Source organism: Strix uralensis, chromosome 1 (assembly GCF_047716275.1).
Source record: "Strix uralensis isolate ZFMK-TIS-50842 chromosome 1, bStrUra1, whole genome shotgun sequence".
NCBI lineage: Eukaryota > Metazoa > Chordata > Aves > Strigiformes > Strigidae > Strix > Strix uralensis.
Window position 1 is genome coordinate 151,621,653 of NC_133972.1, and position 72,089 is coordinate 151,693,741.

The following is a 72,089-nucleotide window of genomic DNA, read 5'->3' on the forward strand; positions in this document are numbered from 1 at the left end:
TCTTCTTTAGCCAGTTGTCTACCTGGCAGTTGCTCCTGACAGCAGGAGCTGTGGAAGGCAGCGAACAACTTCTGCTCTGCAGCCGGATGCAGTTGGTGGGTGGCAGGCAGGTAGCTCCCACTGATGGCTGGAGATTGTCCTTGGGTTGTACACGCTGCAATTGGGAATGTCAAGTCTGATTCTGATTTTACTTTGCAAGCGTATTCAAAATGCTGGGCCTTGTACATACGACAGATTCAAAAGCAGGGAAGAATTACTCAATTAGGCACTTCCTTTAAAACCCTTATCTGTGCAGCATTTGGTATCTTCACTCTCATAATGTCATTTTACAGGTTCCCCTATGACCTAAATGTGATCTGAATTTCTACTGGGGATAGCAGTACAACCAAAACCAAATTTTAATCAAAACCTCATCCCAGTTTTGTAAGTAACATAGGCCTGACATATGCTTAACATATAAATTCTTAATTTAGAAAAAGGCAGGGAAAAGAGAAAAAAAGATACAAGTCTAACTCTGCTTCTCTCTGAAGGTCACATTTAAGGAACCTGACCCCATTTTACAAAAGTCCAGACCATTTTTCTAGGTCACGCTCCATCTAAAAATCCTCATTTATCAAGTCTGTGTGGGAATAGCTTGTGAAACACCTCTCAGTCCTATAAAATGGCAGAGTCGCACTGAACGTGCTACTCTAATCCTTGTCACCGAAATGCTCAGAAGTCTGGCTTGGAAGTTTGGTCTTGTAATCTCTTCTGTGCTTTGAGGTTAGATTCTTGCTGCCTCACTTCCCTATCTCTCTTAGCACGTCTTCTTACTTCCTTTTGTTGTAGTCTGGTTACTAGCATTTTCTTTGCTCACCTCACCAAAGTATCCATTTGCATTCTTTGTAAAATAATTATTTATCTTTCAGAACACATAACGCCACAGACTTACCTTCCCTAACATTTAGAAGTAAGCTATTTCTACAGGCCCAGCTGTCCAAACTTTCTGTTTTGTAGGGAGTTTAGCACACAATGAATTTCAAGCCTGACAAAATAGACTGGGAAAAGATGGATAGTACACAAAATTTGCTTGTACAGGCAGCAGGAAGTAAAACCCATCCTTATGCCTTGGCAGTTCAGGACTAAAGTTCAAGCTATGCTAGAACTGCAGACTGACAATCAACCTGATTCATCTTGTAAGAAATCACTCATTGCTGATGTTTGCTGCTTTAGGTAATAGACTTACACTTTTGTTTCCCTGCTATTAAAAGGTAAGCACTTTGCTTCAGTAACTAATTTTTCACTCTGGTAAAAGAGTCTGTCACCCCTACATGGCCATTGCTCATGGACACATGGCAGGATGAGAACGTAGGTGGTGAATGGTTTTCGCGTTGGGATTCGCACTGAAATGCCTTACATCATCTAGCTTGGGTGAAATCTCAGCTATAAGCATTAAGGAGTCAATCTTTCTCTACTCTGAACAGAACTGTGAAACCGAGTGCAGAAACACTGTCAAGTCTCAAAACACACATACAGATGTTTTGCTCAAGTTTAGCGTTTTCTCTACAAAGCCTACAGCCCATCACCTCTGGTCATCTCAGGACACATTAAGCAACCAACTGAGGCAATGGTACATCCTTATCTTTGGTCAGAAAAATTCTCATTCATGAAATGCCACTTGCTGGCAATCCAGAGACAACCTCACTGACCTAGAAGGGTTCTCCAGTTCCTTTTGGCAGTAGGAGTGGGAATTAGACATGCTGATGCTAAATGGCTTAGCATTAACAGCAAAACAGCTTAACTACCCTGTCCCAGAAGGTTAAACTATAATGAGCCTCTTAAAAAACGCTCAGTGCAATGTACAAGCACTAGGCTCTGCGGCACAAGGTTGGGGATCAGTCTTCCACTCTACTTGGCGTGTGGCAATACAGCAGCATAAAGCATCAATCCAGATGAGAATGTTTCTGAGTATTACTTTTGTAATGTAAAGAAATAAAATGATCAAATTTAGACGTAAAGAAATAACCCGATGGAATGAAATTTGACATTCATCTACGAATAAGGGTATTTTACCATAAGGACTTATACTTAAACAATTCTTTCCTCTTTAAGGAACTTAAAAAATTCAGCAGCTTGGGACTTGGCTGTGCAAATTCACACATGTTGACAAGCTGTTATGTCTGCTCTACAAGTCACCTGGGGTCCAGGCATGCTCGCCAGTGTGCCTGGGATGGTCTGCTGCGATGGCAGCTCAGGTGTGTGATATTTAGATTTTAGGTAGCTGGCACTCTAATCTACAGCAATAATAGCATTGTAAATGAATGCTTCCAATATGCAGATACCACTGTACTTGCCACAAATATGTAGATTCCTGATGGAATGCTCCAATTTTAAAGCGCTACAGCACAGTTTATACAATGGACTCGGATTAAAAGAAAGGAGGAGAAAGAACATGGAGCAAACAGAAACAGTAATGGAGTAATCTCTCCCACCAAAACCAGTGTTTCTTCTCAGGCAAGAAATGGCTGGTCAACAGAAATAATTTCCTAAATTTCTTCAGGGAAGCACATCTCAAGCAAGGAAAAAAACCCATAAAAAACACCCGCTCCAAGAAAGAAAAAAACCAAAAGGAAGGAAGCCTATGGTTAAGAATACTTATTTTCTTTTACTGTTTTCCAAGCCCTTTTAAAGACAAGCCCCAGACATGTATTCCAGGGCATGACATATTTGAAGTGTTGTCCCTGAAACCTTTTCTTTTTGCTCTCTTCCTCTCAGTCAGGAGTCACATAAAGTAACGGGTCTGCAATGAATTACAGCATTGCAGATCTGCATCTAGTAGTTGAGTTTGGGGGCCCCGTATGTTTCAGCTTCCTCCAAAGCTACTTTCAGCCACTACAATCTGGTAATGTCTGGAGGTTTTGCCAGTAGGGCTAAGCATCCATCTAAGCAGTTATGTTAGAAAAATTTTCCTTAAAAAAAAAAAATTTATGTAGAACAGCTCTAGCAAAAAATTCTCCAAACATGTCTAAAACTGCCACGCTCACTGCAGGAACCTCCGATGTTCCAAAACTGTGGGTTCCTGAGAGGCCAAGCAAAACTGCACGGCTTGCACAGTGAACCTCCGAAGCCCTTAGAAACTCCTACTTCCAAGCCATAATTGTTGCTGTATTTTGCCTAGGAACAGAATCTGAAATTGCCATTTTCTCTCTCGTTCAAAAAAAGCAGTTTGGGACGTAGCGTGATCGACTTGGCTCTACCTCGTACATATTTCACTGCTAATAACTGTGTGCCCACTGTAAAACCAGCAGATGCATCCCTCTCTAAATGGTGACAATAAGGGATGCATAGCTACAGCCTCACCTCATGATCCAAGAGTCCCCCTGCACCAGCCAGTGCTAACAGGATGACTAATACCCCTAATGTCCCCTCTCAGCTGCAAAGCAAATCTGCACCTCTAAAATAGTTCATTCTGCTTCAAGCACCCATTTAGACTGCTGTGCTTTGCATCTACTGAAGCTCCATGTCAGCCTTGCTGAGGAGACAGTAGAAGATAACTTGACCCACAACTCAAACAGCTGATGATAACGCAAAGTGCGGAGTCCAGTAAAACCACACCAACCCGAGGTGGGTCTCTCACCCTGAGACCAAACCAGGAGAGCAGCCTCAGCTTTTCTGCTTTCAGCTAGAAACTGAATTACACAGGATAGAAATTCTTTGGAGCACTATCCTGTCACTCATCTGTCAAAAGCAGAGCTTGGGGACAGCGAGGCACAATGTAAAAAGCATAGAATTGAGCTTCATCTTCTGGATTCATATTGGAGTTGTCTCTTGTCATGAATGTTTCTGAATTTTTTTTAAAAAAGGGTAGTTGTTATGGCAATTAGCACTTGGCAAGTTTAAATTATTTTTTTTTGTTATTTCAGACTAGGTGACAAGAGGATAGAAAAAAAGAAGAATCCTTAAGTCAAATGATTTTGTTACATTCAAACAGAAGAATAAACAAATCGAGCAACCTTTACTGTATAATTCATAATCTCAAGAGTGGAAAAGCATGCATGGGTCTTGCTCATCACAACTAGCAGCTCCTACCACTACAGCTAACAGGTAATACTGATTTTTCTAAGGGTGGGGTAGGCAAAAAATTATTTTCAATTATATCCACAAGAATAATGCAAGGCCTCTGAATACAGCTCAAAGGTTACAGAATAGTTTTTACTTTCAACAGGTTCCTTACATGAGTTTTGAGGCACCTTAATGCCACATCAGTAGCAAGCAACTTCCCCTCTTTGAAAGGCTACTTTGAGTAACCATTTTCCGAAAGGCTGGGATTCCTACCTTCCAACAACTTTTAACTGCATCTTGGAAGAGAATAAAGCTACTTACCATAAAAATATCCCAAGAGAGAGTTGAGACTAGAGGCTAAATCTTGACTTCCAATACATTTTCTTATCCACAGGGCTGTCCTTCCTTCTCTCCTCCATTCAGAATCTGGAAATAGCAGCCTGCCAGGATCTTGCTGAGATGCAAGTTACTGGAAACAAGGAAGCATACCCAGTCACACACGGCCAGCTGCACGCAGGGCTTACCGACAGAAGGTGTAGCTAATTCAGCTACCTGCCTTCCAAAAGGGCCCGAAGCAAAAGGGAAGAGAAGTAAAAGGTAGGTGCTAACCGGGCTGCAGCCTCTTGAACTCGCATCTTTAAAGTTTCTGCATGCCCATGTTGTCATGGTGGAGCACAAGGCTGCAGGTGGAGGCCAGGCTGCCCTCAGCGCAAGGCGGGTCAGTTTAAACACCCCCACGCTGTCCTTGTTCTGCCCGGCCCACGGCTTGCGAGCGCTGTGCAGTTCCTACAGAAACAGCACCCTGCACTGCAAACCTGTGCGCGGCCAACGCTGCACTACAGGCTCCAAGAATTCAAGGCCCCTGAGCCTTTTCTGCTCAGCAAAGGGGGATGAAGGGGATATGCACTGTGTGTGAAGCAACACTGCCACATTTTAGGAGGGTCTTCAAACGTCACAACAAAGACTAAAAACACATGAAAACATGCTTGTAATAAGAGGAGGCTGATCACTCAATACAAGAAATTTTTTTAATGATCAGATACCGTAGGTCACTCTAGTGGAGGAATGGAGGAAATGAAGGCTCAGGGGTGACCCTTCTGTGGTATTTAAAAGGTCAGCTTAAGTATTGAAATAAGAGGCGGCTTTCTGTAAAAAACAAAAAAACACCAAAAAAATCCAGTGACCGCCTATGTAAAGATACCTTCATAGTTTGTTTAAAGGCACAAAACATTTCTTCTGCTATATTCTACCAGTTCTCACTTGATTATGTGCTTTTGAATTTTCAGTAATACCTTGATTTCTCCAGTTATATGGAATAACTTTACAGAATCCTATTAACACAAAACTTTCTTAAACGGTTGGATAAAGGTTAAAAAAAAACCCAAACCACACAACATTTTCAGGTCACAATTTATAAAGATTAAATTGAAGTGCTTAGAGTAAAGCAGTTTACCATGCAAGTTGAAAGTCAAATCCTTTCAGTAAGGGAAACAGACAACATCTTCATTACAGCCATTCTGAGACAGAACTCACATTTGCTATAGAGTGAGCTATGGTCTCTCCTTTCTAAGAGTGGGTCCAATATCCCCAAAGGAATTTTTTGGTCATGCTCTGCCAACTTGCATCTCTTCCACACTGGAATGTAGCCCTTTGTTTTGTAAATGTATTTGATTATGGCTTTTTCCTTTTGACAAATGCTTTCATGTATTTAAGTCGTCATTGTTAATTTTTTCAGTGATAATTGAGGGATAAACTAAGTTCTCCCTTAGAAAGCCTTGTTAACCTTTGCTCTCCATATCTTCCCTTCTTTCTGTTCTTATCAGGCTCTAATTTTTATTACCTATTATAACAAGTAATATTAACTTGCAATTCTGGGATTGGTGACTAGTGTCCCTAACTACTTTTTTAAGGTTTAAGATTATCCTACTCACCTTTTCTACTGATCTCAATCCTTAAATTCTGGGACAAAGGGCTCAGCTGCTTCTAGAAATGGGGCATCACATTCCAAATGCAATGATTGTATGTATTTTCACCTTTTTTTTTTTTTAATACAAGAAAAAGCCTATACCGAACTTCTAAAAAGTCAGACCCGTAACTTGCTTAAGTCCACTGCATGTGTAAAAGGGTAAGACAACAGAGTTCACATTCAGTGACTTGGTTCATCTTATTCTTCCAGGTATCAGATTAACCTGGTGACACCAAGATAACTTTTATTTGGGTGAAAAGTTATCTAAAACTAGAAAATACACTGTGTTTACAGGTGCAGCTCAACCAAGAAAAAGGCCACTCAAGCTTCCCTTATGTTGACTACGGAAACACAAGAATTTTTTAATACAGTTCAATTATTTTCCAGGAGTCTCCGTTCTTGACAGAGATGTGATACTGTTTGAAAATTAGTCTCGGTTTCCCTGTAATTATTTCAGTTTCAAACAAGTATCTAAGTATCTACAAAAGCCATAGTTACTCTGAATACCAGCAGTGCAGACCTCACTGGGGACGAGGAAAGGAAGAGGCTCTGGGGAGTCTCTCCACAAATGGAGCTGTAGTGTCTGAACCCTCTGAACACTCTGGAGGCTCCTGCTCAGTTCTCCTTTGAAGAGCCAACAGCAGCAAGCTATGGGTTCCCATGTAACTAGACTATTCCAAAGGTCAGCTCTTTCAGAACTTCGTATGCCTTTTGCCAAAAGTCTGGGGACCATATGTTTGTTAAGGTATCTCCAGAGTTTCAGCCGGACAGTCAGAAAGGTGTAGGCATCTAAAAGTTGTAAACTAATGAATTAGAGCAATCTTAAAATCAGATACAAAGTATTCGATCTTGACTTCCCTGAAATGAACTAAATGCCTAGATGGGTATTAAGATTTTCCATAATAAAAATACTTCCATATTGGATTTGTGTATAATACTGCCATTACTCTAAAAGGTGTGGGAAGACAGATGACATGAAATCTACAAAGGTAGTTGAAAAGTCCATTCATAAAACTTTTATTCCACTTACATCAACTTAATACACATGTTCTGAACAGTTATGCTTGGATTGTTCATGAAAATTTCATAAGACATTAAACAAAGCTAGCCATCATCTCAAGTTATTTCCCTGTTAACTATTTTTACAGCACATGCATGTTAGGCAAGTATCAAAAAAAAAAAAATCACAAAAGCAAAAAACCTAAAAAAGTTAAATACATGGGTTTTTGTTTTACTGCTGTGCTCGATATACAGTGTCATTATGGATATCAAGCAATTCATTTTTTACTGCATCTTTACTTGTACATTTGTTCTTAGGTTGCTTAAACCATTTAAATACAAATAAAATGTGTAGCAAAAATAATGAAAGCAACAGCAGGTAACTTTACAAATAATGGAATGTGAACCGTTTCTCTGTCCTTCTCTAGAGAAAGTTGACTGGGTTATCAAACTGTCTTAAGGAACACTTCAGCTGCAATCAAAGATGTACACTTGATTGGTATATTCCACAGATTTCACATGTTGACTTGACATGCAATATCTATGGGACATCAGTTTATTCACAGCCATGTGTGCTCCAGCTTGAATATTCATGCTAACTACACCTGTGGCTGCAACTGATCATCCCTTTTTTCCATCATGACAGACCAATATGCAAGCAGTCATCTTTGCTTGACATAGAAAGCTGTTTTAACACTGGCCTTGTGGGAAGCCACAATGTACCAAAAGTACTATGCCAAACATTTAAAACTTGTATAAAAATTTCACAACCCTATATTGGCCACCTCAGATGAAAACAGATAAATTCCCCAAATGTTAACTGGCTCTATTCCCCTAATATTAAACAAAACCACATGGGAAATATAGAAATCCAAATAGAAGTAACATAAACCTGTCAAATCGTAAACAAAAACTATTTGTGGGACAGCATGGATGACAAATGGTCTACTGTGTAAATTTCAGAATGAGGCAGACGGAAGTTGGAAGGCTGGTTAATTCTCCCCTCCTTCTCCTGCTTCGGCTTCATCTCCTTGGGTATCCGATGTCCACAACTGTTTGGGAAAGAGCGTAAAATATTTAAGATATTAACATTTATGACTAATAATTAATAAGGAATTATCAGAAAGAAAGCCTACTTCTTAAATAATAATTTTGCAAGAGGTCCTACTAAGCACCATGGAAAAAAAAAAAGCACACATTAACATGAGTATATTTCTTGGCTATTACAAAATGGAAATCTAGTCCTAGGTGACCCAACCCTACACTGCATTTAGTGAGCAAGTTCAAGAACAGTCAAAACCAAAGTCTCATATCCACAAGGCTCACTAAAATATGATTACAAGCAGGCAAGAATCAGACCTATAGAACAGATACACGAGACTCTGGAACTAACAATACTTGGTTTCCTGTGGATTTGTACCTTCTCCTCAAGTGCGCTTTATGCATCTTTCTGAAGGAAGAGCTTCAGTAAAGGTCTCTCTCCACATCCAACACTACAGTGAATGCTACCTTTTCTTCAGAACAGGCATCTGAAGTATTTTGGGGTTTGTTCTGGGGGTTTTTGGTTGTTTTATTTTCTTTTTTTAAAACCCAAATCATTCACCAAAGTATCTATGCCTTGGCTCTATTCAGTCAGTTGCGCCTTCCTTCAGCAACTTTTGGAACACAGAGCTTCCAAACTTGGAGGGCAGGCCAAGGAGGGAAGAAAAATCAGGCTAAGCATGCAGTACGCACAAAATCTTATTTTCAGCTCCATAAAATCATACTAAGGAGCCATCTATCAAGATTAAGTACCAAATAAGGAAAATAAGAATTAGTTCCAGAGCAACACCCAGGGCAAAGAAATTATTTTGTGAACCAATATTTCGCCACGCTTGCTGCTTCCAAACTATTACCAGCCCAGTATGATTTGTAATCTCTCACTTTATGGAGTTATAGCAGCATTAACCGAATCCTTCACGCTCTATAGCATAAGGTGGTAAAACCCAAGAACAACTAATTCTCTCTCTGCCTATAGTGTTACACCACTAAAGTCTCCTTTAAAAGAAAAAATAATCCATCATCAGAAACATTTTATATTTTCCAGGAGTACAAGACAATAGAGAAACCTGCGCAAGACCAGTAGCCTTGTTCTTGGTCTGAACATAATATACGATATCTACGCTTAATGTTCCTTGCTGAAGGCATTAAGCAACAAGTTATTTTACCAGAGACAACAGCATACTAGTCTGTTTCTAGCCCCTGCACTACATTCTATACTATGTTATTATAATACTACATTAGTCTCAATTTCCGTGCTATTCTTATAAGGAACAGTTAGTAAGAACAGTTTTATCAGAATTTTATCAGAGGCTTCTATCCTAAATCTTCACCTCTAGAATACCTAGAGATATGTACATGTACATATACATATCTTTATTCATTAAATAAAAAGGGCCTGACTGCTATGAAAGGAGGATTACCAATTGAGAGCACAGTTTAATGAATCTGCTTGGGAAAAAACCCTTAGGGGGAAGGGATGCTTTTTTTTTTTAATTAAAGAAAACAAAACAATTTCATAACAGAGCAAAGAAGGCATTATCTAGCAATCCCAGTTAAACAACCCTCTGAACACTTCTCTGCCTTCAGTTCCCATTGAGAATGAACAGAATCTTCTTCAGCCCTACAAGACTCAACATAAAAAGACTCAACAACTGAGGAAGCCACTCCTGCACATAACTGATCAACATGCTGAATCACTGTCAAAAGCCTACCTCACAGATTGTAACAGACTTGCATAACTAGCAAAACAGACTCTTCTTACATTTATGAAATTCATTGCAATCTTTGTCAGTCACACATACACCAACAGTTATTTTCTACCTCAAGAAGCTGTGGAAAAAGCATGGAATCGATGCACTCGTACAGGATTACGCTAACCATTTAAGGCAAGACATGTAATTCAATAATATGGAATCCTGCAGCTGTCTACAGCTTTCTCCCTTTTAATGGAAACCTCACATCAATTATCAGGCCTACCACTGTAATTCACACACTATGGTAGCTCAGTCCAACTTTTGCTCTTGTATGAAACAATTTGCTTTGCAACTGCTATGACAAGCTTTACATTATTTTTACTGGGAAGCTAGCAATTAAAGTCAGCTTCTATTCTCTATTTCAATACCACTCATTCAGAGGACAGCTCTTGAGCAATCTCACTCAAGGGGACAGTACACACAGACATGGAGAGCAATGCCAACCCTGTATCTGTCTCCATTACAGGGGTTGAGAAATCTCTTCCATTTGTTTTGTAAGCAACAGCTGGAACAATCTCAAGTAGTTTTGTCAGTAGTGTTAAGTTGCCATTCTAGTAGAAATGGTTCCAAGAAACAGGGAAATAAAGCATTGGAAACAAAAGCAGAAAATATGGCAACTCCGATTTTATGCAACTGTACAACTTTACTTCTACTTACGTTAAAAGTCCAGCTGTTTTGTAAAGGTGTCTCATATTCTTCCAGTACTTAAAGGAAAAATGGGGGGGACTCTTTATCAGGCAGTGTAGTGACAGGATGAGGGGTCATGGTTTTACACTGATATTAGGAAGAAAAATCTTTCCTGGGAGGGCGGTGAGACACTGGAACAGGTTGCCCAGAGAAGCTGTGGCTGCCCCCTCCCTGGCAGTGCTCAAGGCCAGGTTGCACGGGGCTTTGAGCAACCTGGTCTGGTGGAAGGTGTCCCTGCCCATGGCAGGGGGGTGGGACTAAGTGATCTTTAAGGTCCCTTCCAACCCAAATCATTCTATCATTCTATGATATCAGACACACAGAATGTGAACAAGGGGCTACATCTGGTGACAAGAGGTGCTTCTTATTTTTTCAGTGTTTGTAGCTCTTTCCCCCCATAACTGGGGAGACTACGCCATTAATGACACTATTGCATATTTGCTTACATTTACTGTTTCATTGGCTTTACATGTTTATCTTTGCCAGTTCTGAAGTTCAAAGTAGGTTAAACACCAACTCTCCCCCCTCCCCCACCCCTTCATCAAAAGATGAAGATTTTGATTACTCTGACAGAGCAACACTATCTCAATCCATAACTTACACTACAGACAGTTATGAGTCCAAGGAAAAAAATAATTAAACAGTTGTTTTATGACTGCCATGGAAATAGCCTGGCTAGCACTGATCCAATTTCAGCTTTACCAAAATTAAAACTAAACATAAAACCCCAAACAACAGGTCCTTAAATGGACTTGCTAGCTTTGTTTGCAGTTTTCATGTAGGATCTATTCTTTGCACACACAATCACACAGAATAAGCTATATGAAATTTGATGTAAGTTTTGAAGAGGCAAATGTGACTGTATTCTCAAATGCTGTTTAACAAAAGGTAATAGCTTTGCTAGTCACAGTCCAGACTATGTCACTTAAACATGCTAAAATTCCTTGAATAAAAAACCTGAAAAATTTGGTCAACTTGTCATCTGTCAGAAAGCTGTGTTAATTGGCATGCAGACAGACCAAAAAAGACTATCTCAGAAACATGATGTACTGTAAACTCATCTGTAAGTGACAGACACAGCTCCACAGTCAAGAATGAACAGGACAACTCTGAGTGCCACAAAGACCGATCTCGTTATCAACAATATGCAAACTTTAGTGATACTCACTGTCAAGTTGTCTCTCAGTAACTGCATTATTAGCGTGCTGTCTTTGTACGACTCTTCACTTAATGTATCAAGTTCAGCAATTGCTTCATCAAAAGCCTAGTGTTATAAAAACAAACAACTCCGTTGGCCATAGGACAAAAGGTTATGCAAATGATTTAAATGCCATTCCCCCCCCATAGACTTACCGTTTTTGCAAGGGAACAGGCTTTCTCCGGGGAATTGAGAATCTCGTAATAAAACACGGAGAAGTTCAGAGCCAGGCCTAATCTGATAGGATGTGTTGGCTGCATCTCCTTTTTACTGATTTCAAAAGCTTCTTGATATGCTTGTTGTGATTGCTCCACTATCCCTTTGGGGAAAAAACAAACACACACAAAAACCACAGCAAGTAAGTAATTCACACACTGTATTCTGCCATACAATCAGGACTGTGTTGCATGAACGAAGTGTGTTGAGTGAATGACTGTGAATGAGCACTTTACCTAACAAGTCACTATGTTAAGATTTTAATAAATTACTTTTCAAAATTATTTAAAAAAAGAAAGTTGTCATTGATCAAAGGTTTGAATCTCTTCCTGCCACCCTGTGACTACTTGTATTTACAAATGTTTGCAGTTTTGTACCACTTAAGGAACATAAACCCCACTACCTACATGAAAAGGTACAAAATTGAAGTTTTAACTACACACAGGTTTAATAGTACCACAATTTCAATGTCTTTAAACACTGCAAGCATTACAGATCCACATTTTAGTTGCAGAAAACACCAGTGACCTTTGCCTACCACGCTGAACCCTTTCAGTAACAGTCATCTATGAATTTCCGTTCAAACTGCTTGGCAAAAATAGTGTGGCATACCTCAACCCATATTAAATACGTATTTTTAAAAGCTTCCAACATAGTACCATTTCCAATACAGATATCAAAAGCATTTTTACCTAAAAGTTCTAGTACCTATAAACTTTGAATTAAGGGAGAAAAATTAACAACCGAGCTCTTTTTTTAGAAATTAATATTTTGCCATTCACTTAATTGGCTCAATTGTACAAGTTATAAACTTGGCAGAAAAAAACCAACTATAATGTGTATACTAAGATTGAAGAGCTCAACAGTTTCCTTTCTCACTGAACTCACTTGAACTTAGAGCAGACTATGTCTGCACAAGTCAGAGATCATGGCCCAACACAGCCCACAAGCTGGACTATGCCCTTGATGACTGCAGGAGGCAAGAGACCCGCTAGACACTGAGCACAAAGGGTCCATTGTTCCTGCACCCTCCAAGGCTGTTAACAGCATCTGAGAAAAAGGTGGGCAGGAAGTCATTCAATTCAGATGCAAAAGGACTCCAATCCTAACATTTCTGGATTAAGCCAGAAATGCATCCAGTGTGATTTCTGCAAGAACACCAGTCACATGTATTCAAAAATAAAGAAAGGAATTTTAGGCTAAGGACTCAAAACCAGATCAGTATTTAACTCAGAAGTACTCAAAGTCTGAGAATAAGTGAATACCAATATTCAGGATGCCTATGCAATCTCTATTTGTTCACCTTTATGTATTCACAATAATTACAGCATCATATTGCCCTCTCCAACATGGAAGAGGGAGGACACTCACTGCACAATTATTCAACACTTTGTCCCCTCTACACTCATCACTAATAATGGAGTGCTTCAGAAAAATCAGACAACTGCCACAATACCTTGAAAATGACCAGAAGTTGGTACATTACAGTTGAGAAGAACAGGGTTACGGTGAGAAGTGTTTTACTCTTCTCACAATGGAAAAGCCTTAGAAAATGGCACTGTTTATGAAAGGCAAAACAAGCAGCATGAAAAACAAGTAACTTCGAGGAATGAAGCTGAGCATTTCTTTAATCATTTTTCTTTAACATAAATAACCTTCCAAAAAACCCTGTGTTTTTTCTCCTTATTTGAGAAAATATTTGAGTAGTGATATGAGGAACTTAGTGCAAAATTTGATGTATTCTGTTAATTTTTAAATCTGTCACCCTGGACAAAAAAGTTGCAAGATTTTTAACCTTGAATTCTTTAGACAGTGTTGTACAGTTCCGAAGTGCAAGGCTAAAATAGTAGGGTGGAGGCACCTGCTTGACATTCCTGTCCACTAGACTGCTGTAAGAAAACCTCAATAAACAGTCTGGTTTATGAAGATAAAAATCCAATTCTTAGAGTTGGGAGCTTTATACCATTGCTGTATTTGCTGCAAAAGGCTGAAAATACCGTCCAACTAAACAGCCACTATTTCCTAAACAATAATTATCAACTGCTCTTCTTCAAGGTCACAGACAGCACACAGGAAAAGCCTGTGAGATGAAACACCTGGGGGCTGTGTGTGTAAATAATTAAAAAAAAAAATCTTATGTTTAGGAGCCATAGCAACTATGAGCTAGACAGGCTTTCAAAAAATTTTCTTCACCTTGAAACCCACTAAAAACTGCTCAGCCAGGAGACTGGGTTAAATAAAAACTGAACTTCAAAATCACTTTAAACAAAGATTTTCACAGTCTAATTTTAGAGCCTGCAACTTAATACTCAACAGAAAAAAAACCTTCCGACTCAAAATATTGTACCTCCTATGCATGTGAATAGAAATTACTAAAAGGAAAATATAATTACTCTCTGTACAGTACCAAATCTAAAGTACTGGTTACACATGCAATTCTGCAGTCACCCAGACTGGGTCGGTTGCACGCAGTAAGCATCAGAAATCAAATCAAGCCCTATTATACTAAGTCTTAGTATCTTTATGCAACTCCCTATTATCCAGCACACAGGGAAACTGGGCTACCCTACGTAATGTGGATATATAACACATATGCCACAAAGCTAAAGCAGACACATCTATGCCCTTGAAATTATTTCAAGTCTGTTTCACCTCCATACCAAACTCAATCTAGTTCCTGTGAAGTCACACAGACATCCTTCTGTATCATACCAGGAGAGATTATTAGCTTAAGAGCAGCACAAGGCCACAGGGGCACTACGTGTTCAACAGCACGGCAAGGATCCTAGCAAGTCCTACAAAAGGGCAGAGTGGTACCGAGCGTCAGCCGCACGGTTCGCCACTAACCCCCAGGGGTCCCAAGTCCACGCATTCAGATTGTGGGCACACTCCCAAGCACCCTGTATTTCTGCAGACTGAGTGCGGACTAAGCTGAGTCTGCAAGAAAACAGCTCAGGGCCTGCAGAAGTTACCAGACTGGGCTCTGTGCTGAAGTGTGCTGCTCTTCAGGGCACGCTGCCACCAGTCCTAAACTGGCTCCAGGAAACAGCTTATCACTGTTTGCAACAAGCTGTATCTAAACATAATGTATTCTTCCGAACTGAAGGTGACTCTGCATGGAGTCAGCATGTTGTTAGGGTGTCTCTTCAACTACAGCAGTTAAGCCACATAATATATAAGTGCCCTATATTAACTTTTCTAACTAAATTTAGGTGAAGGCAACTTACCTGCAATTATGACAAGCTGCTTACATGAAGATACAAGAAACTTGAGGAAATAAAAAAACATTTGGACATTATACTGTCATGGTTATGGAAGAAATTAGTTAAGATTACACAGAATCACAGAATTGTCTAGGTTAGAAAGGACCTTGAAGATCATCTAGTCCAACCATTAACCTAGCATTGGCAGTTTCCAACTACACCATATCCCTCAGCTCTATGTCGACCCAACTCTTAAACACCTCCAGGGATGGGGACTCCACCACCTCCCTGGGCAGCCCATTCCAACACCTAACAACCTGTTCTGTAAAGAAATGCTTCCTAATATCCAGTCTAAACCTTCCCTGGCGCAACTTGAGGCCATTCCCTCTTGTCTTATCGCTCATTACTTGGTTAAAGAGACTCATCCCCAGCTCTCTGCAACCTCCTTTCAGGTAGCTGTAGAGGGCGATGAGGTCTCCCCTCAGCCTCCTCTTCTCCAGACTAAACAACCCCAGTTCCCTCAGCCGCTCCTCGTACGACATGTGCTCCAGACCCTTCACCAGCTTCATTGCCCTTCTCTGGACACGCTCGAGTAATTCAATGTCCTTTTTGTAGTGAGGGGCCCAAAACTGAACACAGGAATCGAGGTGCGGCCTCACCAGTGCCGAGTACAGGGGTAAGATCACTTCCCTGTCCCTGCTGGCCACGCTATTTCTGGTACAGGCCAGGATGCCATTGGCCTTCTTGGCCACCTGGGCACACTGCTGGCCCATGTTCAGCCGACTGTCAATCAGATTAGCAAGATCAGTTTTATTAACCCTTTTTTTTCTCCAGATGGTTTCTAGTCTCTTTGCTCACTGAACCTATGCACACTTTGTATTCTGTAGACATGCAGGAGAAATAGCATGAATAATACTGCAAAAAGCTACAAGACTGTGTCCCCCTACAAGGAAGTAAAAACCCAATATTCAGCCAGCCAGGCAGAAGATGCATAAATCTGTACTGCAGTGATAAACCAGACACATGCACACCTAAATTGGAGTTGATTTCAAGACTTCGTGAGCGAACATGGCAGAGGAACATGGAAACTTTCATAACTCATTTGAAAGCCAATGACCTATGATTTTTCTTCAGAAAACAGGAAGCCTATTACTGAAGGAAATTCACATCCAAATCAAAATTACTCTAAAATTAGTCATGTCACCACCCCACTGAAAGCAATCGAATTTGACAATATTTAGCCACAAGCTGACATATAATACCTTTCTTGTCATCTCCAGCAGCCACCTCAGCCAAGTAACGGTAGTAGTCTCCTTTCATTTTCAAATAGAAAACTTTACTTTCTGCTTGCGAAGCATTAGGGATCAAGAACTTTTCCAACAGAGACTAAAAAAGAAACAAAGAACATAGTGTTTTGAACATACATACTTTTACAGTGTGCTGAACCAACAATTCAATTATATTACAATCTATTTCAAAGTCAAGACAGCTTTACTTTCAGCCGATTTTTTTTTCACATCCTACATAGCATACTCAGCTAAGAACGTGTTCTGGATCACAATTCTAGGTACAAAAAGGAATGCTGCACGCTGTGACTCAATGGGGAGAAGACGGCTGTGTTAATTTAGCAGATGAGTCTTGTATGACCAAAGGAAGGGTTTCTATAAGACATTATACAGTTGCCTGACAAAAATAAGGTAATCCAAAGGGTCTGGGCAGAAGATATACAACGCAAGAAAGTCTGCATCCACAGAAGATAATAAAAGGATTTGAAGTATCAGCTGTCAAATCAGAGACCCAAATATCTTACATAAACAGGCAATAAATAAGCCTCATTAACCTAGTTCCCATTAACTGGAACGCTGTACTGGCATCGCAAAGCAAGAAACTGCAAGGTGAGCCTGGATTCTTGCATTTCCAGACAGCTGACAACGTGACAGTCAGCTCTACAGCACTGGAAAGGATCCTCTACTTGACTTTATGTGCTGTCCTAACAAGTGTTTCCTGTATCTTCCAAAGCAAAGGTAGCTGTCTTGGAGTCACTTCACAAAATCATCCCTGTGGGCTGCCAGTTAAGACCAGGTTTTTCTAGATTATTCTAACTGCTTATTAATATAGTAAGTTCCCATCTGAGGCAGTCATGTAATTTAGCAAGAGTTCTATTATGATGAAAAGAAAAAAGGAAAAAAAAAAAATCACTAGCTCCAACACATTTAGTCAAATTAAGATACAAGCTTGTCAAAGTTCTTGATACTTAATACTTAAAGTCAGACTTTGAAAGAAAAGCCAGTTATTTAAAAGCCAGAAAAAGTACAGAAGTGCTCTTGAATACTCAAAATTAAATCCGAAGCTGTTACATACACTTTGCTAAGGCTATGTAGCAAACAATTTTTTAAAAGAGGTTTTAGTCAGAATTTTTGGGTGTCTTTTTCCCCTGTAAATTAGGTGACTGACATTTCAATTTTTCCTCACTGTTTTATTTGCAGTGACACCACAGAAATGGACAATCTAATTCAGTTCCAACCCATGGAATGATGGCTGCTTTACAGCACTGTCCTCTAGATAGCACCCTGCAGTGAATAGCTTACACGATGTACTCCTGGGATAGGCGTACCCCGAATATGGTAGGCTGTAACCACGGTACTGTGACACAGGCACCTGTGGTACCTGCTCTACTTAACAGGCCAACTGACATAAAGCTACAGAAAACTGTAATTCACAGAAAGAGCAAGAGGAGTACACAAGTTGGGTTGGTTGGTTGGTTTTGTTTGTTGCTGGTGTTTTGTTTTTTTTTTTTTTTAAATTAAAGTAGTGCTACTTCATTTATATAAACCATGAATATTTAGTCTGGTAGACTCAAACTTGTGTGAAACCCATCAAAATGAAGTGACCTTTTATGGCAGCTCTATTTCTATCTCAGCAGATAAGGTAATGAAGAAGTCTGGCTGACAGAAATCAAAGCCAGACAAGGTTCCACTATGCCTATGCTCCAATGAGATAAAAACTTGTTAGTGGACTTTATTGGCTTCAACATAATGGAAGGTGTTTATTCAATCAGCTTTAGTCTTTGGTATTTTCAGTATTGTGGGGGTTGGTATATAGCTTCATTTTATAACCACGCAGGCAGACATCGAAAAATGCTGTGCGTCCTTGCTTCCCATCTGAATGACATCAGAGACAATCTTTTGGCAACATTGGGAACACTGTACGAGCAAGTCGGTGGCAAAAGTATTTTTATGGAGCCAGTCGAAGGGGCTACCCAGCTGCCTCACGGCAAAGGTGCCCTTCTGGAGGGCATACCACTACGCGAGGAGAAGGGTTCAGAGCTACCTCTGCCCTAGTGCGGCTGGAGTGAAGCAGAAGGCTGTAAGGTACATGGTTTCACATGCTTCAGCTCTCTGTAATGACTTACACGCTCTGTTCTCACCATTAGAGAGCTTCAGGATTCACAGCTATGACATTTTTCATGAGTACCAAGAAACTCCAACTTCAGTGACAACTGAAGGTTACCAGCTACTGAGAATAAGGCTCCTTATTAGTTTTTCTCTGTAGGACTGCAATTAAGTCAGGTGTGTCAGTCTGCACTGACCCTTCTGGCACCATGGGGAGTTGCCCTCCTTCTTGTACCCTCCATTAACTGGTCAGACCAAGATGTTTTCAGTGATTCTAGAAACACAAATTATTTATCATCTGTACAGAAGGTTGTTTGATTAAGTACAGCTCTGCTCACTCCCATAGCAGCAACCAAACCTAAAGTTCACTTAGGTCACAAATGCGGTAAAGTTCTTTGCAAACATCTAACTGAATGGTTGAATTGCACCAGCACACAGAGAAGAGAAGAGACTACCAATTGAGAAAGTCTTCCTAATCAGATACATACTATCAGGGCAATAGCAGCTTGGACAGTGCATAACCTTGTACTGAGAAAGTTTTAAACCCATGTTGAATTTAGAAGACTGAAGAGCTAAGAAAATCCCTTTGAACAGATACTCATAGAATATAGCCTATGCAAAGAGACTCAGACTCCAAGACTGCACTGGTAGCTTGCTCATATCTGGATGAAAGACTCTATTCTGTACAAAGAACACGTAGGACTGGTAGGCCACATATCTTTGTGAAATTTTATTTATGCCAAATAGTTCATAAACAGTAACAACAAAACCTGAAAGCAGATTAACATTTAAAAACTAGCATGTGAAATTACTGAAAGGAGATCTCTTCCCTATTATTTATGTAGTACTAGATATTCAGTTCCTCCTGTTTGTACCAGTCTTTTTATTTCAGGATATATTTTCTTTTACTGTCATAAGTAAACACAAAACACTCCTTTAAAGTTAGGCTGAGGATTCAGAGTACACTGATCAATCCTAGAGTGGCTGTGAAAGCCCCAATCTGCATGGAGGTGGTGTGGCTACAGAAAGCCATACAGATGAGACCAGTAAAACTACTGACCTTTTAGAGTTCAGATACAGAAGAGAACATAAAATGTTAGGCATAACAAAAGGCATAACCCATCTAACACTTTGTTATCTGCTAACACATCTGCTTATGGGGAATACTGTTTTTTGGTTTTTTTTTTTTTCTCCATAGCTTTAACTACAAGGCTTCTCTGGAGGATACAATTTTTTCCACAGGGAGGAATATCTTGATACTTAAGTCCTGTTGATGGGTTCTGTTTGTCCAAAACAGAAGAAACAGGAACAAGAACTGTTTCGATAGTCTCACCCATATATGCCTATCTTCTCTCTCCTTTACCGGTTGACATGACAATGTTTTATCAGTATAGAGCTGATCAACCTACAGGCTACTGAAGTGCTAACAGCCAGTCCAGGCCTGGACCAACAAGCTGATGGGTAATTACCAAGTTAGTTAGGTGATCCACATTACTGAAATGCATACAACACCCTGACAACTGAAGTCCATACAGCATGGGTATGTTATAGCTACATGGTATGTAGCTAAGCCCTCATGCTCATTCATCACATTCCTGCTATTGTGCAAAATTCCCATCCATTTTTTATGTATGCTAATATGCACTAACTACAACTCCATGGGCAGTTAATTACAGTGCCTCAATCAGAATCTGGCAGAAACAGCTTTTTAAACAAAACCAAAACACCACTCTCTGCCCCACGAACCCCACAACTACTCAGACGTAATTGTCAGAACTTTTAATTTGATAGCAAGAATCTAACTGCTGTGAAACCAACCATAGCACTGTAGTCAATTAGGGAGATGCAGCAGCATCTTAGAGCACATTTCAGCCAAAACCTGTAACAGCTTGTACAAGTGCTGCTAATACTTTTCATAACAGTCATACACAGTCTTTCCAGAAAGACTTCATGGAAAATTATTACTTTAAAAAAAAAATGCATGTACTAAATTTGAATATCAACTCTTACTAATATGCTGGCTGTTAAAAGATCAGACTTCAACACTTCACAACTGCAATTACGATTAACAGCTTTCTGGTACTCTGGACTGGGACAGACAGCACATTTGAACTCAGGAGATGTCAGCTATGCTCATACATACCATAGATAAGAAATCTCATAAATTTGGTACGTTCCCCCACCCTGAGCAAGTATGCACTAGACAAAAGTCTTTGTCTCCAGAGATACGTAACAGAGGCTGTATGCACACAAATGTATTATTCTACTGGTGAACTTCAATCTTGGCTTATTTTAAACACCAAACTAGAAAGAGATTCACTTCATTCTTACACACATTCTTTTGCCAGAGCAGGACACAGTCAACAGATGGCAACATCTAGCACAATGTGTTTTGAGCCCATTTTGATGAAAGCCCTATGGACTCGTTCCTGTGGTTTTGCAAGATAAAGTCTGAAAGGTAAGAGTTACCAGGCTCGGTTAGGAGTGTGAAGGAAGCATAACAAGTAGTAATTCCATGTAACAAAAAACCCCAACACCCAACCCCCTACAAAAAGCCTGCCTGCTTCTTACTGCAAGTAGACATGCTTCAGTTTGCCAAGTTGTGGTGAGAACTTCAGTTGAAGACAGGAAGGCAACCCATAAAGACTTGAATAGTCCTTTCCTGACACTTGAAGCCTTAAACTACCATTCTTTCAGAAGTATTTGCTTACATCTTTGGCAAATGACTTGTGTGGGCCAGAAGACTTTTCCCAAATTCATCATAAGAGCATTAAAATCAATGCCTCAGTTTTGCCTTGTTGCTTATACTTCTATGCGTATTTCCCTTTATTAAAGGCTCAGTCTCAGCACATGTATTGCCTGAGAGCTTTATATAATTATTAATGCACTTGAGTATTGCATCAACAGCTCTACTTAAAATATTTCCCTCCTGACAAACAGGAGTGTAAGAATAAAATCACCAGGTTCTAGAAAGAGATAGTTGTAAATGAGCAGGTAATATACACTTAAAGCTCTGAGACAAGAAGCTTTGTTTTTAAGTACCAAAAATTAATTATTAAAATACATCGTTAAGTAAAAACTCTAGAACTACTGGAGAAACAAAAAGATACTGCTCTTGCAAAAGAACCAAGCTGCAGAATGGCAAAAATACAAAAGAATACACTGATAAACGTTAGGTAATTTATAAATAGTATCAGTTTTGCTCAAGAGCTTACAAGGCAGGCCTTTTGTTTTCAAGCAGTATCAAAAGCCACCTGATATAATTATGACATTATTTCTAGTTTTGAAGATAAATTACACAGGAGTATTAGCTGATCTTTAATTCACTTGTCACCTATCTGTGGTATATGGCATAGAGATGAAGACAACATGGAAGAACTCTTTGGTTTTTAAATTCATGGAAGACATGAAAGAAACAGCTTATCTTTTTTTTTTTTAAGGTCAGCCTGAAACCTATTTCACACTAACTGACAACGGCCTAATATTTTCATGATGTAAACAGCATGCCACTATCTTCAAGACAAAACAAGAACACAGGACAGGACTCTTCTGTCTACTGATCTACCTGTAACACTGCCCAAAAGAGGATGCCATTAGAAAAATATATAAAGAAAGCAAGAAAATGTCATGCTTCCATTAATCTCCATCAATGTGAAGGGACTTCCTGAGCCCGATGTGGTTTCTCTGAATGCAGTAACTTTCAACAGGCTTCCTGTCCACATTCCACACCTTGCCCAAACTCCCCTTACATCAGCATAACCTTAATACCCACAACACACTATTGAGAAGAAGCTGTAGATACCTGATCACCTGCACATGACAAAGTGTTACTTTTGTCTTAAATCTACTTCTTAATTTCATTTAAAAAAACCCTAAAAGTTTAGCTTATAGAAGCACTGGTGCTCAAGTCTGTATTTCTTTTAGAAGACCACCAAATAACTTCAGATTATTTGAAGAGTTTCAGTACCATTTCCAAACAGGAATCAAAAGCCCCCACTGCACTTTCACACCATCCATGTAGCTATTTACTTTGTTCTCCACAAAGGAAGAAGGTGAGCAGGGGAGGAAGGAAAGAAAAAGATGTGATGGATATGAAGAAAAGGGACATCCAGCTGAAGTACTGCCATTTAATTGCTTGTTCTAACACAGTCTATTGAGTCTTAAGATTCAGCTTTCCAGATGCATCAACATACACTTACCAACTGCAACCCTGAGCATACCAAGCTCCTCTTGTGCCCCAATGCTTCTACGGCAACAACCCTTCCTTTGCAGCAGGAGACACAAACCCATCCAGACTACCGTTACAATGTTGACTTGCTGTTTTCTGACTGCCTGCATAGCTGAGCATGAGTGTTTGAAAGAATTACACATACAAAGTATCAGGTGTACCTAGGGAGACATTCAAAGTAAGCGTTTCCAGGTACACACTGTGGGAAGAGCTACCTGTACTTGGTTTCACGTGGACTCACTAACCAACCAGCACAGTAACTGTAGCACACTTTTGTTAAGCTGTTCTTTTACAGACTACTATTTTGATGACAAAGTTATTAAAGTTGGCCATCTATGTAGGACAAGTTCAAGACACCTATCATTCCCATAAAAAGCTAGCGAGTGATTTTCCACGCATGTGTTTTCTGCCTCAGCACCAAAGTTAGGAAAGTTACTCAGGCTATAAAAACACCATGTGCAATTAGCTGCGCTGTACAGATTCACACACACACTACAAAGGGTTTAACCAAAACATCTGTGGCCAGTAGAAATTTTATTTACATGGCTATCTGAACTGTTGGAGGAAAATGACAAATATTTGTATTTTAAGGGGAATATTTTTAGACAATCCCTTCTCAAACCCAGGCTGCTTTTGAGACAGGCTCATTATGCTGCTTCTAATTACAGTACTACCCAGTGCTCAGAATCAGGGCTCTGCAACTGCTGCCTCATGGGTGACCTCCAACCCTCCTGGGAGACAACCAAAAGGACTGTTCTGCTGTCAGCATTCTACACCAGGCAAAAACAAAGCCTTTTGTTTAAAGTTAGCTACAGATTTTTATCTACTCATTTGCTCACTAGAACAGGAATACAATAAAAGCTGTTGAATACTAGTGGCTGCTGTGGCACTGGAGATCTCTCTGGTAAAACATCTGCTGAAAAAGGAAGCAAGCTTGCTGCCTGTTCTCAGTGCTAGTTATTCTCTCTTCCCATCAAATTGGCTGCCCACACAGACAGCAGCAGAAGTTTGAAAAAGGTGAGAAGAGAAAGCTGGCTGGAAGAGAAAAAGGTGAGAAGGATGAGCCTCAGCAGGGAGGGGAATGCAGAATCTGGGACAAAAGACCTTCAGAGGGCAGGGAGGAATTAGATTGCGGAGTTCATGCAACAGTGGGAGATATGACATGCATAGGGACACCTGGGATTGATAAGAGCAGGAAAAAGATATACTTTATTAGCAGTTTTGCTGTAGTCAATCTGGTGAAGATCTAGAAAGGGAAAACAATGGAGGAAATGAGGCCTGAGTTATAAGAGGGTAACTGAAAAAAGAACTAAAGGACTAACAGAGAAAGGGGAATCCTGTGTAACAAAGAATGGCAAAAAAAATTTAGTTTATGTAAAAAAACACTACTAAACTAGTCTAAAAGTGTTTCTTTAGAAAAGAGAACAAAAGCAGTATCATGTTTGAGCAGGTGGAGGAAAACGTGGAAGAAGTAGGACACCCTGAAAAATCATCTTCATGCTGACATGTGTGCTGGAGGATAGAACTAAGTCAGTAAGAAGTAGGTGCGTGCACTAAAACGTCTACAGGGTGCTTAGAGGGAAGGTATGGCACGTACAGATGGGCACACCGCTGGCCTGCATAAAAAGAAAAGGATGGGAACTGAGGCGATGAGGAACAGCATCTCAGTTCACACTTCTACAGCCATAGATGTCACTCTTCTTGCAGATATACCCTCCCCATCTTAGGTTATCATGCCCCTCAGTAGCTTGTTCCTCTACCACTTTGCTTTCCAATTCGTATTTACAGCAAGGGAAGCAAATATACTTAATATCAGGACATACTCTTTGAGATTATTCAAAAGACTTAAGTCCTTCATGCCAATCGTTACAGGTTTTTACCAACATATGCTTAACAAACACATGACAGTGAAGGAACCAGATCCTGAGGCATAGGCAAAAATGCCCCTCCAGTTTAGTAACCAACTCTGAGAAAATTCATACCAAAGGCAGAAGCCAATAAGACACTTAACAGAAAAATAATTAGGATTAAAGTATTTAACTTGTTGAGGCATTGCGATAGACATTAATACACAAAACAAGTCTCTGCTGAGGGTCACAGTCAATACACAATTTTTACCTGGCTTGGGTTTTTTCTGCATCACCTCATTAATTTATTTCTTGAATACTGGGGACTTGCAACAAAAAAGAATGGTGCCAAAAGCATTGATCATTATTTTTTGAAGAATCAGAACATCTTCGAGAAACTTGAGATAATACAAAATTGAAACTAATTGAGTTGGATGAGAATTTCTGCTAGACAAGTAGGTCTAAGTGATAGGTGTTGTGGCTGTACTCCAAACCAGAACACGTTCTAGCTGTCTTAAGGCTCTACAGTTTTGGTCTCGCATGATGTAACACTTTTTATCCTTGATAAGAAACAGAAGTACGAACCATTTATCTTCAGCAGCTTGCACTCTGAGAAGATCTGAAACCTCCTGAAGTAGACTATGTATCTATTAGTTCATTATAGCATACAATGTTAATAAAAGCATTTTATTAGCAAAAATACCATTTTAGTGGTGGAAGCCTACTCTACACTAGAATCCGATCAGTTAGAGATCAGATTCCCATTCTTAAATATTTTGTTACCTGCATTGTCACAACATTCAGAAAACCATCCCACCAACCCACAACTGCTTTCCTACCTCATGACTTGCACTAAATCTAATTTAAAAAATTAAGAATTTACTGTTCATCTCAGCAGCAGCATGAGTTATTATTGCTTCTCATTAGAAGAGGCATTGTCAATCTTCTGTCAGATTTCAAGAAAAATAAGTAACTCCACAAGAGCTGAAGTTCAGTAAAAAACAAGTTTAAGAAATAATCAACAGTGTTAATGCTCTTCAGTCAACTTCGATAGCACAAGCTTTCTCAGTCTATTTCACAATGGTAGTCATCTACTGCCTGAATGGACAACCACTTCAGGTTCAGAGCCAGGAGCTGCTGTGTCTGCCTACAGCAAAGAACATGTAAAGTGTTTGAGAACCTGTTTCAGAAACACATACTTCTGTCAAGTGCATGGTAACCAGACAGCAGTTTCCAGATAGAATCAGCGATAGTGTGGCATCTGTTTATACAGATGAACTGAGATAATGCACTAATTCTGCTCATATTCTAAATTTTATATTTCTACCACTTACATCTTTCACAGGTACAGTAAAAGCTGGTATCTTAACAATGCAGTGTTTCTACTCTTAGCCTTCTAAGTAACCAACCAGTGAAACAAACACACCTAGCAGCCTCACAAAATTAGAAGTACATGCAGTGAAGTTCTTGCTTCAACAGCACGGAAGGAAGAGGAGAGTATCTATCACCAGGTGACTAAACTGATCAACTTACTTTATTTTGCTGCTTAGAACTGCCTATCAGCGGTAAGTGCATAAAGTACTTGAACACTGAAGGTTGCTGTCAAAAAGCAAGTCATTACCTGGATGCTTTTGAACAGTATAAGCACTGCATACTTTTTTTAAAAATCAAAGCCAGTTACTAGACATCAATGCCAAGTGAAATTAATAGAGCAGACTATTGGTTACAGCAAAGATTTATTCTATTTCCAATAAATACAAGAGGATATAGATACATGTATGCATTTATATACACACATGTGCACGCATAGCTAATGTAAGTATCAGAGGTAACTGCATATTTAAATATTATTTTTGCATTTATGCAGAGCACCTTAGCTGACTTTATGATAAATGGGTGCATTAAACACACATTATCAACATCACACATTATGAATGCACCTGTTGCTAAGATGAGTAAGTACAAGCTCATGCAGCCCAACCACCAGTAAATTACTTATATATGCTGGAATTTAAAATCCTTTCAAACATGAGCATAAGTTTCATGTCTTTATAAACAATTACACGAACAAATAGAATAAATAAAAAACAACACAAGTTCTCATATTTGAACTGATCCACGATGTTTTAATTCTCCACGATTCAACAGTTTTGTTTTCTTAAAAAAAAATAAAGACCATTTGCTTAAAAAAATTAAAGGAAATTGCTCTAGTTTAGGCAGTGCTTTCACTGCAGGGGAAAAAAAGAAAAAAAGTAAAAACTCAACAGCCAAAAAAAAAAAAAACCCTGAAGGTGTGTAGCCACAACCAGGGAAGTGATTAAAGGATTAACAAAGTGAAATCATGAGGTTGATGCAAATTGCCTCAGCCTCCTACCTTCAACAAATGTGAGCAATTATACCAGCCAAACCCTAACTGAAAAAGCTAGACTTGGAGAGTTAATCAAAAGCTTAAATTATAACCATCCTGGGAAGTTAGCAAACCCTGGCTACACTTGCTCTGCAATATATAAAAGTTCATGCAGAGAAGTTATTTGTGAACCAGAGGTACTTGCAGATTTCCACATATACCACTAGCACATTACCAATTACCATCTTTTAATACAAATTTTAAGAACTTGAGATGACATTTTGAGTTCTATGTCCAGGTTTGGGCTCCACAGTATGAGAGATATGGATATACTGAAGTGAGTCCAGTGGAGGCCACCGGCATGATTATGGTGCTGGAGCACATGATGTACAAGGCAAGGCTGAGAGAGGTGGGTTTCTTCAGCCTGGAGAAGAGAAGACCAGCAGATCTTACTGCTGAGTACAGCTGCCAAGAGAAGATGGAGCCAGACTCTTCCTGGAGGTCTACAGTGAAATGATCAGAGGCAGCAGACAAGTTGGAACATGAGAAGTTCTGATTACATACAAGGATTTTGTTTTGTTTTCTTTTAACCATAAGTATGACCAAATATTATGACAGGCTGTCCAGAGAGGTTGTGGAATCTCCATCCTTGAAGATATTCAAAATTTGACTGACAAGGCCTTGAACAATGTGATCTAACTGGATCTGTTCTGAGCAGAGCTGAACTAAGTGACCTCCCTTCCAACATAAATTATTCAATCAAAACAGCTTAAAATAATGACTAAGTTTTTCAAAACAAAGATTTAGGGCACCTAACACCTAGATTTCAGTAAATTAACCACCCCCCTTTTGCGATTGACATGCTGCAAATAGAAGCTTCTACAAACACCTCCCCTTCTTTTCCAAAAACATCAAATAAAGGACACAGATCTCAGACAGAAACAAAGTGCTGTCAAAAATAAAAAAAATCAGCAAGCCTGAAGGAATCACAGAACTAAGGGTAGCAATTTTCAGTGAGAACACTGAATTTTTTGTTAGTATCAAGTACCTTCATAGCATAGGTCATATGATATTATCAGCCATTCAAGCTCATAAGCAATCACCTGCTTGCTAGCACCACTCTATAGGTTAGCTGTGCTCTTTGACCATCAGGAAGACACACTGGTTGGTTTTTTTTTTTTGGGGGGGGGGGGGTTAGAAAAAGTCAACCATTGTATGCTCGAAAAAGAGAAATGTGCACGTCAAAAAGCATACGGCTTCCTAGAGAGAGGACTAAATTTCCTAATCCTGTCATTAAGAATTAGTGCAGAAACAGGTTTTATGGAACACAGTAACCTATTAAGATGTTTGCAGGCAACTAGAAAATAGCCCCACGATAATTTGAGACTGAGTGCAATAGGCATTAATTCTGTGGTATGTTCTTTAAAAAGCCATTTAGATGCATTCCGAATGGAATTATGCTCTCTTCCCCCCAGTGAACTGCAGCCCCATGACAGGTTACTAAACCTTCTCCTACTCTCCCTGCAAAACAACATACACATGACAGAATCACAAACCTGAAGTCACTTAGTCAAGATTTAACTGCACGTTCTCTTCTCACAACAATTACCACTTCCAGAAAGTGAAGCATCCATAACAAGTGCAAAGAAGTCTAAATAGTATAAACACACAAGTAGAACCATTTTATACTTCCGAGCATGAAGTTAGGAAGACATAATGCAGCAAACAATTCATCTTATTGAGAGGGTCCTGAACAGGGCCATTAACCTGCATCTTTTCTGGCAGGGAGGGAGCAAGGGAAAAGCAACATGTAACACCTATGTGTAACACTAACTCCAGAATGCCCAAGGGCAGCCAAGGCTTCAGGAAGCTCTCCAGACCTTCAGGGGAACAACCAAAAGGGAAAAGAAACAGTGAAACAGAGCACTTGGGCACTGCAAGCAAAGAGATTTACTTAAGGTGTGACTGTGGGGGAGCTTGGGGGAGGAGGAGACAACACCCAGAAGACTGGACAGGGGGGAAGAACATGGGAACTGTCACAACATGGGAACCTCCTCACTGGTGGACACGCAGGGAACTACTGATGCACATGCCAGCCTAGGGAAGAGAATGGAACTGTCTAGAATTACATTCATACTAAAGTGGAGATAGCCAGTTGTGTTTTAAATGATTAGTTTACATTTAGCTCATGTCAGAGACTGCCTGAAAGCTACTAGTAGTTCAGAGCTCCTGAGAACTTCTAACATGCAAGCAGTATCAGATGTTAGCTATTCAGATCTCTCCATACATTCTTCTCTGTACTTCAGAATAATCCTCATTAGCTGAAAAAATCATCTTACTACAGATTTAATTTGAACGACTTCAGTTCCAGCTCTGTTTCCCATCAACTGCAAAAAGCATTTTGAAGGAAATCCACACCTGCTAGATTAATAACAATTTTTATTATGGAAATGACAAATAAAAGATCATTATACTGGTATTTTAGACAGACCCTCCCTTCTACTATAGAAAGTGAAACAGAATGTGAAGCACACACTTAGCTAACATGAGGAAAAATACTTAAAAAGCTTAATTTCCTGTATCAATACAAAATTTCTGAGGCTGGAAATTTTCTACAATACTCAAGTACATTTAAGATGCTTGAGTATGGCAATGTACTTCCTTCCCCACACACACTATATTATTCTTGAAGAATTTGGAAATTCAGCTTTATTGTTACAGTGCATGGAACTTGTGCTATGCACAATGTGTCAAAATTATTTGCAGTTTTTCAGCACTACCAGGCCAACTCCAAGTTGTGCTACACTTGAATATACCCCAGTGTATATCTGACAGAATTGGTGTTGGACCAAGAGATTTTAGGTGTCTTCTTTGTACAGCAGCACTCTGAGGCTGCAGCAAACAAGAGGATGAGTTCAGCTGCTTGTAGAGCTGTAGAGGTACTCCACGGTGGGTTCAAGCGAGGGAAGATTTAGGAAGTGGCAAGGATGCAGATGCTGGCTTTTCCTGCTGCAAGACCAGTGTAAAGAAGAAAAATAAATGGTCGGACCTGACCCACATAACCACTGAAGTTTTAATCACTGAGTCTAATAGTTATGAAACAAGAAAAGAGTCCAGGATTAATTGCTCTTACTCACTCTAAGTTAGCGGAAGAGCTGGGAAGAGAACCCAGGCACACTTTAGTATACTCTGTGTCTACTGAATTGGAGGAGCTCTTTCTTCCAATCCAACAGTAATCTGATTCCAACAAAGGGGGGAAGAGAGCGCAAAGCTGCAGAGGAGCCTGCTTTGGCTACATTCTGCTAGTCACACACACGTTCTCTTAATTGGTTTCCTCCCTTCAACACTGAAGTTAGGACACCAGTCACTTCCACACTCAGCTGTGACGTAACACCCCAGGGTATTAAATATTACTTAAGAGCCTAGCAGGCAACTGAAGACACAACAGCTCAAACAGATTCACAGTCTTAATAAATGATACAAAAGTTTCCAAGCTGCTTTTGTACTGTAATTGATAAGGCTCGTGACCGAAAGCTTTGAAAGTCTGTTAACACTTCAGGTCTTATTAATGGCATACTTTACACCATGCAAGACTTGGTAAGCCATGTTTTTCACTTCTGTGAACAGTTATAGACTAGATTATGCAGTACAAAAATTACAGAGGATCTTCTGAAGAAAAACCCCTAGCTCTACCTTTGGATGTAGTATTATTGTGCAGACTCCTGTTCACAAAAAACAATTAAATATGTCACCACAATTCTTTTTTCTCTGTTAAAGCAAAGTGGATGTCAAATAAAGCAATAGTCAGTCATGTTTCTAGGTGAGTAAGAAGGTATGTCAACAGGATATTCCAACAAAGAAAACAAGAATATGTTTTTGAATATGAATCTAATTCTTCAATGCAATTAGCAATGTCAAAGGTAGTGCATGACATCTGAAAGCATTTTTTGTTTTAATCAAGGGACAGGATTTAAAAGTTTTCAACTCTTTTTAAACCTAAGTCTAAAAAAGTAGTTTTATTACTGCTAATCACTGCCTAAGGCATTGTTTCTTCTGGACAGTAATTTTTCCTTAATCTATTAAGAAAAACTGGACTGGCAACACTAAAGATTAGTAAGACATTAGCTTCCTAAAAGTAGTAACATGTCAAAGAACAGTTATTTCTTTGAACATTGTATGTATCTTTCATTAACACAAAGAGAAATTCAAGTCCATTTTGAGATTTGGAAGATTTAACAAGATTCCCCACCCATGTTCCCCCTCCTCCCAGATACTTTAGCCACTGCAGCAAACTCGAAAGCTGGGGTTTTGTTTTAGTTTTTGTATTTAGCATGCACAATAAAAGCTAGTTTTACCTCAGTCTAGTTTCTGTTATCAGAAAAAATTTAATTGCAAACACTAAGTTCTTCTAAAAGGGGGTTTCTAAGCCCAGTGACTTAAATGATTTCTTAAGCCCAGAAGTAGTTTACCGAAGAATTTCACATCACTCTGAAATGAAAGCATCCACCTCCAAGGACCCTCCCATTAATAAAATAATTAGTTTAAAAGAGAAACAAGAAATTAGAACACCAGATTTGGATCCTTATTTCCCTGGCTTAAATACAGGAGCCACCACTTAGGAAAGAACTGATTTACCAGTTCTTGTGGTGTTTAAGTGTAAGCTTGGCATTTCTGTTTTCATAGCGGAAGGTTAAGAGTTATCCTTACACAAGATAAAACATATGAAACTGGGTGTGTTACAATAACCATGGAAGCCAGCCTAAACTGGAAGCCAAGACTTAAGAGTTATCCGTGCCGACTCTTACACACCCTTGGAGAACCAGTCTTCTAGAAGCGATCACCACCCATGTCATTTAGTTATCTTACACAGCAAGCACAATTTATGCTACTCATTGATCTTAATTTTCGTTTGACATCAGATCTTCAAGCACATAGTTAGCTATTTAACACTTCCCTCATATCACGTGTCATTCTGTCACCTCCAGGTACGTGATCCCTGTCACATATGGGATGACACACCAGCAGGATCCACAGTGCAGGGGACAATTCTACTGCTGACAGTAACATCTGCCTCACAAGCGGTCATGGGACTGGACATCCGCTAATCGTGTGCTTGCTGAAGCACCACAGGCATATGCAGTTGAAAAAAACCTGACAATCTGGAATAAGCATTTGGATTTTGTAAACCAGTCTCCCAACAAAAATATAGGGTTGTTTGCTGGGTACATGCACATTTTAACATAACTACAAGCCACAGAAAATGCCTAACGTGAACACTCTTTTAGTTTGCTACTAAAAATTTTAAGTTTAAGAGGGTATCACAGCATTTCTACTGCCTCTTCCTGCAGACAATTTTCTGCATGGCTGAGTCATAACTAACATTACATCATCTTACCCAGGGAGGGGCACAATTTCCGTAGAGTAAGAACTACCTCTTACAACTAGAGCAGCATACTGAAGTTGCAGAAATCAAAGTGATCTAGGGTACAAAGTGATCTGACAGAGAAGGGCGGAAGAGAAAACCCCAAACTTGTATCTAGTTTCAAAGATATATGTTGATTTTTCATAACTATTACTTTATATACAATAATGTTTCAACAATCTCCAAATTCATTAGCATTCATAACTATGATGATTTGTATATAAATAATCAATACACGAGAGAAAGAAAAGTCATTTTTTAAAACCCTGTCCTTCAGAAATAGCATAGGAGACCACAGCTCTGCTGACAGACTAGAAGTACTCCCAGAGGGCCCAGCACCATTTACCCTGCAACTCTAAGTAAAAATGGATCAACAGTTTCATTATTTCTCACCAGCACATCATTGCAGATGTCTCTTAGCTCAGTCTCAATTTTCTCTCTGTATTCTCGAGCCATCTGCTGCTTTTTCTCAGCGCCTTCCGTCTTTTGTTCAATACTTGAGACGACTCTCCAAGATGACCTACGGGCTCCTACAACATTTTTATAGGCAACAGAGAGAAGATTCCTCTCTTCGTTGGACAACTCAGCTCCTTGCTCAGTCACAGACTTCATACAACTTGCCATGTCATCATATCTTTCAGCCTGCTCAGCCAGTTTGGCCTTCTGCACCAGCTCATTTTTATCCATGCTGATATTTCTAAAGAGGAAAAATAGTGAGGCATTATTCAGACATTGATCACGGACAAAGGTGTTTTAATTTCATACGCAGAACAACCATTTTCTAAGTAGTTTGGAACTGTAAGAGGTACAACTGAAATCCAGACTACAAGCACTCAATGCTCAAACATATGGATACATGGATTGAGGAGTTTAAGTCACTGCTTCCTCCTGAAAAATCGTTAACTTAAAAGTATGTTATTATTTTAATAAATGCAAATAAAAGCATCCAAAGGTGAACTGAAAGCAAATCACTCCTATCTTATGCACATAAATGATCCTAGTTCTTTGCTATCACTCTCTCCTAAGACCACATTCAAGCTGCAGCATCAACTGCATCCAATTATCAAGATAAAAAAATTGACAAAATATCCAATAGAAGTTTTTCACAGGAGACTGAATAAAGGCTAGACAAACAGTACCAGACAACTCTCTGTGCCTTAACAGAATCCTACAGTTACATGCAGAAATACTTGGCATAGTGATCTGCAAATCAAATCCCACACCGGGTGTTACAAAGTCAGAATGCACCAAATATCTAAACTTCAAGGTGTACACCCTTCAACAATGTTAACTTCCTTTCCCAAAATGGGATACAGTAGACATTCTGAGCCAGGTACTGCTGCTCAGCCTGAGAGGCTACGCTTTCAGAGACAAAAGGAACTAATATTTTTAAATAGTAAAATTTCAACATCAGTGTTTGAGATAGAACAACCTGGCTGACATGCTTCATAACCCACATCTTATCAACACTTAAAAAAAATAAAATCAAGCTCTGCTTAACAGCAGTATTGGGTATATTTTTTAATTTTTTTTTTTGGTACAGCAGGAAAGATTACTCCTCGCTCACCCCACACCCTTTTATGTACCCTGACCTGATCATTTTGAGGCCCTGGCAATGTGCTTTGGGATACACCACCCTTTAAAGTTTGACTGGATTTTGGTCATGCATGCTTTATATATTTCTGTATGTTCCATACACGACAGTCCAGCATCTTAATCTTTAACCATTAACGTTTTTGTCATTTTGCATCAAGTTACCACAAACAACAGCAGCACTATCTTCCACATCGGGATAAATCAAGCACGTTTTAACATCCCAGTCACCTGAAAGGGAAAGTTTTAGTAGCTCCTACCCCCAACACCGGAGGACAAACTCAGCAGCTGTTCTGCAACGTTTGCAAACGTGCGTTGGGAACGGGACCGCCCGGTGAACAGCGGGGTTAAGGAGCCATTTTAAAGCACGGTTTTGGCTACGGTCATGTATCACCCGGCGCGATCAGGACGAGCGTGGTTAAAACGCCTGCCCCAAGGCCAGTCCGGCGGGCCGCGGGCTGCTGCGGCACCCTCCTCCCCAGGCGGCCAGGCCAGGCCGCCCGCCGTTCCCGGCGGCCGAGAGCGACCGCCCGCAGGCGCGGCGAGGGCTGGGCGCTGCCCGCGAGGTGACAGCGGAAAATGGAGCGGGCGACGGGGGGAGCGGGCGCCGCGGCCCCCGGGGCGAGGAGGCGCGCTCCGGGCCGCCCCTCCCGCTGCCCCTCCCCGCGCTGCGGCCGCCGCATCCGCCCGCCGCGGGGACACCGAGCGCCTCGCCGGCCGCCTTTGTCATGGCGGATCGGCGCCGGAGCCCAGCCCACTTCAGCGCGCGTTAATGCCGCTCACCTCCGCCCAGCGCCGGGGGCGGCGGCGGGGGAGGATACCGCGTACCCGCCCCGGCAGCGGCCGGATGAGAGGAAGCCCGCGGGCCCAGTCCCGGGGACGGGGGGGGGAAAAGAGAGGGGGCGGCGGCGGAGGTGCCCCCTCCTGTCCCGGGGGAGCCGCCGCTGCCGCCCGGACCCCCCGGCCGGGGCGGGGACGTGAGGGGGAAGATGGGTGGAGGCGGGGGGGGGGCTGGGCGGAGAGGAGGGAAGCGAGCCCGACCGAGGGGCGGCCGCTGCGGCTCTTCCGCGCCCGGGCAGCGCTCCCGGCGGGAGACCACACCCAGCGGCGGCCGCCCGCGCCCCGCGCGCCGGCCCCCCGCCCCTCGCCCGGCGGAGGCGGCGCCCCCCCCCGCCCGCCCCACGCGCCCACGGCCGCCAGGTCGCCCCCGCCCGCCGCGCCACGGGCGGGGCCCTCACCTGCCGCCCCCTCCCCCGCCCCGCCACCCCCGGCGGCTCTTCCCCTCCCCCCTCCCTCCTCGCCGGCGGGGAGGGGCAGCCGCGGCCTCACCTGCGCGGCCCCCGCCGTCCTCCGCAGCGGCCCCCACGGGGCAGGCTGCTCCCGTCGCCCCGCCGGTGAGGCCGGAGGAGGTGGGGGTAGGGAGGGCTCGACGCTGCCCCGCCGGCCGCCTCGCTCGCCCCCCCACCCCCCCCACCCCCCCGGGGGCGGGGGGCAGGGTCCCGGGGCGGCCGCCCGGCGCGGCGGCCGGAGGCGGGGCAGCGCGGCGGGCCCCGTTACCTGTGCGCGGCGACGGGAGCGCGGCGGCGGGTGTCTCGGGGCGGGCGGCCGGCGCGGACTGTGCCTGTCTCGCGGCTCGCTGCGCTGCAGCCTCTCTCCCAGCGCCACACACGGCGTCTCCGCCAATCACCGCGCCGCAACGCACGGGCAGCGCACCGCCCGTGACGTCAAGCGGCGCCATGGCAACGGCGAAGGCGCGAGCACGAGCCCGCACCTCCCCCGGCGCGCCACAGGGCGGAGGCCTCGCCAACCGCCGCGGGCGCCGGCGGCGCGCGGGCCGCGGGACACGCCCCGAACCGGCGGCCCCGCCCGCGGGCGCGCGCCTCTCCCCTCCCCCCCTCCCCCCCCCCCCCCCCCCCGCCTTCCCCGAACTGCGGAGCCGAGCCGGTCCGCGCTGCAGGGCTGCCGCAGGGCAGGGCCGGGCCCGGCCGGGGCGAGGCGACGTCCCGCCCCCTCAGCCCTGGCCTCTGACATGCCGCCAGCCGCCCCGCCCGGCCCGGCCCGCTCCGGCCGCCGCCCGGCGGGGAGTCCCCGTCACCCTCCCCTGCTTCCGCCGCCGGTCGGCTGAGGCGATCGGCGGTGGCGGAGCTGTTCCCGCGCCTGCGGCACGGGGCGCCGTGTGGAAACGGGGCGGGGGCGGCGCCACTTAGTGCGGCCGTGGGTTGTGTGGGGGCGTCACCCCCCCCCCCTCCATGGACCCCGGCAACCTCTCCTGCCTTCGGGCTTTCCACGAGGGCCGAGTTTTTCCAGTTAACCCGCCGTGTCGGGCCCCCGCGGGGCCTGGCGGAGCGTCCCGCCCCGTTCCCATCGCAGGGCCGCACCGAGGGGTGCCTGCGGCGGGGGCCGGGCTGGCGGGTGAGCTCCGGCGGCGCCGAGGGGCCGGCGCGACGGCCGGCGCGTGCCCTGCGAGGCCTCGGACCGCGCGCAGGACCCTGACCCCGGCGCGGGAGCGGGAAGGAGGTGGCGGGTGGGGAGGGAAGGACCCGGGAGCGGGCAGCGGGCGGAGCCCGGGCAATAGCCCCGGCAGCGGTGGCTGGGCCCTGGGAGACCCGGCCCGGGACCGGCGGGTGGACGGGTGGACGTGCGGGCCGGGCTCTGCAGGTGCGGGGCGGCCCTTGGAGAGCCTCTCCCTTGGAAAGGCGAACGGGCATTTCGGCCAGCACCACGCAAACGGTGCCGAGAACGTGCTGACAGGAGTGGGAAGAGTATTAAAATAATAAACATAGCTGTTGTTAGAAACGCTTTTTGTGAAAAAAGAGTGTTTCCCAAAGGTGTGCAAAGCCTGCATTCATTTGTCCCCTTTTTGAACAGCGTGCCCCAGCTTGAATTCCTCTGTCAAGTACACAGTGTCCTGACCTGTATGCTGCCTTCTGGGCTCTGGGATCAGCGCTATCTCGCAGAATTAGAAATAAAATGGAGAATAATAAGATGGAGAAAGCATCTCAATACGTTTTTTGAAAAGGGTCAGGTAGGATAGAGGGGGTTGGGTGATTTACAGACTCATTGTATCTGGCAATGCCACGGAACAGGAGCACCTCCAGTGGGAGAGGGACGTTTCCTCCCACGGGCATGCTCTTGTCCTGTGGGAGACCCTGGTGAGCCCTCCTGCCCTACTCCTTTTCAATGCAAGGTCTCAGATAAAACCTCAGGCTCTGGTCAGGTGGTCAGTTACTGTATCCCAGCTGTGGAACTGTAACTGGAAGTCAAGCGGCAGCAGCTTTCTGAGCAACTCCTGCTCGGATCACCAACACTTGCTTGACCAACCGTTCAAAACAACTTACACAGAAATAGCCGCAGTGCAGGATGGACACGTATTTGTGTAGTCAGGGTCATGAAAATCTGTTGGTAGGGCAGTATGTGGGAATAGCATAGGAAGAGTGGGGCGCTTGCTTCTCGGAAAGCAAGAGGAAGTTATGAATGTATTTGTGTTCTTGACACAAGTGACTTGTCGGGACGGTACCGGAGAAAACAGCGTCAACAGGTTCTCCTGCAGATGCGCTGCCTTCTCCCTCATGCCTCCTAGCCTTGCCTGCATGCCTCTCTGTCTTTTCCAGGCACTTCTAGGGCAGCTTCTCGGCATGTTCCTTGTCTTCCTTCCGCCCTGCAGTGATGAAGTGCCTGTAGACCTGAGAGTGCGGTAAAGTGACCACAATGGGGGTTTTATTTCTAAATCTTCAAAACAACAATCCTGTGTTCTGACTGAATATCAGAAAGGTGCTGTTTTAAGCTCCATGTGACACAGCTGACTTTTTCAGAATAGGGCTTTTTTTCATTTACCCTTAAAATTGTATCATATAAAGAACAGTTAGGTTTTCTGTGGTGGCATTTTACCTATAGGGTTTGTTTATGGATCTCTTACTACCCTTTCTCATGACCTAAGATGTATGTTGGGGTTTGTAATAACGTACATTTTTCTCTGTGTAAGTTTTGTCCAGCAACTTCTGTTATCTTAGACATTAATTTAACAGTGGTTTGGGGTTTTTTTTATTTTTTATTTCTTACCAGTTCTAGTGTCTTCCATTTACTCCAAGGTTTAATGAATTTCTCTCACGTTCCGGTGGAATATTGTTGGAACGCTTGTGAAGAGAGCTAAAAAAAAGCAAAGTGGGCAATATCAAGTAGAGCAAAGCTCACCAGAATTTACTAGCTGTGTCAGGTGAGAACATCACCGTTGCTTAATTTAAATGTGAAGAAGAATATAACATTCCTTTTTACTTCCCTAGTGATGCTTTGTTGGGGCATACAGATACAGAGGAGTTCATTTTTGAAACAAGCATCGTAAGGCTCAGGTTCATAATGTATTCCAATACACAGTGCTTCTTCATCTTATCTGTTTTTATTTTTTACCATTATTTTCCACTTTGGGAAGCAATAGGAGGAGAGCTTGAGAGCTGTGCTTGAACACAGATGGTATGATGGCACAGCATTTGCTGCAACTTGCTTCAAGTTATGTTACAGAGTTCATTTTTAACATAAGCTTTAAACCTTTATTTTGCAGAAAAGTCTCATTGAAATGGCAGCCACCCAAATGTAGACTATACGTTTTCAGAGGTACTTGAATATTTTGTGGTAACATGATGAAAAATTAACTGATACAGGAAAAATAATAATCCTTAAAAGTGCATAAAGAATCCAGACTGGAGCATACGTTAGATGAAGCACAGGTATGTATTGCTTTTTGATATCTCCGGGAAATACAGGGGAACCCCTTGTGAAGTAGGCTGCAATACTGTAGGCAGTGTTAATAGATTTGTGGAAAGAAAACATCAGCCTTTCCATTCAGTCCTTTCCATTATTTCTGGTTTTGGAGTGAATAGAACGTCTCCTGCAACAACCCTAATTGACACTAACCATAGTTTTTTGTTTGCTAACAGCCCCATATGTCAATAGATGCTGCACTCATTCCCCTTTAAGTGGGCTATTTTTGCCAAACACCAGTTCCACTCCTCTGGATTTCATGAACGCTGCCATTTGAAACAGATCCAAGGAATTAGACATTACTCACCTTTGCATATGCTGTCTCTTGAACAGATACTCTCCTGCTGTCTTCTATTCTTATATTTCCTGCACTTTTCCCCCAGTGTGAAATGTTTTATTTTGTCCTGCTTATTGCAGTTTTGACCAGGGAACTTTGTCTCTTAAAAAGATAGGCTTTAAGCAGTTTCCCTTTTCTTCAAATGCATTTTCTCTGCTGTTCTCCACACAGCTTTTTGTTCGATGACTTGCACTTTCACTATCTCAGACTGTCAGGAGTCCTTGTCGGCAGCTAGGAGCAAAAACTCATTTGTAGAGTTAGACACATTTGCATACAAAAGTACATACATGTGTGTTTATTTACAGTCATTCTTACTTTACTTTCTTATATGAGAGGAAGAAATGGAGGGGGAGGGGGAGAAAATGACCCTAGGTATCTTTTAGTCTCTAACACAGCATTTAGTTCTTTCTTCTTCCCTCCCATCCTTTCTCCCATAAGCCCTTAGTTATTCTTCCCTGTGCTTAACCATGTTTAATTAAAAGTGGATGGGTAGCAACGCAGGATTATCCACACCCTAGCAGGGGACGGCAGGGTTTCTGGGGGGTTACCCTCACACAGGCCAGGGAAGGCAGTCCAGGAAGTCCATAGGAATAGCTCTTAAAAGTCATCGAATGCTGCCAGGACTGGAAGGTGCAGTGGTAGTTAGTCTTGGTGCTAACCAGACTGCTGCTAGAAAATGGAGATGTTCTGATTGACTGTTGTTTTTTTTTTTCCTGGGAACAGGAAAATGAGAAAAGGCAGCCTAGCAAAGGGCATTCCTCTGGAGACCAGGAGATGATTCTGCAAATCTGCAGCCTGCAGGGGAAAAAAAGAAGAGTTGGCAGCTCTGTCGTGTGCTCTCCTGCTGTCAGGAGCTACTTTTCCGAAAGCTGTTTGCTCAAAATCCTGACTTGTGACTTTGTTACCTACCTTTCTGCGCTGATTCTCAGGCTACATGATTATACTGTATACAGGTGTATTCTTACACAGCCTTTGTGTGCTGCTGCAGGGCTTTGAGCTTCTTGCTCCCCACTTAGCAAGAGCAAGATCATCGGAGTATTACCACCTTCCTGGAATAAAACATTATTAACATTTTTATGAATATGTCCTAGCTATCTTTATTTCTTTCCTTGGCCACAACCTGTGATTTACAAGCCAAACTTCAAGCTTTGCACAAGGAAATTAGATCTTTCATTCCTCTCCTTTGTAGTCTGATTGTGCTTTTGGATCAACTGATACCCTTCCTCCTCAGGACACTCTCGTAGGTTGACCCAACTGAGAGACCTTGGATGCATTTTAGACTTGACTTTTCCTTTTTTTTTACCCCCAGTGGTCTAAAGTGAGTCAGATTCTGACTCTCTGTCAGGTGCCAGTGATAAAACATATATATTGTGGATAAGGCTGATGTTTTCCATCAGTGGGTGGAAAGTAGTTAGAGCTGCTGGATCTCACATGGCCTTGCTCTCTGCCTCGTCCTCAGAACCTTCTCTAACCTCCTCACCTGTCTTTCCATGGTCTGTTTGATAAAAAATTACACATTTCACTGAGGAATCAAAGTACCAATGAGTCCTGCATAAATAATCCTGTACCTTGGATTAAAATCCTCAAATGATTTTGTGTATGGACTGGTTTAAGTATATAAAGTAGAGAGTTAGTGCATGGTTGGAAGTGTCCCCAGGGATGATTCCTCAGATTCAACTGTCAGTAAAATGCAAAGGTCATTTTCACCAAAATAATTTTAAATGTTTGCAAGCATCTTGTCACCGAAGTGACAAGTATCCAGGAAGAATGTCAGGATACCCACCAAATAAATGGCATAGAAGTAATGAATCGTAACTTATCACATTACCTGATTCTGAAAAAAAGTAATGTAAAATGGCAACTTCCTTCACAGAACTTGTCACCGAATGATGAAAATAAATCAGCACTGCTCTTTACTTCCTACTGACCTTTCTGAGAAAGGAAGCTAGATGCTGTTCTTCCTTGTTTAGAAAAAGCTCCTGAAAGGTATGAAAGACTTTAAGTTTGCACAGGGGTCACTAACAGCTGAATTTAATCTAAAGAATTAAATTTCTGACATTTAGTTTATGAGATGGGGGAAAACATCAGGACCTGGCCGCACTTGAGGGGCTGCAATAAGTTTCAGTAACCAGTTAACTGGAAGGAGGGTTTGAGAGTTCTGGGTGGTGAGGCTGTCGTGTATGTATAGGTCCATATATGGATCTAATTTGGTTCCTTTCATTGTAGCATTCAAGTGCGTTAGTGACATATTGAATGTAAAAGTGTGTAAATTCTTTAATTGCTGGGAGTTCATTTTGAAAACAGGCACCTTGGCATTGCTTTGGGTGTATCCACTTTCCCAGGGAAGTTTGTTTCTGTACCTGAGTTGATTTTACAATATTAGATGCAAAATCAAAAGCTGCACGGAAGAACAAAGTTCATCACTCTTGAATAAGGTTGATTAATCAGACTATTTTGAGATGCAGCTAAGGGGTGTTTTAGGGATGCTGCTGCAGTCATCAGAACTGTGAAGAAATCAAATGAAATATCCCCAACATCAGCAGCAAAAAGGAAATTTAACATGAGTGTTTGAAAACAGTTGGCTAGACAGAGGCCTGGAAGTGGAATGTATACGGTTTATATATTATGATTTTATTATATTCTCATTCCTAACTGATTGCCCAATGCTGAGGTATTTGTGTGTCTTCCACAGATATACTAAAAGAGCGTATCGCATATGTTTTCTTCTCCATTTATCCCTACAGGAAGCAAGATGGATGGTGCCAGAACAGGGGTGCTTTGCCCTGGGATGGGTGAAGGCAGTTGGCCACCTGCTCCACTGGGAGCCCTGACTGAACGTGGGTCCTCCAGGGCTGGAAGTATGACTTTGAGCGAATTTAATATGGTGGTGATAAATTAACTGTGCATCTGTCTTATCCCGAGCCTCCACACAGGACTGAATTACACCCTGAATTACTGAATCCAGAGTAATTCTGTTGGTTTACAGATGAAAACAGTTGTTTTCTTTTTGCAAACAATAGCCATTGGGATTTGGGAACTTGGAACTCTTTTTAGCTTGTATTAATTTCCGTTATGTGTAACTGCTCTTGAGTGAGCAAAATAATACTTAAAAAGTGTTACCAGAAGAGACAGGATGTCTTGAAGCAAACTTGAGACTAACATCATTCTATTATACCTACTTTGATTTATTTTTGGACTTATTTTTTATTTATTTGCACTTACTAGCTAATGTTATTTTAATGTTGATTGTCAGGAAAAAGGCTCCATAATGTCTTGTTTCAAATCAGTTCTGCACTTAGTTTCAGAGCTTCTTGTCTTGTATGCATTTATCCTGAGTTTGTTGCTTATTTTTTAAATGATAAATTATTTATTTTCTTTACATTATTTAGAAATATACCATAGCTGTTAGAGTTGAAGGCGTGAGAAAAAATGCTAAGGTGCAAGTTTCCAGTCTCATAGGGTATGCCCTGAGGATTTCTGGAGGACCTCAAAAACAAAATAGCATAGCTGCTATAGGACACATGCAACCTCTCACTATAAACATTTGTCATTAGAAGGATCAATGGGTAATGTATTGAACCTGTATTTTTATAAGGTAATCCAAGGAATTATTAGTACAGTGAATTGTGTAGATGATAATTTGGAGTTAAAAATGGAATTACACAGCACCTCAAAGGTCATTTTATGAGGTGTTCTAAGAAATGACAATTTCTAGAGTAGAAAAATCTCATTCATCTCTTACTGGTATCTGAATGGTTCAATAGAGGTATGGATGAAGGAGAACTTACTAATATATTTTATTTAGATTTTCACAAGCACTTGGCAAAATGATCAGAACAGGCTACTAAAGAAATTCAAGATGTAGATTTACAAGGGCAACTTAGGCCTCCAAATACATATTCAAGTAACTTTATTCAAGTTACAGACATTAATAGCATTTCTAATCTTGAAGGTTTGCTTAATACAGTAGGAACTTACGTTTTCCACTGGTAAAATCGCTCAGTTCCCTTGTTTTTGCTGCTGAGCATGTGCAAAACCATCTTGACAGCTCCAGGCTGCTAAGCTCCAAAGAAATACATAAGCATTTTCTTGCAAGTTTCCTCACAACTGCCTGTCAAGTTCAGTTTTGCATCCCAGCAACCAATTTCAACTAATTTTATTTTATACTGACTACATTTATCACAATTTACTTTATATTCTTGATAGGATATTGAAAGAGGCTCTCAGGGCCACAGATTGCTGCTGAAATGTTAGACAACATTTGGCATGAACAGGATCAGAAATTAAAAACTGGCATTTTTTAGCCTGGTTGTCTTTGAAATGAGGTTTATGAGATTGTGTTGTTTATCTCTCTGTACATTCAGCAATTCCCCTTAAAAACTTTGGGACCCAATTTCAACCAAATTTGAAAGATGAGCTGAAATCTCAAGATAAATAAGGTCTGTGAAAAACTGCAGCTGTACAGAGGACAAAGCATGTAATTAAATGCCTGCGCTGTGGAAAAGGCAGGTGGAAGCCAGCCTTTATATAGCGGTTGAGAGCTGCCAGCCTGCCTGAGTACGCTCAAAGATTTTTGATTGAGCATAGCATGTGCCCTATATGGAGAGTGGGTTTTGGAAGAGAACCTGAGGTTGTTAGCAGAGAAGACTTTAGGAGACAAAGAACACAACTCTATGAGAACAATCAATCAAACCCTGCCTTGTTTGTTTTATTTTTTGCAGAGCAACTCGATTCTCTTGCCCTGCCCCTTCTTCCTCCTTCCCACCCTGAACACCTTGTTTCCTCCCAAGAATCTCTGGAGCCTATGACTATCTTTGTATTCCCCTTGCTCTTCTGGCTCAGCATCAGTTCCTGTAACTTAACCAGCCTAAGAATTCTGTCTGATTTAGTAATGAGGTCTCAGATATACCCTGGTGGGAGCCAGTTAATGGCTGTTTCTTCATCCAAAGAGTTCAACCAGCCTGTTAGGATGTGCTCATGTCAATAGCTTTAACAAACCTAATTGGTACTGACCCTTTTCCATCCTGACTGGAGTATCTCCTGCTTTGATATTTATACTCATCAAACATTTGTGTATTCTATTGCGCCCCCCTGCCAGCTACCAGCTGTTATGTGGTGAGACTCATGAATCTAGTTTAAAAGAAGCTAACTAGAATTAAGCAAATTATTATTTTTTAATCTATACATACATTTCAAATATTATATCCAACCCAATGGATAATTTTAGAATATTTCTATAAGGTATGGAGGCTTACAACTGTCCCACAGGGGCTGTATTACTCTAAAAAATTGTGTGAGGGTTGTTTATTTTACAAATTGGCTTAGCCTGGGAAACAAAGAAAAATGCCTTGTATCCTTTTTGTCTTTTCTGTCAGGTTCTTCCTCAAGATGGATACCTTATCTAGCATGGAAAGTTTTTGTAGTTCTTCTCTGGTCAATTATCTAAACAGGACACAATTGAGCGGATGTCAAAACAAAGAATAGACACATGCATAGTACTGGGCTGTGATAAAAGCTGCTCTTCTGCACAACTTCCCAGCTTGTGAAACCTGTCAGGTTTTGCATAATAGATAAGCCCCAGGAAGTATAAAATTAGTGGGAGTGCTTGCAATGTGGCCAAGTTACAGTTTTACAGTTGTTTAAAGGTCAACAGCAAATTGACACCTACACCCAGTCATGTGGGATAAGACTTTGTAGGGACAAAGCTCTCAGGCAAATGTCCACGTGATTTGCCTGTGGCCGTATGGAAAACCTTAGCCAAAGAAGGGGCTGAGATCCCACCCTGTCACTTGCAAGCCAGAGTTACCAAGCCAATCTTTCTCATCATTTATCTAGGGCAGACTTTGAAACCTAAGCCTCAAGGAAAGATTTTTGAAGCAAAACCTCCAGGCCTAAGGTCTCACAGCACAGGTACTCTTTTTCCCCCCAACTTCTGGATTCTCTTTTTCTTATTACTGAACTTGAAAATGGGGTTTTGATGAGAAGAAAGTGAAACTGCTGAAGGAGACTAACAAGTTTATGGATGTTATTATCTCTCCAATAGTTAATGTCTCACTTGTCAGTTAAACTTTTTTTTTTTTTCAAACTTGGCAGGCTTCTGGCTCAGCTAATTAAGAGTGCAACTAGGCTGTAACCAAATGATCTCTATAATATGGTAAGCAGCATGCGAGCAGCAATAATAGCAGCAGACTAACTTCAGAATGCTGTGAGTTCCTCTGCGCTTCACCAACAGATTTGTTGATCAGCTCCAGATTTTACAATGTCATTTTTTTTCTTCTTCTTTAACAGAAAAACTGTCACCAGAGCTGGTTACAGCTCACGCCTGCAAATGTAAAAGTTGTATGGAGACAACAGTGCACAGGAAGACTTGCTAGGCCATGGATTAAGATGTGTTCCAGTGCCAATTTTCAGAGAAGATGGTTTACCCAAGGATAGAATAGGTGGAGGGACAAGATTTGGGGACAAAAACTAAACTCAAAAAACCTGCTATAGAAAATGTTCCACCTGCTGTGAAAACAAAAAGGAAGAATGGTAATAAAAGAAGTATGAAGCATATCTAGTTTCAGAATTTGGCTGAAGAAAAAGAAGCAGTAAAAATCACTACTGCAGATGAAATCCATAGATGGTCTTAAAGGATAGAAAGATCTGTGCTGCATCCTGCAACTATTGGAAAGCACGTGGTGTGGGGGGATGTTAGTAAGCAGATTATAAGACAAGGTGGAGATTTGGAAGTGTCCAACTAGAGCTATGGTTGATGTTCAGGCAGGAAGTTCTCGCATTGCCCTGAACTCCACAGAGCATGCTTAAATCCATGAGTCAGTGTGGTAATACTACACTGACCAAGAAGCTCTCCGAACTATTTGTTTTCTCCATCTCCTACAGATAGCTGGTGATGAGGAAAACACGGTTAGGAGTTCTCTTTCTTATGAAACTTTTAAGCTCTTGGTGCACAGGCACTTCATCTGCAATACCAAACCTACCCCTCAAACAGCTGGACGCAAACTTGGGGAAGACTTTTCTTGCAGGTTCTTGGGTAATAAGCTAGGCTGACATACTTGTGCCTCAGCTGTAAATGAAGCCTCTCCTGGCACTTGTGCAGTGTGCCCCTCCCACGAAGGTTTGGGAGTTTGCTAGGTATGTTCTACCTCTGGCTCACGCGGTCCCTGGCACCGCTCCAACATTCACAGAACAATTTGTATCTCCAGCATATCACCTCTCCAAGTAAATAAGGCAAGTAAATAAGGCATAGCGGCTCAAAGGATGTTCAGAGGGCTCTTCAACACATTCATTTGGATATACGCAGCACTAAAGTGCTCCTTTTCTATGCCTTGGTGCTTTGCCACCAACCAAAAATCCCACCCCCCGCCATGATCTTCCTCCCACAGACCAGCCTAGCTGGTGATTTTGGCCTGTTCCTCCCTTCCCCAGCACTCCCCAGCGAGCTTCTTGCTCTGACAAATTCTCCCTTGGCAACAATAGCTCCCGCTGGGTTCCTCCCAGTCTGTGGTCATGGCTACTGGGGTGTGAAGCGTTCTGCCCACCTGAGTCAGAAATGCTCGGCAGCTCCGCTGACAGCATAACAAAGAGCAAGTCATCAGCTGAATTGTACCCAGCTGTCAGGACTGTCTCAGCGGAAAGGCCTGGATGCGAGAATACCTGGACTGAACGCTGCAAACTCTCAAATTATTTTTTCAGCTCTAACAGTCTGCAAACTGCTTCAAATTTATGAATCCATCCTGCACATAATTTAAAAGTGCATTTTCTTCAGAGAAAAAATAAATTGCAAAAATAGAAATGTTTCTCTACCAAAAAACGATCCTGTGTTATGTTTTGGGAATGGAAAAGAATTCCCAAACTAGATTACAAAAATACACAGTATATTATTTTGATTACAGTTGTTCTAACTGAGTATTTTTACAGATCTGAAAATGTTCAAAGGGATTTAAAAATAAAGGAGGCACTTTTTTTTTTTTTTGCTCCTAGGGCTTTAAAATCTAAATTCTATCTCCATGTTTGCTAGAGATCCTTTTCTCTGCTTCTTTTATACCAAGCTTCCTAAGTAAGATACAGTTTTTCTTTGGGTTTTTTTGAGGAGGGTCTTAATTAATCTGAATGAAACACTTTGGGAGAAGGCTGGCTGCTGAGCCCACAAAACCATTGATACTGCAAACCCAGTGTTTGTGAGAGGTGCACTACCAGTGGGGGCTTGTTTTGTGACCTAGTGGGGAGCATCTTTGCCAGACCAAGTGCACAGGCTCTTTTCGTGTCACACCTGTTGCATCTTCCTTTGACCATATGTTCCTCACTGTCAAGTTAGCGACCCCGCGCAGTTGGCTGCCGGCAGGGAATGTCTTTTATCAGGTTGGGGGGCATTAACAAGTGGCTTCCTTGTGGAGATGAAAATGGCAGGTTTCTGCACGTGTTTGTTTCTTCCCATCTTTTTTTTTTTTGTGATGAAGTAAGTCAAGGTCTGATTTGTTATCTATAGGGTGGTTTCGGTCTTTCACCATACTGCTTACTGCTGCAAGGAAGGTGCTAGGGAACCCTGATACTCCTTGGAGAGGTAAGCTGAGTTTATATATTTTACACAGCAATAGTCACCAGATAAGACACAGAAGTAGTCCTTAGGACACGGAGCAGAACCAGATCTCCTTGCCCTTTGCTGGGAACTCTGGCCAGCAGACCATCAGGCTGCAATTGCTGTCAGGATCAATGTTCTGTCATTAATTTTTGGACAAATATGACGAATTTTTAGCAGGAGCTAAAGGTCCCCTTGTGGATCCTGAGAGCAAGAGCGTGCCCCGAAGAAGTGGGTTTGTCTTCTCTCAGGTGGAGGAGTGAATTGAATCTGGGTCCCTGATGTCCTCAGTGAATGCTCTTCCCACTGAAGTGCTGGGTTAAGGTGATGGGGAAGAGAAGGTAGGCAACTTCGTTCACTGTTTGAAAGGAAAACATGATACCTGCTTGCTCTTCTCCCAGATCCATCTTCAAAAGAAGCAACTGGCTCTTAACCTCGGCAAAGAGAGACCATTCCCGGCAACCTGGATTCAGGCAGAATGAAGATGCTCCAGTGGAGAGATGGTGCAGGGGATCTGGAGGTCAGGCCTGTGCACGCTGCAGCAACAATGTTTTCAGGAGATGACTGGCATGGCTCCGATGGGGCTGTGTCATGCACTGCAAGTAAAAGGTATCCCTCTATGTAGGCAGAGAGTCTGTCCTCTGAGAAGTACCAAAATCTTGCCAGAACTTGATATGAAGTGGGTGGGGAGGAAAGGGAGGTTTCCATGTTTTACGCCAAAACACCATGCGTATTTACAAGCCTCTGTGTTTGCAGTCTTTGTTCCTTGCTCCATATAAACAGGAGTCAGTCCCAGTTAGAAGGCATCTGCATATGGGATGGGCTGTGGGTTTTTATTGTTGTTTCAATAACATTTGTGTGCAAAGATGTCAACCTGTGCTGAGACCCAGTTAGGCTATAAACACAGCAAGCTGGAAACCCTTGGAGAAACAGAAAGATAGATGACTTGCCTGCAGTCAAACATAAGTCAGTGGCAAAAATAGTACCTGGTCTCTGGACCAAAAAAACGATATAAAATCAGCCTGGTTTGCCTTGTGCTTCCTGCAGCTTGCAGACGGATGTGAATACATTGGGCTGAGTTGGAATCTGTTAGATCTAATTGAGTATTAATTATAATACATTAAACAATTAAAATAATGAAGATCAGGCACAATCAAATTTCAAAACAAAGAGATTTAGCAAGATTAGACTGTTAAAACTGTACAGATGATGCCATTAATCTTGGAGGAAGTCCAACATAAACGATACAGTATCTAGCCAGCTGGGAAGACGGCAAACTGGAGGTAAATATCAGGTTCCCAGCATAAAGTGAGTAAATGGATTTTCCCCTTCCATTTTACAGCTTTATTTTTAGACAAGAGCAAAATACTGAACATATCAAAACTTGTATATACGTGCACATATAACATAGGTGTGATGGCTATGAGTCATGCAAACTTGTGGACTTCAAGGAGGCAGGGAGCTCACAGCTGGAAACACTTGGTGAATTATATATACTACTGTACTTCCCATTTATGTTTTTAAGAGTTATTCTGTTATTTATAGTAACTTTAGCACCGAGGAATCTGGCTTTGACTGACAACTCTTGGAGCAGAAGTTCTTTGTCCATAAAACAGGTTACAGCACTTCAGGAGATGAGAGGGGGCTTTGAGCCTCATGCTTATTCCTTTCCTGGCCTCTCCAGGGATCTCATCATCACTGTTATCAACAATAATGCATTTATGACACTTTGTCATTTGTGAAAGAACTCACTATGTTGTTTGCATGAAGCCAGGCTCCCCCCAGGAAACCCAGAGCTGGTGGAAGGTCCTGGTGCCATGGGGAGTGCGTGCTGCAAAACACCCTGAAGCTGTTTGTTGGAGGCAGAGCATGGGGAAGAACAATATGTAACATCTGATAATGGAAAAGCAGGTAAATGTGACCAAAAGCCTGGCCTGCAGTTCACAGGTAAAATGATTTTACCAGAAAAGGAAATTCTTTTGAAAAAGCCAAAGAACAAAGACATTTGAGGCCTCCTCTGGGAAATAAGGATGAGCAATCTAAAGTGCAGGTTTTCTTTGTATAATCGAACACTGTATTCCTGGAGGGATCTTTTTATTTGGTTCTTTTCTCTCTCTGATTCCTCTCAACAATGTACACAAGCTGCAGTACAGAAAATAGAGTTAGTCAGAGAGAGATAACACTGTACCGAGAGAATTTAATTAATAAATCCTTGTGGGACTGTGAGTAACTATGGAAAGAATGGAGAAAGATGAGCAAAATGAAATACTCCTAATGTCTGAATGTATTCAATATTTCATTGAAAGAAATCAAAAGAGGCACCTAAAGGAGTTCATAATTCTTGGAAAACCTGAAAAAGAATGTTAGGCAATGTATTCTCTTTTCTCTTTCAGTTTTGCTTTAGACGAACTTAGTACTGCATCACTTTCAAGGAGGAGAATTTGGGCCAAGGATTTATCAGCAGAAATCTGAAAACCTCAGAAAAAGCAAGGGACTGGGGAAACAGAACAAAAGAAAAGACTCACTCTATTTGTCAACAACCACCAGCTTTTACAGTTCTTCAGGAGACACATGTGAAGTCCTGCATGGGTGGATGCCACGCACACTGAGATGCCGGTGCTAGACACCCATTACTTCACAGCATGCAGCAGATAGAAAACAGCAATGCTGCTGAATTTCAGGCTGACCCAGGAATGAAAGATTTTTGGCATACTCATCTTGACCTCTCTCTTCTGTCCTGTCAGCTGTTACTTCTCAGTGCCCTCGGGCTGGCTGAATTTGCTCTTGCTGATGGCCTTTATATAGTTCCCTGCCCTGGTACTTGTGTTGAACCTGGGCTTTTAGGTCTTTGGGTAGATCTTGGAACTGCAGATTAAAATCACATATACCTGCTTTTATTAGAAGCTTTGCTGAGGTCCAGAAGTTGCTGGAAGCCTGATGCTCTCCACCATTTACTGGCTGTGAATTATGTAGATACTCATATTTTTTATTTCCTTTCATTTAGTTGTGTGTGCAGGACCTCTGTCATGACCAGCAGGGAACTCTCCCCTGGGTACAAAGAGGCAATTCGGTGTCTGTGCCAACCCTGGCTTGTAAAAGCCTGGCAGCTCTTGACAAACAAAGCCTAGAAATGTTGCTATTAAAAGCATTTATTGAATAAATCCATATGTGACAAAATGATAGCTGAAAAAAGCAGTGGAATTGTTTTTTAATGGATAAATCTTATCTGAAAGGTAAAGCTGAGCTGTGAAAGCTCAGAGAACAGTCACCTGAGGATAGAGCTTTAAGCAACGTGGGAAAAATTAGAACCACTATGAACAATATAGAGGATAATAGATTTGAGAACATGTCTGCTTTGAGTGGGAGCTTTTATGTAAAGAAAAGAGGGGATAAGCCTGGATTTAACTTCGGTATTTGAACACTCTCACAAATAGAGATAGAGGAACAAACCCTCATTCCCTTTAGCAAGCCTGCAGCAGATAGAAACAAGAGGACCCCTGTTCTTCTATGCAGGGGTCAGCAGACTGCAAAGGGGTACCGCGGGCAAGCTCTGACCTCCCAGTGAGCCACGCAACTGGGCTGTGAGGCCCCCGGGTCTGCCTTTGCACCTTGGCTGCATGTTGCACCAGCCCGTCAGTCTGTGCACAGCATTTATGTTTAAGGCAGGCAGGATGCTGAGCTCGGTTGGTTGAAATCTCCCTACAGAGGGGAGCAAAGGAGCAGCGATTGTGTAAAGGCTGTTGCAACAACTGAAGAGCAGCTCTGCTGGAAATCCAAAATCGCCATGGGAGAGGATCCTATTTTTGTGTCTCTCTGCTTAAAGTGTCTTTGCTTTGGCCTTGCTTGGGTGATCAGAACTTGCTCTAGACACCAAAAAAGAAGAAAAAAGGAAAGGTCATTCTTTAAAAAGAGGCATCTGAACAGTATTTAGCCATAAAAATAAACCGACATTGGCTATCTGAATTGGTTCTTAGGATGCTGAAAAGAATCTGTCTTGATAGGCTTTGGGCAGGTGATCGCTGGGGGTGGATATTTCCTGGTGAGAGATGGGGAGCCCTTTATTGGAGCTGGCAGAGGCAGATGTGGTGACCTAGAGGTGCAAAATAGCCTCTCTGGGAATGAGCGGTCTCCAGCGAGGACAGACTGCTCCTGTGACTGCTGCTGACATACATGAATGCAGTGTGGAAACACTCAAACTAATTCAGGAATTTCTTGGCACACATAATGTCCACATTAGGGAAATGTTTTGCATTATTTGAGGGATGGTCTAGCTTGTCCAGTCTCTTCAAAGAGATTATTGGTGAAACTATGAAAACAGCATATCAGGATTATAAAGGTTTACTGGGAGATCAGATAGAAATGAAAGGGAGGACGGAAAAATGTTATGGAACAATGAAAACAAATAACATCCCAAAACATAACATCAGAACTGATCCTGCAGAGAACTCCAGGATGAATATCACATGCAAACTCATATCTAAGAAGATATTTGAAGAGTAATGAGTTCAATCTAGCAAGGAACAGATTTTTCAAAATCAGACATAAGAAAACAGTCAGAAGCACCTACTATGTTTGGAATCTTACACATGCAGGTGCAAGTGCCCAATTTAGCAATGAGTCTCTGACATTCCTGCTCATAGTCTAGGAGCAAGTGAATGTTTGTGTGCACCTATTGCTGTAAATCAGTTTCATCACCTATGAATATCTTGCTTTTGGAAATGTCAATATTTTGGGGGGAAAAAAAGGTCCTCAGTTTATTCTTGAAATAGGATGCCTAATGTTGGTAAAATTGTAGACCTTTTCTTTCAAGATAGATCTACACTGGCTTTTCTGTAATAGCAGTTTTCCCATCTACTACTTCCCAAAGTGGTTGTGGTAGAGCTGTGATATATCATCAAAGAATGTCATGTGCTCAGTGCTCGCAAACCATCTTTTTATTAGAAAACAACTTAGTGAAAAAAGAACCATTTATCCAATATTGGGGCTATTTAAACTTTCAGAAGTGTCTAGGATCCTTAATTTCTACATTACTCTTCAAAAAAATATGGATAAAAGAAAAAAACCTAAGTTGAACACCTTATGCAGGGGAGAATAGCTAGAAAATGGAGAACAGAAGCACATTGCATTTAATTTACATGTAAAATCGCCCCTTGTGTTACAAGTGAGCTAGGGTACCATTGCTGTATTCCAGTCCCCAACTAAAGTGGCTGGAATTCCATGTAAGTAAAGCCCAGCTCTGCTGTCTTTTCTTCTTTCCTCCTTTGCCTGCTGGTTCTGTTGTTCTGGTGATGAATGTGGGATGCTCTGCTCTCTGCCAACCCCAGCCACCCCATGATGGTTTCTCTCTCTGGAGGAGAGGCCTTATCTCCAGACATCTTGCAAAATGCCCACGGTATGAGACCCCAGCACTGGGAAGAGTAAGATGGTCTGTGAGAATAGAATAGAATAGAATAGAATAGAATAGAATAGAATAGAATAGAATAGAATAGAATAGAATAGAATAGAATAGAATAGAATAGAATAGAATAGAATAGAATAGAATAGAATAGAATCCCTTCAGTTGGAAGGGACCTACAATTATCATCTAGTCCAACCAGATATTAGATATTAGCCAAAGCTTCTGCAGGGACCAGACGGTGTTTTGCCACCGAGTGCAGACATGCTGCAGATGCAGACCCACAGCTCCCCAGAGGAATGTACACAGGGTGAGTGCTGGGCACAGGCAGCACAGGCAAAGGATGTCAGGCTGTCACAGCAACATGATGCATCAGCCCTGGGAAAGCAGACTCACAGCTGCAATGGCTGCCAGAGGAGCACAGATAGCCAGGGCAGCAGTTGCTGTTAGGGGTAAAGGGAGGGCCCCATCCTGCAACAGCGCTTCTGTCTTCACCCTTCCTATCTCTGCAGTAGAGGCAGTGGTAACAAGCCTGGTTTTCCGTCACAGTGCTGCCCTTCCTTCCCCTTTCCTGTGGCAGGAGCAACCCAGCCCTGGCCCCTTGTGCTCAGGATGGCAGTGTTCAGTGCCACTAGTTCTTCTGAGGAGCCTTTGGCTGGCTCTGCCTGGAATTCCCCACAGCAGAGGGCTACATGTGAAGCTGGGGACTCACAGTAGCCCATGGTCCTAAGGCAGTCCACAGGAAAGGTATGAACGTGTCTCTCATGTGAGTTCTTATGGAAAAGTCAGATGTTTCAACTAAATTAGGATCCAGAGCTTGAAGTCAGGTTTTGCACCAGCAGAAAAACCTCACGGTTAAGGCAAGGTCAGTGAAACCGGAGAGCTCAGCCCCTCTCATCCTGCAAGGATCTGAATGCACACATCCTTTGAGAATATCTTAACCACCAAACTGCGCTGCCACCCATCTAATAAAACCAGACCTCTTCACTGCAGGACCCACTGAGGAGCTGCAGCCTTGTCCTCCTGGCCCTTTGCTGCCTCTTTCTGAGTGAATTTAGGCAATCTGCTCCAGCCTTGAACCTGTACTATGAACTAGAGAAAGCACTGGACTTGGATGCCTTTGAAATCACTTTGAGCCTTGCATTTCTCTACTTCTCCCAACAATTCCCATTTGTATACTGTGACATTTAAGTCTCCCAGACCCTTGAAGCAGAACGGCTGGGCAATTATAAACTGCATTTGTTGTTCAGCTTGCGCCCCCCTCCCGTGAATTGAACCGTGAAAATGGAGCTCATGCCAGCTCTGCACTCGTGACCAGGCAGCACCATTTATAAAGCTCCAGGATGAGGCTTTATGGCCTGTCCACAGTGATGGATGCAGAACTCCTACAGGTGCACAAGACTTGATATTCAAATAGTCAATCTGATCTCCAGAGTCTTCCTTCCACAAGGCCAAAAAGGCTTCTCAACAGAGAAAGGCTGATCTGAATTTCCCATCCAAAAATCCTGCTTGGACCTCTGTTTGCAGACTCCCTTTCTTCTTGGCCTCTTCACAATGGAGGGCACTGTATAAATGTTATTATCAACCTCCCTGGGAATGGAGTGTGACCGGTTATAATACTACTTTATATTTCTTAAACACCTTATACCTGATTTCCTAGCACTTGGCAAACATTAGGATTTCACCCTTGCAGTGTCTGGTCAGGAAGGTCAGCACTGTTATCCATGGGTTATGGGTGGAAAACTGAGGCACAAAGGTTTTAAATGGCCACAGGGATCTCTGACTGCTGTGTGAAGTGGATCCAGATGTGAGGCACCCGAGCCTCAGGTCTGTGGCAGCCCTCTAATAACAGGGCCAGCAAGAAGAGATGAGTACGAAGGACTTTTTTGATCTAGATGAGAGGATTGAGTGCACCCTCAGTAAGTTTGCAGATGACACCAAATTGGGTGGGAGTGTTGATCTGCTCGAGGGTAGGGAGGCTCTGCAGAGAGATCTGGACAGGCTGGAGCGATGGGCTCAGGCCAACTGTAGGAGTTTCGTTAAGGCCAAATGCCGGGTGCTGCACTTCGGCCACAACAACCCCCAGCAGCGCTACAGGCTTGGGGAGGAGTGGCTGGAGAGCTGCCAGTCAGAGAGGGACCTGGGGGTGTTGATCGACAGCCGGATGAACATGAGCCAGCAGTGTGCCCAGGTGGCCAAGAAGGCCAATGGCATCCTGGCTTGTATCAGAAATAACGTGGCCAGCAGGGACAGGGAAGTGATCTTACCCCTGTACTCGGCACTGGTGAGGCCGCACCTCGATTCCTGTGTTCAGTTTTGGGCCCCTCACTACAAAAAGGACATTGAATTACTCGAGCGTGTCCAGAGAAGGGTAATGAAGCTGGTGAAGGGTCTGGAGCACATGTCGTACGAGGAGCGGCTGAGGGAACTGGGGGTGTTTAGTCTGGAGAAGAGGAGGCTGAGGGGAGACCTCATCGCCCTCTACAACTACCTGAAAGGAGGTTGCAGAGAGCTGGGGATGAGTCTCTTTAACCAAGTAACAAGCCATAGGACAAGAGGTAATGGCCTCAAGTTGCACCAGGGAAGGTTTAGACTGGATATTAGGAAGCATTTCTTTACAGAACGGGTTGTTAGGCGTTGGAATGGGCTGCCCAGGGAGGTGGTGGAGTCCCCATCCCTGGAGGGTTTAAGAGTTGGGTTGACATAGCGCTGAGGGATATGGTGTAGTTGGGAACAGTCAGTGTTAGGTTAATGGTTGGACTAGATGATATTCAAGGTCTTTTCCAACCTAGATGATTCTGTGACCATCCCAACAGTAGCACAATTTGGCAGGTTTTGCACAAATATGGGGAGCTCTAAACAGGACTGATGGGTTGCAGGGGCTGGGGCCTGTATCACCTTCCATCACCATTGCTCTGCAGGAGTGACTGCTGGCAGAGTTCGGTGCTCAGGTAGGGACAAGCAATACAAACAGCCATTGCAGAATTGCCTGGTGTTGTCTGTCAAGAGACCTTGACATGACCCAGGAGATACATTTCTAACAGAGCCAATTCCTTTTCAACCACAAAGGCATCCTACCTTCCCCATGCCTCTCTGCCACTTGTTTCAATAGCTGTGGTATTTTTCCAACATGAAATAAACACACATAATATATTTTTTTCCCTCCAGCTCTCAAGTTTACCTAACCCAAACATTTTTAGGAGCTGGATAATAGAGCAGAATGCCAGCCTCAGAATCATAACTTTTAAAGTTGGGTGAAAAATTAAAACAAATTAAAAATAGATATTAAATTTGAGAGAGGCTGAAAAAGTTCTGCTGGAACTTGGAGGAGTTTCAATGTTATTTTTAACCATAGACATTTAGCTCTTATGGGAAACAAAACTTAGAAGGACAGATATAATTAGGTCAGATATTGAGAAACTTATTACGCTTTGCTACAGATGATCCCAGGAGAATGTAACTTAAGCCCTTTTTTTGTATTAAGATTCAATCATGGTTCTTCACTTTTTTATGTAAAATAAAGTAGGATAGAAATATGCTTTGTATTACTAACTGCTTCAGCATGTAAAGCAATGAATGTTTGACAAGAAATCTGAGGACAGAAGGCGAGATTTTTATTTCATTTTGTACCAAAATACATAACATTATGCTAGCATCTGTGCCTGCTTTTGTTCACTGTGTAGATACAATTGATTTACTGATGATACCGGTATCTCCTGGGATTATCTGATGCTTGGCATCTCCAAAGCACCACCGTGCAAATATTAACTATGCCTTGCAGTGTGATTACAACATAGACATTATTCATATTGCCAGTGAGGAAACTGAGGCAAAGAGTGCCAGTTGTTTGAGCAGCACTGAGTCTGTTTCACAGCCGCAGTCAGGACTCAAGAACTTCTGCCTTCTGCTCCCACTGCTTCTGCAGAGAGATCCACCTTCACACGAGAAGTATGCATTTCATACATAACCAGAGGAGAAAAGCCTTTATCAAAAGGAGAAATGAGCCAGTAGGTGGCTGATAAAGAGTACTGTTAACACATGGATCTGTCATTACTCATAGCATTTATCATGTCTGTTACTGTGAGGCACACTGTTCTTTAAAGTAGGTGTCTAATTTGAGGGATACTGGTTTTCCTAGTGGCTACAGTGATATGGGGAGGGAGACTTGGTGAATTGCCTGAAGTGAGATATTGCACATCATTCATTGTAAAGTCTACTCAGAGAGAGGTGGAAGTGGACTAGAGTCAAGCTAGGCAGGTCCTGGATACCAAGTTTTCCTGGCACAGCCTCACTGGCTCAGGAGTAGGAAAAACAATATTCTCACTGACAAAGATTTGCCGGCACCTCTCCTGGAACCCACAGCCAAAGCAGACACAACACATACAGGCAAAAGAGCCTTTTGGCTAGATAGCTTGAATTTTTCAGGGAGATGGTTTAACTGTATCAGCAACAGGTCTCCATTGCTCATATAAGATGTTTCTTCAGCCACCAGGGGATTTTGTGTGCATAGTTATTAGCAAAACTTCTGTAGTGTAGGATCAAAATGCAGATATCTACAATGACTGGAGCATGTGGATTTGGAGTTTTGGTCAGACCCTTCATCATAGGTGAATGAAATAGGAGTCTCTTCTTGCTGCTAGACCATGTCCAGGCCAGGAGTGGTGGTAAATCTGAACAACAGATTTATCCTGAATCCTTCTTGAATCTGAAGGGAAGATTAGCTAGGTGCAGTGGCAGGACCATCTAGACCTAAGCAAGTTCAAGACAAGTTGATCCATCTGGTGTTAACATTGAGCAAGACTCCATAGCTGTCATAGCATTGGAGGAACATAAGCCAGGAAACAGAATACATCAATATTTCTCATAATATTTTTGAAAAGCATAGGTGAAGGAAAGCACATAAATTTCTATGGTAAGTAAAAATCTCATGCTTGGCCTATGAGAAATCTTGATCAAGACAAAGTGCTGGAAGGTAACTGACTCCTGCGCTGCATTAGAAAGCATATATTTGTGGCAATGTGAAAGTGTCATCCATCCCACTGTTGCCAATATTCAGGAGTTTACTTGCTTTCTGTACTTGTAGACTGTACAGATTGCAGTCAAAGTTTCTGTCTGCCACAGGAGGTATTAAGGTTGATGAGCTGTTCATAATTATTGCTAATGACTACAAGGTAGTGATATTGCTCTTCACCTTCAAGGTAATAAGTGGCATCAAGCTATGGCAATAATTTCCTGGAATAAACACTGTACTCTTACTTTCTAATGTAAATAGCACTCTTATTGATGCAATAAACTGCAACTGTTTCTTCAGGCTGCGGAAGACTTCCAGTAAGTGATAAAAGCTTCAGTCATGTAATTCTGTTGGGTGCTAGTTCCTCACAGTGCTGAGCTTGCTGAACTTGCAATAGGGGCCATACAAAAGAAACACATTCACTATCTGCAGTGTAGGAACTGTACAGCAAGTTGTCTTTTTCCATGTGGCTCAAGCAGAGCTTGGTTGTTGTCTCTCAAACATACCACTTCCTACGTGCAATCACAGAACCTCACTGCCCTGAGAAACTCAAATCAGCTGAGCTGTAACTCAAAGCCCAAAAGTAACTGTTCCAAGATAGGGAACTATCTTGGATAACCTGTTAGGGATAGCACTACTTCCTAGTGCCCAGACAATAAACTGACTTAAATTAAAACTTAATAAGATGAATACTGCCTGAGAATACATGTGCCTTTCTATGCTGAGTAACTGCAGCCACACTACTACAACGGTCCATTCTTACCCGCTGCTTCTCTGCGTTTCTGTTAACTCGCAGTCATCTGCCAAGTCTATCTCAAGCCTTGTATAGTTTTGCCAAGAGAGTGAATTTCCTTACTCAAGGTACATTGGCTAAAGAAGTTTGGTTGGGTTTTTTTGTTTGGTTTGGGTTTTTTTGCTGAGGGAGTTGGTTTAACTTTTCATAGTCTAAAAAACTATCCCAACAAAAATTACTTTTTTCCTTCTGTACCAAGACGCAACTTTTCCCAACATACAAATACCATTCAGATATGTAATGTTGCACACTAACAACCGGTGTAGCAGTAACAGCTCTCTCCTGACACAATGGCCGAGCTGTGAATTTGACATTTGAGTGTTCCCTGCTGTAGGCAATAGTGCCTGCATCTCCAGAGTAGTGGCAAGGGAGCAGAAAGCAAACTCTGCTTTAGGTTTTTAGGATGCTCAGCTAAAAGATATTACCGGGCAAACATGGAACTTTATCTTCAGGCTTTGACAGGTGAATCTGTATTCCTTTTAATCCTTGAAACATCATATTTCTCTGTTAGTATTCAAGGCAACCAGTAGGATGGCTACTTGCCTTTTCTATTTTTCAGAGGAAAGCAATACCAAATTCTTCCTGGTTTGATACCAGAGAGACACTGTCTACTTGAAATAGAGCCAGCTTCTGAAAATGAGTTAAAAGTCGTCTCCTTGCCAATTTTTGTGGGTGTTCATCCTGCCTGGGTAGCAAGAAAATTCCTGCAGGGAATCTCATGAATGTCAGTGCAAGCAGGTAATGAAGAGCTAAGACCCTGCTAGATTTCTTTCTTCCTTCCTTGGAGGAGGAGGAGGAGAGGGGAAGGCAGATGGTAACTCTTCGCTGGAGCACTGTGCGTCTGTCTGTTTTTGAAGCTTTACCTCTATAGAATTGATGTGTTTGACTAAAGAATTATATCCTTGCTGCAGAAAACAGGAGCAAGACATCAGCATGTTCCCTGACTGCATTCCTCTGAGATGGGGAAAAAGTGCTACGGAAGGCAGGGAGAGGAGAGGGTTGGAGCTGCTCACTGCAGACGGCACTCCCAGCTAGAGGAGAAAATGTCAGGACTACTGCCAATGTACTGAGTGAAAGGTGTGGGGAGTGTTGTTCAGATTTACCAAATTGATGTGATTTATTGTGCTTTTCTTTCATCCCCATCCAAAGATGTTATGGCTGTTCAAATAAATTTTTTACTTTATTGCTCACAGTTGGAGATGTTTCACACAATGAGGCCCAGGTAATATAATGCAGTTTCCCAGATTTCTCCATGGAAGCTCAAAATAATGCTTAAGTGCTTTTTTTGCAAAGACCCTCTAAAAATTGAACCCAACCCTTGCTCCATCAGTCAATTTGTGGCAGAACAGTAGGAAAGCCTGTGTCAACTTGGACTTTATAGCTACATTAAAATACATTTTTTTCACAATAAAGACATAGCCTAGGACTTCTCAGGAAAAAAAGGTCTTTTAGCCACCGTTAAAGTAATTTTTGTTCATTAGTCTCTGATCACGTTCTAGGGAAGACAAAGCAGTGCATCCTTTTAAATCTAAGGGAAATACTTCCTAAATTTGGAGAGCATAAAGTGTTTCTACTTCAGACAGTAGGGGACTTTGGAGTCCACCACATGGAGGGGAGGAGAGGATGTTAAAAACTTATTTAAGTCTATGTTGAATGCACTGAATTGTGTTTGTGTCTGCAGTCATCCTTCTGAAAACATTTTATTCCAATGTATTCAAGATGAAACCTTTGTTTTTTCACTTCTAAAAGCCTTTTCAAGTTTTACTTACATTTAATTTAGTAAACATCAGCCTATCTCCCCAAATAAAACACACCACCTTTTGCCCTCGTGCCTGGTTCCAATAGTTTGTTTCTTTGCTGGTTTTCCACTTCAGATGGAGGGTTGACAAGCTCTTGATCCAGACCAGCCACGGACCTTACAGATCTTTATTTCATTGGGTGAACACAAAACGTGGTTATTTGTGAAGTTCAACAAAATGGAGGATTTTCACCTGCACTGGCCTGGCAGCATTGCTGTCCTCACTGGGACACCCCCTGGAGTGGAGAGCATGCTATCAGGGGAGGGCTCAGGGAGCCCTGATTAGCACCTCATGTGGGTGCTGGTTAATTGGGTTACCTGGCGCTCTGAGCCCTGAAGCACAGCACCGTGGTCAGGGCCGGCCCTGAGAGTGAGGCCTGGCGAGGCACAGGCAGGTCTGTTGCCATCACCACCCCGAGGCAGGAGGAGAGCAGGACCCCACCACCATCTTAGGGCAGCACGTGTGGGCACCAGGACATGGCGGGCTGCGCCGGCGAGCCAAGCGGCTCCACCTGGCATGGGAAGAAACTCCTAGAGGGGGTGGAGGTGGCAGCCATCCTGGTTCTGGGAGGAGAAAGGCACTGAGCAGAGTGGATCGCCCCAGCAGGGCTGAGCGAGGCACAAGCCCCAGGGGTTTTTTTTTAGCGGAGACAGGAAGGAACCTGGCAATGAGGAACCATGGGCTGCAGGGGTCAGAGGCCCCTGTGGAGCAGAGGAAATTGTGTGCCTTGCTTATTTAAATAGCCTAGGCACATGTGTGAGGACCTCTCCCTTGCAACTCCTCATATGTATGGGTGCAGGAAGTAAAACACCTGTTTTCGAATTACTGTCATGCACACAGAGAAAATCAGTTAAAATGCTAGAGGGATGCGTCTTCCTCCTCTCTTCTTCCTCGTGATGTGTGACTGGTGTTGCCCTCTCCCTATAGAAGTATATGGAGTTTTCCATCAAAGTGTGGGCAGAGGTAGCTGGGAAAACTACAGCATCCAAAGAGCAAAAACAAGTCACCCCTGCCACCCACCTGTACAATGTCCACCACGTTGCTGTGGGGAGGTTGGCTTTACATTTACATGGTGGGAACATGTATTCCTGGTGCTTAGGGGTAATGTAGAATACTTGGTGAAATCTGGCTAAACCGATGCCAGACAGCGTTTTGTCTTTAGATTGTATCTGTGCTGGTGTGGAAAATGGAGTAGATGTTTCCAGACTGGGAACTGGCTCCTTTGAACTATCCTGCACCACAGTCTGCGTTTCAGGTGGTGAACAGCACCCATGAGCTTCTCAGCCACTGTGCTGGAGCCAGGCATGGTGCAGCTGAAGGGGACACAGGCAGGACTGAGCTATCTTTGGTATGAGACCCAGGAGGAACAAAATGGTTTGACGCCACCTTTTCATGCATCTTCACCTTGCTCTGTTATCATCCTACTCTGAGCCAAGGACATGAAAGGGGAAGAAAATAAATCCTAGAGATATCTCATTGCTTCAGTTTTATGAAGTCAGGAGAATTAGAATTCTTTATTTAATTCTGACTATTCTGCAATAGTTTACTTCTGCTTTTGTATGTATTATACTGCATACAAAGTCCTCAAAATCCTTGCCTGTTTCTTTCTGTTGGACATAGCTAAAGAAGACACAGGGAAGTCCCAATGTATCAACATCCAGCTACCTTGACCCATTGCTTCTGCTGAGATCTCAGCAACACACGCAGCAGTTGTGGAATGCCTATCCTGATTTACATTCAACCCCTAGCTTATTCTGGAATAACTTTCATGTGTAGACAAGCCAGGACAAGGCTGCTGTGCTAACCACCCTGTCTTTCAGTCTTCAGGAATTCTCCCATGGGAAGGCAATGCTTTATTTCCTCTTTAAAGCAGTGATTCGTCCCAGTATCTTCCACAGCTGCACAAAAGGGGGGAGACTAGACACCAGGATTTGTGCAAAAAGAGATGGGCTGGAACGGAAATAAGCAAATCAAACTCCCTTTGTGTGAAGGTCCCACCTACCATTGTAAGATGGATCCAAACCAGAACACTGAATGAGACTCCTCTCTAATGCCAGGGAAATTCAAACCCAGGTCCAATTTAGAAACCTAGGAATGAGAGGTGAGGTAATATGACACTTCCCCTCGGGATGGCTGTTCGAAAGAATGCAGGAAGAAGGAAAAATTAACCCTGTCTGCATGCAAAGCGAGCCACATCACTCCCTCGCTCAAATCCTGGGGGAAAGACTCCCTTTGCAAATTCAAGATTTAAACATTATTCCTGTGCCCCAGGCAAGAAAGGGCATGATGCAGTTCTAATGATTGGGATATGGGGAAATGTGGAGTTCATTATGAATATTGCAGACTTTGCAATACTGATTGTGCTGGTGTGGAGGAGGCATAAAATAATAAACATTTTAGGAATGTCTGCTTTCATTTGATGCAAGAAAGTAATTAGCAAATAAGTTGCACTTGATATTTATTACATTTTTATATGGGATCCTTACCTACACTGGAATATTCGGTCAGTTGTGTAGCACCGGATTCAGAATGCATGTTGTAGTATTGTCTGCAATGAATAAAGTATGATCCTAGAACTCACTACCACTAACACTTGCTTTACTGTCCCTTTTATCATGGTTTCATGGCATTTATACTACGTTACAGAAGTAGGAAAGTGATTTTGGAGGCAAATACAGCAGCTATAACACTCTCACTCAAAGCTTCCATTAAAACCTTTTTTGGAGAGGAAAGAGCTGAAATCTGAAAGAAATGAAATTTGAAAAAAGAGCCTGGGGCAATGGCTGATTTCCACTTCAGCAGACATCAGAGATGAGCAAGGGAATCTCAGCTATGGTACCGTCTGAAGGCTGACACTTTTAGTTCAGTAGCACCTAAGTGCCACCCACCATCAGTCAAAATTTTGTTCACTATTTATATAGAGCCAGCACCTGTGATGTTCTGGTCTGGAGGCTACAGGAGTACCAGCTAATGCAAAAAGGTAGTACCTGCTAATGCAAACAAATTCACTACAGACACACACACATATTTGCTTGACAGTGTTGAGCTTGCTGGTAAAAGGCAGATATTTAGTCCTGAGTTTGCAGAGGTACTTAATCAATGCTGAAGAAATGAAAAGCTCAGGTGGGAAGTGCTTCTGACATTAAAAACGGGACTTGTGTACTGCATGAAACATTCCAGTATGGAAGGTTTAAAACATACGGTGACTTTACTTACTCCTACCTTTTGGATCAGTGACTATTGCGGTTAGCTGGAAAAAACCCAAGGCAAAACACAGCCAAAACTGTGGAGTTGCATATGGCTTTGACTCAAAACTGTGCAAAAATGCAGCCTTTCAATGGTTTTGGGAGTTGAAACCATAATTCCCTCCTCCCATGATCTGCTTCATAATTCTTATGGGGAAGGATATCCATCAGGAAAGTCAGTCCTGCTGCCCTCTCCCCAGATCGGCCTCAGTTTGCTGAGAAGGGCTGCAAAGCAGTCAGGGTAACTCAGCTGAGACTTTGTGCTGGAACAGTGAACCCTGTAGCCGAACTCTTGAGAGGTGTCAGGTGGTTCTATTTAGAAGCTACAGTTTCTATCAAATTAGTTATAGCCCCCTGTGGGCTGAGATCTAGGGCAGTTTTAAAATGATTGCAGAGCGTATTATATTTAAATATGTACTTCACTCACAGCTTGAGTGGTAGCCGTGCAACTTCTAAACCAGGTCGATGACTAATCAAGGGCAGTTTGTACTAAAAGGAAAAAAAATTGTGGCACATGTATGACTTCTAGATGAGGCCCAGTGTCACACACTCTGCCAATGTGGGGCTTGGCAGCCCTGGGATCAGTCTGGTCCCAAACTAGTTCTGGGCATTATCCTGGTGACTATTTAAAGTCACTCTGGTATTTTACCCTGTTTTAAGTACTAAAAGGCTGTATGGTGTTACAGCTATCTGACTGTAGGATTAAGGGTACTGTTTATATCATCTTGAGAATGATACTTTCTCATGTCTCCACACATAATTGTGTCCACATATAAGTGCCATACATCAAGCCTTTGTGTGAAATTGCCCTCATTTCTAAAGATGTGATGTGATTGATATCACCTGGCTTCAGTGCTTTCCGTGTCTCTTGTCTCAGTTAGGCAACTGGGCTCCCTTTGTAGTCAGAAAGAAACAGGCACTTAAAAGGTGTTTTGCCTGATCTCCTTGAGACATCTGCATGAGGATGAGAGGAATCAGGTTCTGGACATGTTGAATTCTCTCCACTGACTATCAGAGGAGTTCAGCACTTTGCTTTGGAGCTGCTGTTCCAGTACCCCAGCCTTCTGCTCCCTGTCTCCCTGTCTCCTGGCTGATCACAGCTTCCACAGGAAGCACATGTGGGCAGCAAACACAGTCCCCATAGTGTAATCCTGGCTGATACACAGAGTGCTGCAACCAGAGATCCCATCTGAAGGTGGGGTAAACTGCAAGGTACATCAGCGGGAAAGGAAAAATCTCAGGTATTTGTCATGGACAGCGAGAGATCCGAAACTCAAGAACCCTGAATGTTCTCCATAAACCCAGCACAGGAATCACCCAACACACTAGTATGCTTTGCTATGATTTCTTCCTAATTTTACAGACTCTTGTTTTTTTGTCTTAACTGTTTAGTGAGGAGGATTTATCTTTCCTCATTCTCTTCAGGCCTTGCAGGCTCCACATCTCCTCTATCCCAAGACACACCTTTCAAGGTCCTGCCCGCACCCCTTAGCCCTGTTAGGGGGGCAGCCTGCAGAGCCCTTTACAGCTGGCGCCAATGCCACCCCACACTTGTTGACCCTGCCTAGCCATACCAGCCTTTTGCTGGAAGATGACTGGGTCTGCCTCAGCTCCAAGCTGCAGGGAAAGCCAGGACACAGGGAAACTGGCCAGCAACCCGAACCTACCCTGGGACTGTGTACAAACAGATCTGGCAACGAGCCTGGCCTCCCAGGAGCTCCCAGGGAGAAATACCACGATGAGCAAATGTAAAATGTGAAGAGAGGAGGATGAAGGAAACAGCCCAGCTTTTCAGATGCTCTGAAGCAGAATCCAGTGGGTGTTTCACTCCTTTCAGTTCCCTCTGAAAACCCTGGCTCGCAGTGATAAGATCACATGGGTGCACAAGCCAGTTACTGCACAGTTTTGTTCCAGACGGTTTAAGAGGCTGTGCGGTTGTTTTTTTAATATACACTGCCCCCTCTGGCTCTCCTCTCTGCTGCTGCCTTGCTGCCAGGTGCCAATCTCCTGCAGGAATCGGGAGTGCAAGCGCGGGGGGGTGCGGGGGGGGTGAGCAGGGCTGCAGAGAACGGGAGAGTGGCATAGTTTTATGGATCACGTCAGCTAGGACACGCCATGTCCTCAGGCAGCATGGGAGAAAGTGGGAAGATGCTGGTTGGAGAAGCTTGCAAGCAAGTGGTGACATTTCTGGTGCACGGGAGATGTAAGAAGATTTTTCTGCCTCAAAGTGCAGTTCATATTCCTGTAGCTGGCACTCCATGGTGACAAGGTTCAAATTATTTAACTTCCATTATTTTTGTTTCTTTCATTGTTTTGCACTTACATAATCTATAGCAGGTTCTGATATTAACACCTCATTAAAACGATCAGGGAACAGGATTCACACTGCTATGGCTGCTGTGTTTGCTTAGAGACAGGTGTTCTCTGAGATGGCTGAACGAAAGTAGATTTTTATGGGGAAAACTATCTTTATAACAGATAAGGCTAAGAATAGACAAACTCCTTGGCTTGCACCCATCTTTCAAAGAGACATCCAGATGGGAATCCTGAGTCCAGTGAGTCAGACCGTCTGTGCAAGATGAGGGGGCAGAGGGCTCCTTCTTTGCAAATCTTCTTGCTAGATAAGCAGGATTTAGAGAGCATTTCACTTCATGAAAGCTCCCTGTGATCCTACAGGGTGCTGTGGGCACCCATTCAGCAGGTTATGGCTACGGGTAAGACTGCAGTTCTGTCGTTCCTCAAATAGTACAGCCATCAGCACATCCCTTGCTGGGGGCTGCGCATTGGTAGGTCCTTTGCACACTGAGAAAACTCTTCCAAAAAGGGAAATGTGATGGCACTATTCCAGAAGAGGAAATGATGTAGAGATACGCTCAAACGACTGAGGGAAAAAAGGCCCTGTCCCTCCAATGGGTTCAGAGAGGTTTTTGCTCAAAGAAGAGAAAGGAACAGGTGGCCCAACCAGGCTGAATCTGCCCCTTTTGTAAGGTTCCCAGTTGCCTCCCCTTGCTGGCAGTTGGAAGGGCAGGCAAAGGCCAATATTTCGAAAGCAAAAATGGGCAGAGAACAAAGTGGTGGGATGTTTCTTTGAAGCTGCCTGTTTGATAATTTTCCCCCATAAGAGTCACTAACCTTTACTTGACTGGATGTGCCAAAAATGACCTTTCTCTTGAAAGTATGGTATTTCTGAGCCAGCACAGAAGAGCTGGCCAGATAAACACAACACTGAATTTGGTATTCTTTTTTTCAAAGTGTTTTTAAAGAAGTAGAGATCACTGCCTTTGAATTAAGTGGTTTCAGAAAACATCCCCCAGGAGGGAACTAGGTCATTCAGAAATGCCAGCTGACCACTGACAGAAACAATTTCTTTTAAAGGCGGTACTTGCACGAGTGAAGTGAGAATATAGAAATCCTCAGTCTTACACCTCCAGGTTGACAGGTAAGTGAGATATCTGTTGGAGTTCCATCACTACAATAAAATGCAGCTCCCTGGGGTACCATCAGCGAACTGGATATTCATTAACCCCCATATATAACTGCACTTGTGTGCATGCCAAATAGGATAAAAGACCTACATTGTTGAAGTAAAACACAGCCACACTGCGGAAATTTTCTTTAAAGCTGTAAAAATAAAAAATATATTTTATATGGATTCACCTACTCTTAAAATCAAAGCCTAAAGGAATGTCTTTGGTGTTCAAAGAAATGGCACAATATGTATCTTTCCCTCACTGCAGGATGGTAGGTTTCAGTATTGTGAACACTTCTAGTGCACAAAGCTAAATAAAAGGTATTGCATATCTCTTTGTGTGTGGGATTCATTCTTGATTCACATGGCAACTTAATTTATACCGTCTTTGTTATGGGAAACAAATCAGACCAGCTGTTCAGTGTCAGCAACTAGAAAATGCAGCTTCTGAGATTATAGAAACCAGTATTGCTGCTGTAGGATGCCATTACTGGTCCTATGGGAAGATCTTTTCTATGGTAAGGAAAAATAGTACCTTTGTGCACCATTTATTTTTAATTATTTTACAAGGAATGCTCTAAAAGAAATGTCCAGGAAGAAAAACAGTCATGGAAAGTTGTTCTTGTTTCTTCCCTATTATTATATTCACTAAGGAGGAAAGAAACAGTGGTCCTTCGTCCATTCGTCTGAGGTGATAGTGCACTTGGTGTACAGTGCATCAGTGAAGGAACACTGCTGTTTGTAAAGTGTTTTCAGATGCTCTCAGAGAAATGAGATATTATAGAATGAAGTGTAATTCTGTCTGATCTTGCTGTCATCCCTATAAATCCCAGAGGCAAATAACACCAAACTTAGCAAATCAGTCCCTATCTATTAAGGATGACATTTCAGGGTTTGGTAGAGCAGCAAATTAATACTGCATTCTGGATGACTGGTTGAAAAGGTCTGATAATCTCTTTAGTTTCTCTGCTCATGGATTTTAAATTTTCAGTATTCAAAGATGCTGACAAACATTGTTTTCCCCAAAGCTATTCCTCTGTAATGTCGTCTGTATAATCCAGTGCAGCATCACGAAACAAATGTACCTCTTTTGCATTCATAACATGACTTTTGCTTACATTCTGTGTTCAGAATGACTAAGGTCCTGATCTATAACACAGCCTAATACCCGTAGAAATTAATGGAAATGAGGCATCTGTCTGCTTTGTGGTTCTCGATCTGGTTCCTTAATTTTCTGGTTAGCCTCATAGAGATCAGCTGCTTGTATAGGAGGGGACGACTGTGTATCTGTCAGGAGCAGCGAACAGGGGAAAGAATTGGTATAGTTATGTAAAATGACAGAGTGAAACTTCTGGCAGGTATCAGTTTCACAGGAGAAGTAAAAAAGAGAAATGTCTAAGCATCCAGCAAAACCAGATACAGATGCTCCCTCTTTCAGATTTTCCTCTAACCTTTATAGCTCACTTGTAGCACGTCAAAGTGAAGCTCTTAGACATGAGCACACACTTGGACCCCATCAAATGCCACCTAAAACACTGTGGATACAGGGGCCAGCAGATGGAACATATTGTTCAGATGTTTCCAGAGGCTCTCGCAGAAGCCTCCCTTGGGCAGAGCTAGCCACATATTTTTGTCAGCTAAAGATACCTCTGACGGAAACCTGTCTAACTGCCAGTAAGTACTGGCATTTACCGGCAGTAGATCAGGCAAACAAACAGTGCCCCCCTCCCTTCCCTGCGGTACCCAGTGGCAGAACAGCTCTGTCTGTAGAAATGGTTCAGGGATATCTCTGTCAGACTGGAGCTGGTGAACCTCAAACCTAAAGTTCACCTGGCTGCCCCAGCCTCTTCAGTCTCCCTCTGATGCTGTCGGTGGCAGATGAATGTCCCTCCATTTCCCTCTGGAAGCTTATGCTGAACATTCATTGACCTGGTTATACCCTTGCTTATGATCAGCACTAATAGAGAAACTGAACCCTCTGCACATGGGACCAGCAGGGCTAAACTCAGGAACAGCCTCCCACCCCTGCTTTTGGAGGCCAGTGCCCCCTGCCCTCCTGCCTGGGTGCAGGGGAAGTACTACCCGCCGATGGATGGACTTCATCTAACAGCAGCACCTCTTTCTAGAAACACAGCTCCTTCCTTCAGTTAAGCTTTGGACCAAAGCTGTCACCTCTGATCGTGAGGCCATATGTATGCTTTAGACTCTTCACAAGATGCCCCTCACCTATATTTAGAGGTACATGCATACTGATACTCTGCAATGTATTTACCAACACCACAGGTATCAGAAGAGGACATCTTATCCTACAAAGAAGGAACCAATGCAGCATGAAAGAGTGGAGGAGAGTTTTGATTTACAAATTGCACAACTGCATTGTGTTCAACCATGAGGAAGATGCAGAATTTAGCACTTCCCTATGTGGGTAAGATAATATTAAAGGACTAAGCACTTTCCTACATAGAAAAAATAATATTAAATGTTAGCAATTTCATTAGATCAGCCATATAATTCTCCTAATTCTGTACACAAGAAAAGTGTCCGTAATTGGAACCACTCTAAACTTTAGCTATGCCTGCTCTGGGCTAACACTTCTGTTTAGATTATGTGAATTATGCTTAGACAAAAACTGTATTAAAAAGCTAAGTGGAACTTGACAAACCATCAAGATATGTTTTATGGGGAAAAATGTATAAAATGAGTAATATTTATGCATAGTTAAAACATATTTGCCAAATGCCAAGGAAACAGGGGAAATACTAATTAATAGCGCTTTTTTACAGCAGAAAATTAATTGAAATTATTCAGAGTCCAATTCTGCTCTCCTTGCGCTGTGACTAATCTAATTGAGATGAATAGGCTACTTGTGGAATAAGAAACTACTCAGCATGACTAACTTTGGTGGAACAAGCCCTCCATGAACATTATTAACCAGTTTTGAAATACAGTGCTCATTTTGTGTTCCTCTATTGAAAGACAGGCAATTTTATCCACTCCTTTAGATTTCCAAGATGCCCAGAAAAGTGTCATTTCGAATTGTGCCAAGAAGAAAACAGCTAGTCATGAGAGATGCAAAAGGCATTCTTACAGGTGTAAAATGTCTACTGTATGTATAGGAAGTGAAATCACACTTCCAAACTTTACGTCTCAAGAAGGCAGGACCTCTGCTAGGGTGTTATGCTGGTAGAGGCTTAGCACCCTCAGTGTCAGAGTGATGTGTGGGGTTTTCCAGTGTCAGCTGAAGGCAGATAACATAAAAGCACAGCTCAGGACTGTCCCCTGGATTTCTCAGGGCACTCATGTTCTGCAGCCATCTGCTGTACAGAGCTGACGCTCTCAGTGGTGTTCATTATGAGATGTGGTTTTAAAGCATTTAACATAACCACAGTCTGACAGACAGGAAGATGTTCGTCCCCTTAGGGAAGGTATCAACAAAAAGCACATCTGGATGCAAAGCAAAGCTTTTGGATCCCATCCCTGTGGCCTGACTCCATGAACAATGAAGTCAAACTTTTTTTGCCTTTCAGGAGGACTTCACACTTTTGATCCAGAGATGTGTTAACAAAGATCAGAGAGTAGGGGTGGCATCCCAGATGGCCCACTGGCAGATCTCTGGATTTCCCTGAAAGGAAATCCTAACACTGTTTCTGAGTCCTGCTTTTTGTTTTCTGGATCCTGTGCAGGCAGTTCAGTCAGTTTCCAAGGAGAGGGGAGACATCTGCCTGACAGGCGCCCAGACATACTGAGGAGTTGGTGCAGGTTCCAGCTGGTTACTGGTTTTCTCTCTGCATCTGACCTAAGATAAGAACTTTTTCCTTCGTTACAATATTACAAGAAAAATAAAATCCTTACGCTATGGCTAGTTATTAAGCTATTCTAATTTATTCAGTTTTGGTCTTTACATAATGAGCTCTTAAATAAGACTACAGACTTTCTGACAATCGACTCTTCAGTATGTCTGCTAACGATGCTGTGGATTCATGGGAAGATGGCAAACACAGAATAGGATGTCAAAATGTTCTGTGTTTAATGTCCCATATGCTTTACCACCTTAGTGCTAAAATATTCTTCATTGCTGGTTAGAACGTGACAACCAGCATAGTGTTGCCTACACTGGTCATGGGCCAGAATTTGGACCTTACTCTGACATTGGCCTTTGTGATACTGCCACCACACAAAAGAAAGGGCCTGAGATGTAATATAATTGAAGCATGAATTGTCTAAAGTTGTATAAACCATTTTATAGTTTTAGGCTCCTGCATATATAAGGCCTTAACTAAATGCATCAGATCCCAGACAAAGTTGTGCATTCCTCCAAAAGTCCTAGGTCATAAGTATGTGCAAGAAAACAGAGAAAGTAATGTCTTGTCATGCAAGACAGGAATTCATTTTGCCTTCCATCTGAAAGGCGGGCATATAATTTATGCTATGATCTAGGATCCTGTGAACATCCCTGGAGAGGACCACCCCAAGGATGAATCATCCCACCTACTCTAGACACCTCACTTAGGAGGTAGTGAGTCATCCATGAGAGTGCCTATCTTTCTCCATTGATTGCAGAGGAGACTGAGACAGTCGACACACAGCAGCCGCCCAGCTTCTCCATGATTGGTGTTAGGTGAATTCTGCCTCAGCTGACGGGTTTTTGACTCCACCTTGTCTGTGGTGGTGGCAAGGGAAGAATAACATCTCTGCCCTTCCCTGTTGAGTACGTGGGGTGATGAAGGTAGCACTGGTTGCTGGAACGAGGTCCAGAACCACCTTAAAGTGGGC

The 72,089-nt window shown here is 42.6% G+C and overlaps 1 protein-coding gene and 1 long non-coding RNA gene across 4 annotated transcripts; one reads left to right on the forward strand and one right to left on the reverse strand.

Moving 5' to 3' along the window:
• Window positions 1–7,008: 7,008 nt before the first annotated feature.
• YWHAZ (tyrosine 3-monooxygenase/tryptophan 5-monooxygenase activation protein zeta) lies at window positions 7,009–35,623 on the reverse strand. The gene is made up of 6 exons (XM_074885650.1): window positions 35,492–35,623; window positions 32,735–33,038; window positions 16,368–16,491; window positions 11,842–12,005; window positions 11,657–11,752; window positions 7,009–8,058 (listed from the first exon to the last, which is right to left on the reverse strand). The coding sequence occupies exons 2-6, from the start codon at window positions 33,026–33,028 to the stop codon at window positions 7,999–8,001; spliced, it is 738 nt and encodes a 245-aa protein (XP_074741751.1). The 5' UTR covers window positions 33,029–33,038; window positions 35,492–35,623; the 3' UTR covers window positions 7,009–7,998.
• Window positions 35,624–36,030: 407 nt separating this feature from the next.
• On the forward strand, window positions 36,031–47,260 carry LOC141950623 (uncharacterized). 3 transcript variants are annotated; one of them, XR_012631105.1, is made up of 6 exons: window positions 36,031–38,147; window positions 38,490–38,655; window positions 40,900–41,012; window positions 41,771–41,884; window positions 45,120–45,180; window positions 45,315–47,260. It is a non-coding gene; the product is annotated as an uncharacterized LOC141950623 (long non-coding RNA). The 3 variants fall into 3 exon arrangements; XR_012631107.1 differs by lacking the exons at window positions 45,120–45,180; window positions 45,315–47,260 and adding an exon at window positions 44,862–44,910; XR_012631102.1 differs by lacking the exons at window positions 45,120–45,180; window positions 45,315–47,260 and having other exon boundaries at window positions 41,771–42,848.
• Window positions 47,261–72,089: the final 24,829 nt, after the last annotated feature.

Bases quoted from the DNA above. Each gene is read 5' to 3' on its own strand.
- YWHAZ (XM_074885650.1), bottom strand. From the start codon at position 33,028: ATGGATAAAAATGAGCTGGTGCAGAAGGCCAAACTGGCTGAGCAGGCT. The intron at 12,006-16,367 runs GTATTATATGTC...TTTTCCCCAAAG, and splicing joins TGCTGGAGATGACAAGAAAG to GGATAGTGGAGCAATCACAA. The intron at 8,059-11,656 runs GTGAGTATCACT...TTTCCCAAACAG, and splicing joins TACTGAGAGACAACTTGACA to TTGTGGACATCGGATACCCA.